Source organism: Chiloscyllium punctatum, chromosome 15 (genome assembly GCF_047496795.1).
Source record: "Chiloscyllium punctatum isolate Juve2018m chromosome 15, sChiPun1.3, whole genome shotgun sequence".
NCBI classification, from domain to species: Eukaryota; Metazoa; Chordata; class Chondrichthyes; order Orectolobiformes; family Hemiscylliidae; genus Chiloscyllium; species Chiloscyllium punctatum.
The window spans coordinates 11,256,359-11,328,447 of NC_092753.1; the positions used below are offsets into that span (position 1 = coordinate 11,256,359).

General features: G+C 40.8%; 1 protein-coding gene across 2 annotated transcripts; it reads left to right on the forward strand.

The window, feature by feature from the left end:
* Window positions 1-16,269: 16,269 nt before the first annotated feature.
* LOC140486052 (TSC22 domain family protein 1) lies at window positions 16,270-53,793 on the forward strand. Of its 2 annotated transcripts, none has more exons than XM_072584643.1 (3): window positions 16,270-16,565; window positions 48,596-48,647; window positions 52,068-53,793. In XM_072584643.1, the coding sequence occupies exons 1-3, from the start codon at window positions 16,459-16,461 to the stop codon at window positions 52,314-52,316; spliced, it is 408 nt and encodes a 135-aa protein (XP_072440744.1). In that variant the 5' UTR covers window positions 16,270-16,458; the 3' UTR covers window positions 52,317-53,793. The 2 variants fall into 2 exon arrangements, with proteins under 2 accessions (XP_072440744.1, XP_072440743.1); XM_072584642.1 differs by lacking the exon at window positions 16,270-16,565 and adding an exon at window positions 47,592-47,929.
* Window positions 53,794-72,089: the final 18,296 nt, after the last annotated feature.

Consider the following 72,089-nt stretch of genomic DNA (forward strand, 5'->3'; position numbering starts at 1 on the left):
TGCAGGTTAGGTGAGTTGGCCATATTAAATTGCCCACAGTGTTCAGGAGTGTGTAGACTAATAGGTGCATTAGTAAGGGGAAATATAGAGTAATAGAGTGGGTTACTCTTCGGAGGGTTGGTGTGGACTTGTTGGACCAAATGGCTTGTGCCCACACTGTCAGGATTCTATGATGAAAGGTTTGAAGTGTGCTGATTTATGTTGTTGATGTCATGGGTGAATCTGAACCAAAATAAATGGAAATTCAGTTGTGATCCACATGGGATGAGCTGGACTCCGAGGATGTTGTTAAGGAAAGATGTGGTCATGAAGGTAAGCTTCCATAGATGTTGATAAGCATAAACAGAAAGCAGTGAAGGTGGACAAGGCTTTTTTTAAAAAAAACAAATTTTGTCTAAAAGAATCATTGAACTTAAAGCTGGACTAAATTTTTGTCTGAAATACTTCATGTTTGTGATCAAGTGTCATCATCTGTTAACATATAATTAAATCTGAATTGGATGTTCTCATTTTTGTTGTTTGTTCAGAGATGTGGATCATTTCGAACAAGAGTAATACATGTTACTTATCTGGCCATTATCGCTGGTGCTGAAATCTCTTGGCCTTAATTCTCTGATAATCTCTCAGCTCAGCAGGCCAATCTCTCTGAGCAGAGCCATCTGGGCTTTTTCATGCTTTCTCCTGTTTAGGCTCTGTTTGTCTAGGGAAGACATTGTAGCAGGCATTGACCTTGCTCTGTGCTCTGAACATAAGATTTTGTTGTCTTTTTAAAAATTCTATTTGTTTGTCATATCCTAAATCCCTTTACTTAAATTGTTGGTTGAGACTTTGATGCGAGGCAGTAATTAGCAAAGCATATGCGATTTTGTGGTTCATAAGAAACCTTGAGTATGAAAGCAGGGATGTTATGCTGAACATGTATGAAAATCTGGTAAAGCCTCAAATAGGCTGTTAAAACTCATCCTCCGGATGAAAGGATGCAAGAGCCCTTGAGAGGTACAGAGGAGGCTTAACAATGATTCTTGGAATGAAAGATTTCAACAGTAAGGTTCAGTTGAAAAAGCTGGAGTTGTTTCCCTTAGGCATGGAGATTGAAGAGAAACTTGATGGTGGTGTGCACTATTGTGATAGGCTTAGATATGGTAGACAGTAGCTGTTCCCATTAGCTTATCAAATCTTTGTGCTGGTCTTTGGAATGTTCTAGGTAAGGGATGCAAGTTAACTTGGGGAGATGATGTTGTCATGTAACAGGTGGTAAAGGTCTGGAACTCCCTGTCTGAGTGTGGTGGAAGACAACTATGATGTATTTAATAGTGAATGGGACTGTCTGTTTAGTGAGTTGCAAAGCTGCTATGGGATGAATGTCCTCCTTCTGTAAATGACACCATTCCATCAAAGGCACTTGGCTCCTTTGGATTTAGTTATGTCCATACCGAGTAAATGAAATATTATTTCTATTGTAAAATGATTATATGCAATCTTCAAAAATCTTTGAAATTTTTAATAGTACATGACAAGCACTTGAAATGCTAACCTTCAAGACGATAGCCAAGTGCTGGAAAGTGGGATTTGTGTAGATAAGTTGTCCAGACCTGATGGGCCGAAGTGTCTCCTCTGTGCTGTATGACTCTGTGACACTTAAGGTGGAACTTGCTGCCTGAAATGTTGGTACTCTGTGGAACCATCGCAATATTGAAGTGTTTAGATGACCACTTGAAATGTCATGGCGCACAGACTCTGGGCCAATTGCTGGAAATTGGGACTAGAATAGATAGATACTTGATTGCTGGCAGGGCCATGATGGGTTGAAGGGCATCTTTCTGTGCTGTAAAACTTCGACCTCTTGGTTTGTTTGGTTCTGTCTTCTGTATTGTATGCTGTTACAATTGACTTATCAATGTCTTTAAGCCCCATTGTATTTTTATTAACTTGTATAGTTTTGTATATGCCAGCATTTGTCATGGCTATCTTCATACATTCAGGGCCATCAAGACGAGACAGAAAATTTAGCACATTATGAAAATAACCACTCAATCCACTTGTTACTTTTCCAAGCGGCATGTTTCAAATCTTCATAACTTGCATTTTAAAACAAAAATTTATCCCCAAATCTTTGCCCGTTACCTTTTTCTCATTACTGACCTGTCTGCCGAAATGGTTGCTCATTATTTTTGTATCAAAACCCTCCTTTTGAACCTGTTTACTAATGTTTCTCCTCGCTTTCGCTTCTCTAAGAAAACCAATCCCACCTTCTCTACCCCTCCACGTAACTGAAGGTCCTCATCTATTTCATGCATTATTCAAAGGCTGTGGTTATCATGTGTTGATTCTCAGAATGCCTGTTCTGTTTAGTTTGTCATTAACATTAATGGTTAGATAGTGTTAGACTCAATCATTTTATTGTCAACCTTTGAATTGTACTAGCATACCCTGTTGCAAATTGGATAAATTCTTCCTCCTTGGATGCCTTTTGGTATTATTGTCATTACCTAGTTTTCTTCAGTTGTATTTTAGTGGATGTCCTTCTCCCTTTGTACTAATTGCTTTGCGTTCTGTTTGCTTTGGCCAAACTCTTTGACGCTCGATTTAGAAATACAAAATCATGAGAAGGAATGATGTGGAAGTCGTGGACAGTCTACTCTTTCCATTTTTGATCCTTGTAGAGGATCACTTTTTCACTTAGTTTGAACCAACTACTGTTTTGATTAGCCTAATATAGTAGGTTTCATGTCAGAATACTTTTGCTGTTAAAGTTCAATGAATGATTACAAACTTGTTTATGAATAATTTTAGTGTTCATAAGTCCGATAATACTGTGACCGTTGAAGAGCAATTGAGCTTGAAAACTGAATCTCATTAACATTGCAATACCGAGTTTCCGTTTGAAGTATTTCTCAAACAACATGCAAATACTAATTCTGGTCTTGATTTCAGATCTTGAGTTCAAATTCTGACCCCAACTAAACTTACTTTTCCAATAAAATTCTTGCTGGCCATAAATTGAAATTCCAGCTTCTGACCAAAGTTATCAGGATGCAAAATGTAGCCATTTAGCAACTGTCCACTCTGCATTAGAATTACAGATCTGAATCTTAGAACCACTCGAGGAGTTGAACAAGTGAATTCACAATTGCAATGTTGTGGTAATCCCACCGCCACCCATTTATTTTGGTAGTCATTTGTTGAAAACCAGGGAAGATGCTGATGTAGTGATCTGTCGCTGGAATAGTAATCCAGAGAGCTAGTCTAATGCTCCACCATGGCAGCAATGGAATTTATCTTCAGTTAATAAAAATGATGGGATTGAAAGTTGGTTTTAGTTAGGGCAACTGTGAAACCAATATTGATGATTTTTCTTGAAAAGTACCTATGTGGTTTATGGTTGCCCTTTACCTACATGTGGCTGAAGACCCACAGCAACGCGGCTAGTATAACTGCTTTCTGAAATGGCTGAGTAAGTCACTGGATTTAAGGGAATTAGGGATGGCAACAAATTCTGGTTGTCAGCAATGCACACATTCTGTGGAAGAATTTTTGTTAGAAGATTTGCTGAATGCATACAGTACTACTTTTTGAGAAGTCAGTTTATGTAGAATCTGTACCTATGAAATGCTCCCTCCTGTTTTATTCTACGCAAGACCTTTTTCCCTCCTTGTTCTCATTTGCAATCCAAACAAATTCACAGTTGTAACCTTCAACCACAAAGTTTATGCTATGTTCCTGACAGACAGAAAAAGTGCACTCAACTCTCATTTAAAAGATCTTTAACTAGCTCCTGGGTCATACTCAGGAATGTAACAATTTGCTGTTTAATTGAAGTGGGAGCAAGAGGCCACAGCTAGCTTTTCCAGCAGTGGGTTAGGAAGCCTTAAAATACAGTGCCTTTTTAATTGTCATGTTCAAGAATCAAGGCCACTGAGATTGCAGCTTCCATACAAATATGGGCGTGATTCCATAATTTGTGCCCATAAAGTGCCATTAATACTTCAATACTTTGCAATAAAAGTACAATTGCACTAATTGCCATCAAAGTAATGATTTGATCACATTGATTATGTGACATAAATCAACATGTCAGTGCAGTATTGCTGTATCTGACCTACCAAATGAAAATGCATGTTAAGAGTTCGAGTCTATGTTTAGAGTTGTACTGAAGATGACCAAATTGCCCAACTTCCAGCAAAGTGTGCGAGCATAACATTTATATCAGGGCCTAAACGCTGACCTTTATTGTCAAAATTTTTGATTTCAAAATTTGTAGCAAATCGTGTTCCAGTGGAACCTGAAAAGCAAATAATTGTTATTTACATAAGTTGGTAATGTAATAAATTGTTTATTTGATAGAAAAATACACATTGTGAATGAAAATGAGAATTCATAGGATAACTTAATTAATCCGCCCCTAACAGGCTCAGTGTGTTCTGCCAAATTTGAAGTACTAAACAACTCGTGTTCAGGTTGTAGTTGATTAACTGTTACTTCGTTTACTAAGTGTATACAAGTAAACTGCTGGGAAAAAAAATCCAAGAACAATTTTACAGCTGTCCACAGGGAACCTGAGTTCAAATTTGGTGGATGCAATTTGTTGAAATGGAACTGAAGAAAATGAAAATGATGGTAATACTCTCGGGACTGGTCTGGAAGAATCTTCTACACTTTCTCAATGGAAAGAAGTTTGAATCACATTAAAAAGCAGTGGTATAATCTTATGTTGATTGTTACATTGTCAAATTTTGTCCAGAATATAGCAATCCCAAGGTTTTATTCAAGCTGTAGTATTATAATTTGGAAAGATTTCCTATAATGTTTGGTCTAGTGTCTTAGTTTGTCTGTCTCTGAAGTTTACTGGGGTATTTTAAAGGTACTTCATACATGCAGCGTGCTTTTTTTGGATAGACAATAGGTGCAGGAGTAGGCCATTCTGCCCTTCGAGCCTGCACCACCATTCAATATGATCATGGCTGATCATCCTTAATCAGTATCCTGTTCCTGTCTTATCTCCATAACCCTTGATTCCACTATCCTTGAGAGCTCTATCCAACTCTTTCTTTAAATGAATCCAGAGACTGGGCCTCCACTGCCCTCTGGGGCAGAGCATTCCACACAGTCACCACTCTCTGGGTGAAGAAGTTTCTCCTCATCTCTGTCCTAATTGGTCTACCCTGTATTTTTAAGCTGTGTCCTCTGGTTCGGCACACACCCATCAGCGGAAACATGTTTCCTGCCTCCAGAGTGTCCAATCCTTTAATAATCTTATATGTCTCAATCAGCTCCCCTCTCAGTCTTCTAAATTCAAGGGCATACAAGCCCAGTCGCTCCAGTCTTTCAGCGTAAGGTTGTCCCACCATTCCAGGAATTGACCTCATGAACCTACGCTGCACTCCCTCAATAGCCAGAATGTCTTTGCTCAAATTTGGAGACCAGAACTGCACACAGTACTCCAGGTGTGGTCCCCCCAGGGCCCTGTACAGCTGCAGAAGAACCTCTTTGCTTCTATACTCAATTCCTCTTGTTATGAAGGCCAGCATGCTATTAGCCACCTTCACTACCTGCTGTACCTGCATGCTTACCTTCATTGACTGGTGTACAAGAACATCCAGATCTCTTTGTACTGCTCCTTTACCTAAATTGATTCCATTTAGGTAGTAACCTGCCTTCCTGTTCTTGCCACCAAAGTGGATAACCATACATTTATCCACATTAAACTGCATCTGTCATGCATCTGACCACTCACCTAACCTGTCCAGGTCACCGTGTAATCTCCTAACATCCTCCTCACATTTCACCCTGCCACCCAGCTTAGTATCATCAACAAATTTGCTAATGTTATTACTAATACCATCTTCTATATCATTAATATATATTGTAGGTTTTACTAGGATTCACTAACATGTATATTGTTTCATCCTGTTTCAATCTTGTAGATTTATTTAATTGCAGATGATTTGATTCCTCTCTTCCCTTTTATGGTGGCCTATGAGGATAGAAAGTCATCTCTAAGTGGTTATTCTTGATGTACAGGCAGTGCCTTAGCTGGAATGCTGCTGTATCTGGTTCAGTTGTAAATGCTATGTCAATCATGGAACTGACAAAACTTGTACTGGTTCCTAATGAAGGGCCTTTGCCCTAAATGTCGATTCTCCTGCCCCTCGGCTGCTGCCTGACCTGCGTTTTTCCAGCACCACACTCTCTAATCTAATCTCCAGCATCTGCAGTCCTCACTTCTGCCTAGCGGGTCAGTTGGCCTAGTCTGTGCCAGTGACTGAACCGAGATTTGGTGCAGAGAGTCTAGGAGATTCAAGACAATTTTCTGATTCAGTATGTGAATGTACCTACGAGAGAAGGTGCAGAAGTTGACCTACTCTTGGGGAAACAAGGCGGGGTTGGTGACTGAGTTGTCAGTGGGGGTGCACTTTGGGGCCAGCGACTATAATTCTATTAGTTTTAAAATAGTAATCTAAAATGATAGACCAGAACTAAAAGTTGAAGTTCTAAATTGGAGGAAGGCCAATTTTGATACTATTAGGCAAGAACTTTCAAAAGGTGACTGGGGGCCGATATTCACAAGTAAAGAGACAGCTGAAAATGGGAAGCCTTCAGAAATGAGATAACGAGAGTCCAGAGACAGTATATCCCTGTCAAGGTGAAGGGGTAGGCTGGTAGGTATAGGGAATTCTGGATGACTAAAGAAATTGAGGGTTTGGTTAAGAAAAAGATGGAAGCATATGTCAGGTATAGACAGCAGAGATCGAGTGAACCCTTAGAGTATGAAGGCAGTAGGAGTATACTTAAGAGGGAAATCAGGAGGGCAAAAAGGGGCTAAGAGATAGCTTTGGCAAATAGGGTTAAGGAGAATCGAAAGGGTTTTTACAAATACATTAAGGACAAAAGGGTAACTAGGGAGAGATTGGGGTCCCTCAAAGATCAGCAAGGCGGCCGTTCTGTGGAGCCGCGGAAGATACTAAACAAGTATTTTGCATCAGTATTTAAAGTGGAAAAGGATATGGAAGATATAGAATGTAGGGAAATAGATGGTGACATCTTCAAAAGTGTCTCTATTGCGGAGGAGGAAGTGCTGGATGTCTTGAAATGCAAAAAATCCCGAGGATCTGATCAAGTGTACCCTAGAACTCTGTGGGAAGCTAGGGAAATGATTGCTGGGCCTCTTGCTGAGATATTTGAATCATCAATAGTCACAGGTGAGGTGCTGGGGGTTGGTTAATGTAATGCTGCTGTTTAAGAAAGGTGGTAAAGACAAGCCAGGGAACTATAGACTAGTGAGCCTGATATCGGTGGTGGGCAAGTTGTTGGAGGGAATCCTGAGGGACAGGATCTACATGTATTTGGAAAGGCCAGGACTGATTAGGGATAGTCAACATGGCTTTGTGTGTGGGAAATCATGTCTCTCAAACTTGATTGGGTTTTTTGAAGAAGCAACAAAGCAGTTTGATGAGGGTAGAGCAGAAGACATGATCTATATGAACGTCAGTAAGGCATTCAACAAGGTTCCCCATGGGAGACTGGTTAGCAAGGTCTCATGGAATACAGGGAGAACTAGCCATTTGGATACAGCACTAACTCAAAAGGTAGAAAACAGAGGGTGGTGGTGGAGGGTTGTTTTTCAGACTGGAGGCCTGTGACCAGTGGAGTGCCACAAGGATTGGTGCTGGGTCCACTACTTTTTGACATTTATATAAATGATTTGGATTTGAGCATAAGAGGTATAGTTAGTAAGTTTGCAGATGACACCAAAATTGGAAGTGTAGTGGACCTTAGATTACACAGGATCTTGAACAGATGGGCCAATGGGCTGAGAAGTGGCCGATGGGGTTTAATTTAGATAAATGCGAGGTGCTGCATTTTGGGAAAACAAATCTTAGCAGGACTTATACACTTAATGGTAAGGTCCTAGGGAGTGTTGCTGAGCAAAGAGACCTTGGAGTGCAGGTTCATAGCTCCTTGAAAGTGGAGTTGCGGACAGATAGGATAGTGAAGAAGGCATTTGGTATACTTTCCTTTATTGATCAGGATATTGAGCACAGAAGTTGGGAGTCATTTTGCGACTCTACAGGACGTGGTTAGGCCACTGTCGGAATATTGCATGCAATTCTGGTCGTCTTCCGATCAGAAAGATGTTGTGAAACTTGAAAGGGTTCAGAAAAGATTGACGAGGATGTTGCCAGGGTTGGAGGATTTGAGCGATGGGGTGAGGTTGAGTTGGCTGGGGCTGTTTTCCCTGGAGTGTCGGAGACTGAGGGGTAACATTTTATAGAGGTTTATGAAATCATGAGGGGGCATGGATAGGGTAAATAGGCAAAGTCTTTTCCCTGGGGTGGGGAATCCAGAACTGGAGGGTGTAGGTTTAGGATGAGAGGGGAAAGATAGGAAAGAGACCAAAGGGGCAACTTTTTCACGCAGAGTGTGGTGAGTGTATGGAATGAGCTGCCAGAGGAAGTGGTGGAGGCTAGTACAATTACAACATTTAAGAGGCATTTGGGTGGGTATATGAATAGGAAGGGTTTGGAGGGGTATGGGCTGGGTGCTGGCAGGTGGGATGCGATTGGGTTGGGAAATCTGGTCAGCACGAGTTGGATCGAAGAGTCTGTTTCCGTACTGTACATCTCTATGACTCTAACTCTAAATCAGGTGCCTGCACCAACTGATAGATGTGGAAATAACAGATTTATTTTTAACTAACAAGTTGAAATCCTCAACAGAATGCTAATTGATCCCCAGAAAGCTGCTTTGTCCAACTTTTAAACACTCTGATGCTGCAAAATTGACACAGGAGTGGAAATCAGTGAAACGTTCAGGTTATTTGTTATGTTACATTTCCAGTATTTTGCTTAACTGTCATCCTACTTTGTACTGTAGGGAAAAGTCTGTCTTTTTCTCCAGGTTTTATTACATCTTTCTGTACAAACAAGTACAAAACAGGTACCTGACATTTTGTTAAAACAACTTTGTTGGACCAAACATTAGGCACATACATGTTTATGTTTCTTATGTTGAGATTGTCAACAACTTGGAAAATTTAGGTGTTCCCCAATATTGACAAATCCAAACATTACAATAGTCTGTTTTCATTTCAGTATCTTCACAGGTTTTTCAGCAAACAGAACCTTTGGAATATTTATAGTCACTCGAAAAAACTGCGCCTTGTGTCTCACCACCTTTTTAAGTTCCCAGGAACTGCCAGCGTCACTTTTGTAATTCAGCTACCCTTGTTCGACATGTTGTTTTAATTTTTGGTTTTTATTTGAGGTCTCCACCATCTATGATTTGTTTTTGTCCTTATTGGCATTGTCTACATCTGTACTTTTCCGCTATCCCCTAATTTGTATATAATTGTTAGTTGTACTGTAAAACTTGTTGATTTAGCAATGTAAATGAATGTGAAATGACAAGCTAGAGCTCTGTCTGTTTGACTTGACAAATTTTGATTTGAGAAATAACTTCCAAACTGAAAAAGAACAATGTTTGGTTCAGAACTAAAGATATAGGCCAGCAAATTCTTCAGTCAATGCAGTCACAATCTTGTGTCAACTAGATTGCTTGAATTCTTTTTTCTTAAGTTTATAGCTGAGACAAAGCTTTACTTAGTGTATGGTGGTCTGATTCAATAGAGTTTACCAACTAGTGACATTTGTATCTTGCGAATCTCAATTGATTTGAAATGCGGAAGTTCACTTTTTGCATATTGTTTAAATCAAGAATGAAATGTTCAAATATCAGTCTTGGATCACTTTCGTAAGTGGTACTCCCTTCTGAATCTGTACCATGGATGGAAAGTCATGTTTAAATTCTGTAGTTCCTCAATGAAGCAAACCTCCCCTTCCCATCCCTTTCCCTTATCCCCTGAACCTACCTCATTAGAAATCTCAAACTTTGCCATTATTTCGGGTTAACGACTTACGTAATGTTTTTACTTCCATGCTTCAAGACCATTAGTAAACAAAGTATAATATGGAGCTACATAAGGTGAGCAAAAGCTTTGTCAAAGAGGTATGTTTGCAGAAGCCTTTTGCCAGAAGAAAACAAGATAGTGAGGTGCAGAGATTAGTGACAGAGTTCCAGAGCTTGGGCTCTCAGCAACTGAAGGCATTGGCACTAATGCTTTATCAGTTATTCTTAGGAATACTTCAGGCTGGTACTGGATGAGTGTTGATATCTGGGTGGGTTGTGGGATTGGAGGATATTACAGAGATATGGAAAGGCAATCTTGTGAAAGGATTTGAAATGGAGGGTTAGAATTTTAAAAGTTCAGACTTGGTTGAAAGCCAGTGAGAAGTCTACTTCAAATATAAAATGTTAACCCAACTTCCTTGTATTTTCCACAGTGCGCCCATGATCAGTTCTTACATTGGATGCTAGCCCCTAAATTCTCTGCCAGGCTGTCTATTGCTTTAGCTCATTTTCTTGATCATTGTGCCAACTGTATATATATTTCCCTTATCAGATATGATTAGATTCGATTAGATTTCCTACAGTGTGGAAACAGGCCCTTCAGCCCAGCAAGTCCACACCAACCCGCCAAAATGTAACCCACCCAGACCCATTCTCCTACATTTACCCCTTCACCTAACACTATGGGCAGTTTAGCATGGCCAATTCACCTAACCTTCACATTGCTGTGTATAACTTGCTGTTTTCAATTAGTTTTTGTTGTTATTGGCTTCTTTGTTCAATTTTAAACTGAAGGTGCATTTTAATTAATTTCAGGAATTTTTCACTTTAGGAAACGCTGCTTATTTTTCTTAAAACAATATTTATGCTGTGCTAAGTTATAGATACTAAATTTGGCGATTAAGTCTTTAAATTCATTATTGAAAGAAAGTAACTGAAGATACCAGTAGGTCTGAACAAATATAACAAAAAAGGCTATTGTGCGATACAACAAGAAATAAATGCTTGTTTGAAATAATTTGTAATTGGGAATTGTGAATGACTCAATCTGTTGTTTTTGCCATCAATTGAAAACAGTTAGGATTTGCAGTAGTGAAATTATCTATTCCAAAGAAACTAGCCACTTCAATTATCCCATATTCCATTCATCACAGATTAATAAGAGAGTAGAAGGAGAAGCAACAGCAAGAACAAAATTACAGTATATACTCATGTAAAAGTTGACCCCTTATTTTTGGCCAAAAAATCTTGTTTTTCCATATCTCTTGTAAAAGTCGACTCTACTGTATTGTGTTATAAACTGCTTACAAAGGAAACTGCATGTTCCCATTAACCCACTTAAATGAAATCTCATTCACTTACACTGTTAACTCTACTCATTTGTTCTTTGTTTACTATATTGCACCTCTAGACTCTCCCTTCTGCTCGCGTGCTCTCTCAATTCTAATTAGCCCACTTGGTTTACTTTAGCACGGTTTGATTCATTCATTCAGAGTGTTATTACGTCTATTGATACTTAATGCACTTTGTTCATTATCCATCTAAAAGTTAAGATCATTAAAAAGTTAATTTTAATTGTACCATTATATCTGAATAAAAATGCGATATATTTGCTACATATATCTTTGACAAATTTGTTAGTTGCTGAGAAAATGGGAGGGAAATGGAAGAATTTGATGGGAAAGTTCAAGATGCTTACACATTCAGAATTTAATGTTTCGTTTTAAGTGTGCCCATTATACCAGGCCATGGCTCTGTTGAACAGTGTGATTTTGCGGATTTCAGTGAGTCTTTAAGATTTTTGTACCGCTGTGTGTAATTAAAATTTACTACCAGTAATTCATTCTTGACTTTCTTGCTTTTAAACAGTAATTAGCTTTACTGAAATTCATTGTGTTTTTCTTCTTTTCCTGGGATTAGTCGAACAATCAAATAAAATTCTGCTAATAATATGGTATTTCTAACTGCAGCATGAATTTCAGCCCCTTAAAACTAGTGCCCGTGTAAAAGGCAACCCTATAAATTGAACTTTAAAAATAGTCTTAATTTGACTTTACACAAGTATATACGGTAATCCAATTGAAGGGGGCACTGTTGTGAAGTCAGACAAGACAGGCATAGATTAATGAGGAAAAAAGCCATAATTCCTGAGAGCAGGTGAAAAGAAGAAACTAGGCAAGACCGAATGAAAAATCTTGCAGAGGGCAATTTTGGAAATATAAAAGTCAGCTTGGGAACAACTGTTGGGAAATGAGCAAAGAGGTGCAATGGAATTTGCAAGTGTTTGTGAAGAGTTTGATCTAGTGTTATATGCATGCAAGTTTGTTTTAAAGAATACATGGAGCAAGTGATTTTAAAAACCTATCAGATTTTATTAGTTGGAAGTGCAGCACTTCTATGGTGAAAAAATGTGGAGCTTGCAGATATGAAAAGGAGACTGAAATCCTAATATTATCTGGCATACTGCACAGCTCAGGACCCAATTCTGATGAAGAATCATTGGACTCGAGGTGTTAACACTGCTTTCTCCCCACAGATGACCTTCTGAGTTTCACCAACGATTTCTATTTTTGTTGTGATGTTTGTGTTTCTGCTGTCCTAATCCTTCTAACCAGTAGCGCATGTAAGTTTGAGCACCTTTAATGGCAAGCATTAGGTTAACCTTTCAGTTAAGAACTTTGTTCTGGTGAGGGATCCATCTCAATGTGCCATTCCGTTTGGTTATCCTAAATTCAGTTGTTTTGTGGGAGGAGGTATATATACACCTCTTGGTAATTAACTAACAACTTGGGAACCAAAATATATTAAATCCCACACCAAAGTAAATCTCACAATTTATCTCTCTCCTCTTGGCAGGTACTAGCTGTTCAACCACGTTTGTTCTGTGCTTTTAATATACTTTTTGCATTTTGAAAATATGGTGTAGTTTCTGCTTCAGTTTGCTATTATATTTTAGCAGATCCAGCTTCAGTATAACTGCCATCCAGCTAAGGCTCTCCGCTCCAAACCCAAAGGTATATTTGGTAGTGTTGGGTCTGATACAAATATAGAAGTTACTGGAGAATTTAAATCAAAGCTTTAAAATTTTCTGAAACAAGTGTAACAGTGAAAGTGGGTTCAAAGAGTGGTCCAATTTCATTTCTTCTGCATTAGAATTCCCAGTTTCTGAGCATGAACAGTCAACAATATTGCATTTCATGTTTATTTTATGTAGGGAGTCAGCTAAGATGCACGTAGGTGCTGCATCAGTTTGCTATTTGTACCATTGATGTGTCGTACCATAATGTTCCCTTAACATTTTACCGAAAAAGTTTGATTTTGAACTGCTAATTTTCACATGATCAACTGGGCAGTGTCAGCATGAGTACAAGCATTTCAGTTTTGTGCAGCTTTTCTTTGTCAGGTTTTTACCCACCTATGGATGCTGCTGTCCAAATGTCTCTGGATAAGATGTTATAGGGTTGACCAGCTCCTGGGAGTGCTGAGCAAAAATGGGATAAGTTGATCATTTCTTCTCTGTCCCTTCTGCATCTTAGTTTATCTGGCCAGATAAAATTGAGAACAAGAGCCTCTTTGAGACCCAAGTGTCTCTACTCTGTGATGCAACATTTTGGCAGACAAGCCTACGATGTCACTAAGTACTGTAGACAATGTGTTTAATTTTGTTGTGTAATAGAGGGTGCATGTTCTTGTACTGTTGTCTTCAATTTGTTGGTTGGTCAGTGCTTCAACTGCAATAAGACTTGTGGTGGCAGAAAATTCCTTTGCAGAATAAATTTTTCACTCAATTGTCAAGTCAATTCTTCCACGTAGTGATTACACAAAATCTGTGCACACAGGCCCAGGTTAAATAGTGAAAAGCTGGTTTTAATGCCTTGATATTGAGGGTAATTTTGGAGAATTTGGCTGTTGAGGCTTGTATTTATGGACTAAAAGCACAAATAATGGTGACAGTCATAGTGTACCTGTTGGGATCAGTTTGAACTGTTCATGTAAAATTGAGAGTGTAATGCAAGTGATTTTTCCTGATAGTGCCTTATTCCTTGACATTTTGCTGGTCTTCTCCAATACACATCTTTAGTCCAGTAATATTGTAACTACAATGTCCCTTTTTTAGTAGAGGTAAGTATTGGCAAGGTGAAACCATGCTGCTGAGAGAAATTTTCAAATCCGATGAAGTGGATTAAATTTGCAATAATTAGTGTTTTGCTATCGCTTGTTTTTCCTGCTGTTCTGTATTGTTTCTGACCAATCAATTTGAAATTAAATTGTATTGGTAGTTGTAACTTCTCTCTGTGCTGAGAGTTACTTTACCTAAGCCCCTGGATGATTTAGGACAAAAGGGGAAAGCACTGCCTGATGTTGAATTCTTGGAATTTAACAGGTAAGGATGTACTGCTGTGCACTGTGGGAATGTTTTTAGTGTTACTGGCTGGAGGTACGTATTTTACGCAGCCACTATCTGAACCAAATTATTCAGATTTCCAGTTGACTCCCAAGTGTGCATCTGGAAGTGAGTGTGAACAGATGTTAATATCCAATGCTTAGCTAATTATCACAATAAAACGAATCCACTTTTTTTTTCTTTCATGCTTTGGGTTATGTTATTTCTTCCCTTCCGCAAATATATTGCTCAGAAAAGGCAGTCTTTATAGGGCTACACCATGTTGATTGATACTCCATTCAGTATTTTTTTTAACTGTACTGCCCTTAAGTAGTTAAGTAGATAAATACATTGAATAGCATGCTGCTAAATCATAACGACTAGGGCAGTCCAGATTTAGTATAAGCTGTTGAATTACAAGAGCTGAACTCTCTTTGGTCCCAGTATCTCTGTCTGTGAAGGGGGAAAATCAGCTGGGGTTCCTGCTTCAGTGTTTAGTGATGTGCTGAGGAGTCATGTGAAGACAGGGTTGAACTTAAATATTCCTCTTTCTGAATTTTTCTCCTCCTTTGTATGTATGTATGTATGTGCGTGTGTGTCTCTGTATGTGTTGGTAAAATGAAGTAGCCAATTAATTGGGTTGAGCTAAGAGCGTGGAGAGGGATATTTAAAGTGAAGTTTCATGACCAGTCGTGGTGAAATTGACAGTGGACCTTTTATCCCCTACCCCCTCCATCCCTCAGAGACAGCATTTGTTGCAGTCTGCATGCTGACTCCAAACGTTTACTGTCCTTGTCTGAACTCGCACAGAGTTCCATTTACCCATCGTTGTTGTGTTTGCTGACCTGTGTTGGCCCCTGGTCTGGCACTTTTTAACTTGATAATTTTTATCTTTGATTTTCGATCTCTCCATAGCTTTGGCCTTTGTCACCTGCTGCAGCCCTACCACTTTCCAAATCTGGCCTTTTGTGAATGCAGTTTTCACCATTGGCACTGATGCCCTCAGCTACCTAGGCCTCAAGTTCTTGAATTCATTTTCCAACCCTCTTTGCCCCTCTCCTTCATGGCATAATGGTAATGTCACTGGACTAATACACAAAAGCTCAGGCTTATGTGTTGCAGGCACTGGTTCAAAGTTCACCAAGGTAGCTGTGGAACTTAAATTCGATTAATGATGCTTGGCTTAAAAGCTCTTTTATGAAACCATTGTGGATTGTTGTAAAAACCCATCTGGTACATTAGTATACTTTAAGGAGGGAATCCTAACATGGTCTGGCCCATGTATGTCTCCAAACCCATAGCAAATGTAGTCATCACTTAACTATCCCCTGAACTGGCCTGCAAGCCACTGAGATGTAATACAATTGGAGATGGGCTGTAAATGCAAACATTACCACCAACATCTGCATCCATGAAAGAAGACAAAAAACTGCTTAAAGCTTGTCTCTTTGACGAAGTTTCTGTTTGTCTAGTCGAATATCTCCTTGCATAATAAATGTCAAATTTGATTGTAATAGCAGTTCCAGTAATGTAGCCAGGAGTGCTTTAATGCATAAAAGGTGCTTTGGATGCTGAAAGCACCTATGAGAAGGTATCATAACTGAAATCCGCAACTGCATCTGATAATGTCCATTATGTACTTGGAAAATTAATCTCTTCCTTTTCGTTTGTTACTGAGTTCTCTTGAGAAGCACTTTTAACTATCAGTACAGAAATATAACTGATTTAATAAATTTTCATTTATGTTGAATAGGAATTTGAATAACTTGTATTTGCATCTAAAACCACCTTGTGTTATAGGACTTGCATTATCTTGGTTAGTTGGTCTGTGTTCACTGGGTTGTATAATCGCTCATCGTAAAGATTCTAATCTCTGGTGATAGTTTATGTAACTGTGTGTCAGGTGATCCAAGTACAGTGACGTCACTGCCTGGCTCTTGTTTTCTTTCAGTTGCTAGTATCCAGCTGAGAAACAATCTTGCGTGTAAGAAGCAAATGAGTTTATCGGTGCATCGAAAACGTGCAGGATTTGCAACGTACATGTGTGTTCTAGAGAGTGTGATTTGCCTGGGTTTGCTGTGAAATGCATAGTGCTGTACCTTGGGCAATGTAATGCCTTGTGTCTCAGAATTTTGTACATTGAAGTGTTTGGATTTGTCCTTTGGATCATGCAACGCAAGACTTTATCAATGAAAAATACAGTTCTTCGTGCTAGAGGCCGGGACAGAATGGCAATCAAAGTGCTCTTTTGGGAATTGGAGCAACATTTGAAGAGGTATTTTTGAAGTACAGTCTAAGTGTGCCTAATAACAAACAAGATTTTTGCAAAAGAATAAATATTCAGCTATTTCTTTCCTTTTTATAGATTAATTAGTCTTGTTAGCACAAAGATAAGATGTTCTATCTCAGACACAAACAGAAATTACTGTCTGGTAGCATTTGTGGAGTGAAGTCAGAGTTAACGTTTGGGGCCCCCGACCCTTCCTCCGAACCAGTTTTGCTGAGCTTTTCTAGCATTTTCAGTTTTTGTTTCTGATTTCCAGCATCCGCAGTTCTTCAAGTTTTTATTTTGTAATATCATAGAGTTGATTACATATACCCCTCAGTAATTTGAAGTGGTTTGCTGTTTTGATAATGTATCTCCAAACTACAGAAATCATACTGTACTGTATCCCTGTCTTTGGAAGCATTATTGCACTTTAGTCGGTTTGTGAAACATCAACACGTTGCATTTGTTGCTGTTTTGAAAGTGTTGCTAGAAAGGTGAGTGCTGCCGTCTACCCAAAGAGTGCTCGCTGTGCCCTCTGTCATTTATCACTGGTCTATTGCAAGTGTTTGGTTGTTATAAAATTGGGAAAAATAGTGAGTTTGTTTCTTTCGGTTTTGTTTTAACCCTACTCACTGTTTTACATTTTTTTTAGCAAATAGTTACAATGCAATTGACATTGATTTTAACAAAGGTGGCATTTTATATGATAGGTAATGTTTCTAAATAATATATTTGTGTGCTTTCGATTGTAAGCCCAATGATTTCATTGCGTATTCCCTTTACAGTATGAGTGAAGGATTATGGCTCTCTGTTGTCTGCATTGCATGTGTAGCTGAAAGCATTCTCTCACCAGTAATTTTACACCAGACCTACATTCCTAGTACACGCACTTACATTTGTTTAAATGTTAACTAGATATTTGATTAAAATTGAACATTTTCTGTACAAGTCAATAGGGAGTTACCGATGTGCAATGGTATGATTATATTCTGTTGAACTTAATTTTCATTTCCCCTTTTACAGAATACCTGAACTCACACAACCTTGACCCTCCCACTGTGCAAACCTGTTGATACATGTTGATTAGCGTGGATGTTTTCTCTTTCTTGTTTTTAAGGATATTGGGTTGATATTGAAATTTCCTTCATGGTGGCAGAATTTTATTGTTCAGTTCCTGCTTTTCAAGTCCAACCTCCCTGCTTGTTCGTCAATGCACTCGATCTGTCCTAACTTAATTTGGCTGTCGTGTACATTAAATAATTTCTGACGTTCAGAGAGATAATAATAGCTGCTACCACCTAAAAGTTAGCTACATTTCAAAATTCATGCTAAAGTAAAAGTGAGTTCTTTTTCCTCCCAAATTTCCTTCAGCTTAAAAGCTGAGTTGCCAACAACATGGTCATATGCCTGCAGCACTTTATTAGAGAGAGTGATAGATACTGAGTTGGGAGTTGGAGATAACTTAAAATGAGGTGAAAGTGGGTAAGTGGTAGCGAGTTGCAGACTGCAAGAGTGAGATAGCTAAGAGCTCTGCAACCAATTGATGAGGGAAGAAAATAGAGATTTCCAAAAATTCTGACAAAGACATTAAAACTGAGGAATCATATTGTTGCATAGTGGAAACTGGCCATTTCATTCAGTTTTTCATCACCTACTCTCCTTCACAAATCCTTTCAATATTCATTTTGCTTTCAAAATACAAGGAAATCGCCTTCCAGAAGAATTCCCAAGCTTTACTTTGACAGTGGTCTATAATAGAGAGCTCGATGTTCCAAACACCCTGTTCATTTTCATATCACATTCAGATCTGAGTGACGTGTGTTTGATTTGATTTGCTTCAGAACCTGAGCTTAAAATGAAGACTGATATCTCAGTGCTATTTGGGGAAGTGTTGCACTGTTGGAGGTGCTGTTTTTCAGATGGCACATGAAACCATGGATCACCTAGTCTGCTGAGTTATTCTAAGAAGTCTCATGGCACTGTTTTGAAGAAGAGTTATTCCTGGTGAACTGGCCAATACTTAGCCATAAGGCAGCATTATAAACATATGTTGTGGTCCTTGCGTTTTGTGAGATTGTGTAAATGTAGGAAAACTAGCTATATAGCACAAACGACTGCTCTTTAAAAAGGAATTCACTGGCAGTACATGAACTTGGGATATCAGTGGTCATGAAAGATGCTGTATAAATGCAAATCTACATTTTCTTGGCTATTATTTTCAGGCAGTTGAAGTGACATTGTTTTCTTTGCTTTTGCACTCTGTAATTACAGATACAAAGCTGTATGCAACTGTATCCTAACTAAGTTCTTGTAAAAGTTTAACATTGGCTCATTGGTATTACTTTTTGTCTGTTGCAAAATCAAAAATTCTATATGATCTTGCCATTATCACTTGTGGAACAATTTGAAGACTTAAAATGACCATGTTGTACCACGGAAGGAGCCAGTAGTGAGTGTAGTGTGTTTAATCTGGAGGCTAGCATATGTTCGTAGTTATGGTTCAGTTGAAGTGACCGTTGAGTAAAACTTTGGGAGTTAACAAGGAAGACCTGGCAGAGGGCAATCCTCAAGGATTGAGGATATGAAAGATTTTTGTGGTGATGAGGTGCAATGGCACGTACTAAAGTTGGAAATTGCCACCTGTGACACAGATTTGAAACTCACTCTAGCTCTTCGGTTCAAGGCACTTAACTCAGCCAGTAAAATTTGGATGCTTAAAAATAAATTAACATTCTCCTTTACAAATCACTTTGGGAAGCTGCTGAAGTCTTTTTGATGTCATTGAGATGTTTGGCATGGAATCAGACCCTTCAGTCCAACTCCTCCATGCCAACCAGATATCCCAACCTAATCTAGTCCTATTTGCCAGCACTTGGCCCATATCCCTCTAAACCCGTCCTATTCATCTACCCATCCAAATGCCTTTTAAATGCTGTAATTGTACCAGCCTCCTCCACTTCCTCTGGCAGTTGATTCCATACACGCACCACCCTCTGTGTGAAAAAGTTGTCCTTTAGGTCCCTTTTATATCTTTCCCCTTCACCCTAAACCATACTTTCTAGTTGTGGACACCCCCACCCCACCCCCCAACATTCTTGCACTCTGTCTATTTGTCTTATCCACGCCCTTCATGATTTTATGGCGCCCCTCAGCCTCTGATGCTCCACAGAAAACAGCCCAAGCCGATTTAGCCTCTCCCTATAGCTCAAATCCTCTGACCCTGGCAAAATCTTTGTTAATTTTTTCTGAACCCTTTCAAGAACAGGGAAGCTGGTCATTCAGGAAATGATGGGCATACTTTTACCACTAGCTTGTGTTGATGGTAATATGGTCTAGTTCTGATTCAATTAAGAAGGCAAATTGAACATTTGAGGATGAAGATTGAATTATTCGAGATGACGTTTAGATTCTGTAGAGAATGGAAACAAGGCCTTCAGCCCAACAAATCCACACCTACCTTCCGAAGTGTGACCCATCCAGACTCGTTCCCCTACATTTACCCCTGACTAATGCACCTAATACTATGGGCAATTTAGTATGGCAACTCACCTGACCTGCACGTCTTTTGGAATGTGGGAGGAAACTGGAGGACTCTGAGGAAACCCACGCAGACATGGGAAGAATGTACCAGTTCCACGCAGACAGTCACCTGAGGTGGGAATCGATCTAGAGTCCCTGGTGCTGTGAAGTAGCAATGCCATAGTGCCGCCCTTAATTTGAATGAGCTTATGTTAAGAGAAATGTGTGAAGCTTTTCTTGCACCTGTTGTAACTCTCCTACAATTAATACAGCAGGCAATAGGAAGCACGATTTATTGGTTACTAATGGGAAGGATCCCAGTCACCCTGTGTGACCAGTGCCTGTGCAGTTGTGTTATGTGCATGACCTTAATCTTTGTTAACTTCCACCTCCCGGAATGAAGTATCTTGCATGCATAATACGCTTTTGTACTTTTTGGTGTTATTCAAATTGAAAAATGTTTGCTATTTTTACTTGTATGCTAGTTGCATGGTTTGTTTTCTATAACGCTGGAAATCTGAAATTTAAAGTAGTGTGCTGGAGAAACATAACAGGTCTGGTAACATCTGTAGAGATAAAAAAACGGAGTTATCGTTCAGAGTCCAGTGACTCTTTGTCAGAACTAGTTGAGAACAAAACAGCCTTTTTGTTTCTGTTGAATCATTTTAACTCCAGTCCGATTATATTGTAAAACTCAATACCGTATTTATGTTCCAAAGTGATAGTGACATAAATTTCAAACCATGTCCCTTTGCAAGATATCAGGATAATAAAATTTAAGTTCCTCAATGCAGTTAAAAATTCAGTTAACAGAATTAAAGCTGTTTTAACTTTGAGTTGATCTTTTTTATTTGTTTCCTAATTTTCTAAGTTTTATAATTTTAGTTCCAATGCAGATAGATAGGAGTGCAAAATATTATATGCATTAAAAAGGGGGAGTGGTGATCACTTTCAAATAAGTGACAGAGGAACCCAGTGCTACTAATTGAAGGTTAAAAGCTATAGGAATGTGACCCAACCCTAACTTGTGGAATGCTGTTCAATATCATGAAGAAAAATTCAATCTTAATCTAGATATAAAAATACAGTTGTAAACCTGTTTCTACAAAGCATGTAGACAGACCATGTCCTAATGCTAATTTTAGATTCATTAATTTATAGCTGATGTTGAAAATGGGTGTTCTGTAGAGCTAGGTTTACTGGTGTCAATCACGTTTATTTACAACGTAACCCTGCAGTGCTCTCTATTTCAAGCTTTAAATGTTCGAAGTATGTAAATGAGACAATGTAATATTGATTATCTTGCAAACCAAAGGTAGATCATCGTTTTTATTGCTATTGTTGTTCCACTTTGCTGGGGGCTTGCTGTATCTTGCGTAGGTCAAAATGAGACAGAGCTGGGAACGCCTGGGATTGTGGTTTGCTTTGTCACTTTAAGGAAATGCATTTAAAGCATTGTATCCCACTGTAAGGCACAAGTGTAAATGGGAAAAGTACAGCTTTCCATCTAAGAGGTAAAAAATTCTGTGAATTTCTGTAAACCCTTTGGAATCTAGATTCAGCAGGTAGCAATCAAATATTTTTCACGTGAGGCAGACACCTAAAGTGGAATACCGACACTCCAATCTGACTGAAATCTGGTGGTGATATGAGCTCGAATTCTGCTTCTGCATGCAATATTTGATGCATCATTGCACTGTACCCTTGAACCACCTCTGATCTAGCTATTGGAAAACATTCTCCATTGAAAGCAGCACTTCACTTTGTAGATGATTAACAGCTCTTCTGTATTCTGAGGCTTTATTATACTTCATACTGTAGGTTGGATTCATAAACAACATGACTTTTGGTCATGAGCAAAGCCAAGATGGTGGATCACAAATCACACACAACTAATGAGAGCCCTTGATCATTGGAGGTGATCTTAATCAGAGGCGACAGTAAAAATTTATGCTGAAAGCTGCTGCTGGTTCATTGTTTTGAGGCAAGATGGTTATGTAAAAGAGCATAACTCTATCTGGTCATATTTGTAATTGTCTGCTTTAAAGTTGAGAGTTGGGGGGGGTGGTGGAGGACTAACTGTCTCTCCCAGTTTGTGTGGGAGGGAAAATTGCATAATGTGTTGGCTGCGTTGGTGTTTACTAAAAAGGCAAGCGAAGGTTTTGAGAGGAAGAAGTTATTAGTCTCAAACTTGAGAATTCCTTATTTAAGCTAGTGTATGCTTGATTGTAGAACAAATCAAGGCAACTATATTTAAAATGATCTTTGTTACACTACTTCTGTCTCAAGGTGTTAAAATATATTAGTGCAGATTTCCTGCTTTGTTCCAAAAACATCTGAAGCACGAAACTGTCTGGAATAAGCTAGAAATAGGCTGCAATCCATCTTTCACAAAGCAGTATGTTCAAACTAGTTTCTGCATTCCAAATTACCAGTGAAACACAAGCTAATCTCAATTAGCACATTGGCACTGATGAGACCTTTTAGCCAATCAAATCAAAATTACAGGGAACACCTTACGTGACTGGATCTGTGGTATGCGATCCCTCCCTCATTCTTCTGTTTATTGTACATCTAATTGAGCCTCCATTACCAAGTTCTACTTTTAACAATTAAATTGTAGTCAAAGAATCTCTGGCCATGTCTTCTGTTGCCTTGGCACTACCACTTCACCATGGCCTTCTCTCTTTTTTGTCATTGACATTTTGCCCCTTAACTAGATTCTCAACTAGACTCCACACAAATGCTGATGACACCCAGACCTACCCCACTATTAACCATATTCTGATCCTCCCCACACATCTGTTGTCTCTGCCACTGTCCACAAATCCTTTTTCTTGGACCCAGTTTTTAACCTATCTTGATGTTTTCAGCTGGGTGTCAAGTTTCTGTCTCACTCCCTGTCTCACTCCTGTGAAGTACCTCAGGTCATTTTGCTATGTTAAAGATGCTATGTAAATAGAAGGTGGTGGCTTAGTGTTATATACATTCCGATGATGCATTTAGACTGCCAAGTATTTTCTCCATTCCATCATCATCATCATAGGGAGAGGCTGAACAGGCTGGGGCTGCTTTCCCTGGAGTGTCAGAGGCGGAGGGGTGACCTTTATAGAGATTTATAAAATCACGAGGGCACGGATAGGATAAATAGGCAAAGTCTTTTCCCTGGGGTAAGGGAGTCCAGAACTAGAGGGCATCAGTTTAGGGTGAGAGGGGAAAGATATAAAAGGGACCTGAGGGGCAACTTGTTCACACAGAAGGTGGTGTGTGTATGGAATGAGCTGCCAGAGGAAGTGGTGGAGGCTGGGACAATTACAGCATTTAAAAGTCATCCGGGTGGGTATATGAATAGGAGGGGTTTGGAGGGATATGGGCCAAATGCTGGCAAATAGGACTAGATTAGGTTGGGAAGTCAGGTCGGCATGGATGAGTTGAACTGAAGGATCTGTTTCCGTGCTGTACATCTCAATGACTCTATCATGAGCCCTCAATGTTGTGTGTAATTATTGTTCAGGTCTTCCTGTGATGGTGATGGAGGTAAGCTGAATGTGTGGAAAAAAACTGTAACTACAGGGTTGGATCAACAGGCTTCTGGCAATCCATTGTTTACAGGAGTTCAGTTTATTTCATCATTTTTTTTTCCTCCCACACGATTTGCTAACACCAACTCCAGAATGTACTTTGTTAAAATCGCATAGGTTGCTTCTACATACCAGATTTTGAAGGCTGCTTTTGCTGTTAGAAAAAAGCCACAAGCAGTGTAACATACTGAGGTGAGTTTCTCTTTCCGATAAAGGTGAAGGATATTTGCACAAGCAAAAGGAACATCTGGGCTTTCAGTATTGGCACCAAGTGCTTCCAGTTCAGTTTTGGAGTGATTGAATGCTTTTCATATGAAGATCAAAATTTGGAGCCATTCAACTTATCACACCTACTCTGCCATTGATCAATATCTAAATGATTACTGAATAATAGTCTTCAACCCTATCGAAGATGTGTTCACTGGATCGATACAGGGTCCCATTTCTAATCCCTCTTCAATGTGAGATTGCTAAATTGGTGCAAATCTCTGTCAAATAGAACATGGAACCTATATTTGGAACTTGAGAAGCCGTTTCTTTAGCACTTTTACAGTTTACAGAGAGGAACTTTGATTAGTTTTGGTACCAAAGTGAACATCCAGTTGAGCAGTCTCCTTTGCTAGAGTATATTGTTTTGGTCTAAAGGTAAAACGATCACTTAACAAGTAGAAGTTGCTTTTGAGGACCTGGCCTTGGGACCGTAACAGAAAATGTCAAAATTAGGACATTCATGTAATTTGATGGATGCCAGTCTTCTAGTAGTAATTGGAGAAGCTACATGTAGCTCAGTCAGCCTCACTGAAACAGCCAAGGTCAAAACTGGAAAACCATGCCGTTTACATGGTCAAGACAACATTGTGAAGGGCAAACAATCTTTCCTCATCTTTCGCAAACTGCATCCCAGCTCATGTCCTCTTCTAGCACTCTCATCTGTCATATATCTGGTTTGAACTGCCCTCACTTGGTTCCATTCTTCCATCCATCCATCTAGTCAGTCCCAGTAGATAGATAACCTGTAATGGTTTCTCTTTCTGCTCTCTATAACTTCTGCAGTCTCCTGAAGACTTTTCCTTGCCCCCACCCCCTCGTATTTCTCATACATCATTTCTTCTAACCAAACATGGAAGATCGAAGGTATTGGTTTTGATCCCTGCCACAAACTCCCTTCCTGAACCACTGACTACTCACTTTCTTTTCCTGACCATCACTTGTGGCCAGGGTATCCTACTTGACTTCAAGAAGAGCTCTGACTGTTAGTGCCATCACCAAGAGCGACTACGTTCACAACCATAATTTGGCCTGTCTCCACTCATCAGTTGAAACCCTCAGCCATGCTGTTCTTACCTCTAGATTTGAGCATTGAGTGCTCTCCAGCAAGCTTCTCCCATCCTCCTCCCTCCATAAACTAGATCTCACCAGAAACCTTGCTGCCCCTATACTCTCAGGTACCAAATCCAATTCTGAAAATGTGTTGCTGGAAAAGTGCAGCAGGTCTGGCAGCATCCAAGGAGCAGGAGAATCGACGTTTCGGGCATGAGCCCTTCTTCTTCCTGAAGAAGGGCTCATGCCCGAAATGTTGATTCTCCTGTTTCTTGGATGCAGCCTGACCTGCGCTTTTCCAGCAATACATTTTTCAGCTCTGATCTCCAGCATCTGCAGTCCTCACTTTCTCCTACCAAATCCAATTGCCTAGCACTCCTGTGCTTGCTGACCTACATCAGTTCATGGAAGAGAAAATGAGGACTGCAGATGCTGGAGAACAGAGTCAAGAGTGTGGTGCTGGAAAAGCACAGGAAGTCATGCAGCATGTGAGGAGCAGGAGAATAGACGTTTTGGGCATAAGCCCTGATGAAAGGCTTAGGCTTATGCCCGAAACATTGATTCTCCTGCTCCTTGGATGCAGCATGATCTGCTCTGCTTTTCCAGCACTACGCACTCGACCCTACATCAGCTCATGGTCCAGTAACACCTTCATTTAAAGATCTCAATCTTGTTTACAGGCCACTCCATGTGTATCCCTTTCCTTTCTTTTTAAACATCCCCAGCACACACTCTGCATTCCTCTAATTCTCTCCTCTTGCTTACCTCTGATTTTAATTGTTCTGCTCTTATCCATGCTTTCTTGTGCCTAGGGCTTTAACTCTGGAAATTCCTTCCTACATCCCTCGAGCTATAATTGCCATTAAAACCTTTTTTAATCTATCGCTTTGACTAAGCCTTCGGTCATCCATCCTAGTATCTCTAAGTCACTGATTCCCAACCTTTTTCTGTATGAAGGCATATAAAATCAGCCAAATTCCATGGCATGCCCACTGCATGCACAATATTGGATGTGTATGCATGTGTAGCTCTGGATTCCTGAAAAGTTTGCAGCACACAGCTTGCTGCAGCATGCTAGTTAAAAACGCTGATCTATATGGCTCACGGTCAAAATTTGTTTGAATACACCCTCTTATTGGGCGATGTTTCATGATGAAAAGGGTACAAATTAAAGAGTTGTTTTAATAATGCTTTCACTGGTTAGTTAGACTCTCACACCACCCCTTTGCTTTCTCTCCCCCACCATAACCTGCACCATGAGAGATACTCAAGACTGATACGAGGGCACCTGCTGGTTTAGTGTGATAGTCAGAGTATGGGACTGCTTATCTAGTTTGGACTGTAGTACTGGTCTTAGGAAGGAAATGCATTGGTCAGACCAAATTTGGAGTATTGAGTGCCATTCTGGGCACCTTATTTAAGGATTTACTAGAATGAGATCAGGAATGAGATTTTAGATACAAAGAAAGATTAGAGAAATTGGGCTTATTCACCTTGGAGCAGCGAAGGTTAAGAGATGACTTTACTGAAGTGTTCAAAATTTTGAAGAATTTTGACAGGGGAAAGAGGATATTCAGTTTCCACTAGTTAGTATGTCATTATCTGAGGACTCTCAATTTCGAGATTTGCTGTACGAGAGTGAGGAATGAGATGAGGGTTAGGGTTTAGAATGTGCTGCCTGGGAGAGTGGTAGAGGCAAATTCCATTGGAGGTTCCAAAGGAGCTGGAAATATAAAGGTGAAAGTAATGAATATAGAAACCAAAGAGCTGGAGATTGGAACTAGCTGCATAGCTTTTTTGGGAGCTGGTACAAATGCAATGGGCTGAATGCCCACCCTCTGTACTGTCAAGTTCTGTTTTTCTATTGCAATCTATGTATTTAATTACTTTCTTGCTTCCCTTAGTGCTTTGTAAAATATTTGTACTGTTTTGTACAGTGGTCAGGGAATTTACAGTAGGAACCATTTGGTTTGAAGTACAATCAGTATATTTGTGCAAGGCTGTCATTGATTAGGAAAGGTCACCACTGTTATTTCACAAATTGCTAAACCCCTCTGTTCATTCAGCTTCTTGTACTTTGTCCATGCGTGACAAAGTGTGTATTTACAGAGATAAGATGTGTTTACAAGGACAACAGACTGTTTGATTGCCTTTAAATGGACAAGGCTGATATATATATGTGACAAGGTGTGAAGTTGAAATCTATCTTCATCATAAAATACACTTTCTCAGGAAAATATCTGACTGATTAGACAAACCGTGCCTGCATGTAACTGGTACACCAACACCTCTATGCACATCAATTTGCTCTTCATAGTATGATTTTAGTGTAATGTTACCTTGGGGGAAACAAGTCTGTTTCTGAAATGAATTCTTGCAGACAATGTACTTTACTTTTTCATTGGCCTGTTAAGCAAATTTCTAGCAATTTTGTAGGTTTGTTGGTTTTGAGTGATTGACATTTAAGACAATGTGTCATGTTTGTATGCATAAAGAAAGCATTGTACATTTTGTTTCTTCTGACATGTTGTCGGAATTGGTCAGCTTATTGGTAATCCTGATTTAAAATGGCAAGCTCCCAAAGTACAAGATCAATTCAAATTTGTTTCCCCTTCTCATGTATTTCCACCCCATCCACAAACTTGCATCTGAAGTTTTTTGCCATAGCCCATTTGGTCATTCACTGGATGTTATTCCATACTTAATATAATGAAAAGTGCAGCCTAACTTCAGCAAACTGTCATTCAAGCTTGTGCATATTTCTATAAGATTATCTAACATTTAAATCTCAGGTACAATGGATCTATTGCTTGCAAAATCTCCTGTAATTTATACCTATTCAATTTTTGGGCGTTCCTCATTGTGGCTTGATGGCAGTACTATGCACACTGCTCCCAAGTGTGGACTTAAATAACCTCATTATAGTCGCTCTTCCAGATATATATCCTAGAATTCTTAGCTTTACTTCTGTTGCCTCATTACAGTGTCTAGACTTGGATTGTATAAATCCAAGTTTACCTTGGGCAAACTCAATCTGTGGCATCAGTCACTAGAATAAATGAAGCCCTCCCCTCAGCATATGGTGGAAATTTGCACATAAACTTTTTAAATGATATAATTCAAAAGGGGTACTACTAATGCCTCCCCCATGATTTGCATTGGATATTTGTACCTCATCCTTCAAATTTTTTGGTAAGGTGTGCCAGATAAAAATTTAAATTGTTTTCTTTCAAGGCTTGTGAGCTCACAGAGCAACACTTACCAGCCATGTATTTTCCTCACGTCAGTGGGTTGATTTTTTTTAAGACCAAAATCACTGAACTACTTCAGTGTATTCCCATTTAGTACCTAGTGATAGCTCGCCTTTGCAAATTTCTATTTAAAACCTGACTGCGTTTGCATGTCTCTCATCTGTGATGATTTGACATAAATACAATCAGCTAACCTCTTGTCAACCCACAAAATTATGAGCTTCTCAGCACAAGTTCAGTGTTTGAATAATAAGCTATTGAAACAAGCTAGCAGTTGTAACAGTTTTGAAGGAAATAACACCTTGCATATTGTTTTTTATTTACAAAATCTGCTTTGAAACAGATTCTTAAAAATAATACTTTTCTGTGGAAAATAGTTAAAACGCTGAAAGATGGCAATGTTTGTTTACTGTGATTAAATCTGAGATTCCATTTCATTGTTCCTCTCACTGTTCACTTAACTACCACTCAAACTCTGATCCTTTTCAATTGCAATGCAGCACTCCTAAACAGGTTAAATAATCCTCTGTTCTTTCAACTTTGTTTCTCGTTACTCTGTTAGATTCTACCCTGTTCCCAGAAATCTATTCATTCGACACCATCTTAAATATATTGCACTGCAATTCCTAAAACAGCCCAATTACAGGATCTCTGCCAAGTCAATATAAAATGCTCTAACAAAATATTTCTCAGCACCTGATGTCACAAGGCTGACCATGCCAACTGCTTGAGTAGTGGTGAGCTGCTTTCTTAAGTTGTAATGGTCTGTGTGGTAAAATACTTGGACAATGATTTTTTGATTTAATTTTTTTATTGTCACATACCTAGATACTGTGAGAAGTTTTGTTTTGCATGCAGTACAGGCAGATCATACCATACAAAGTGTATTAGGATAACCGAACAGTGTGAGGAATACAATGTTACAGCTGAAGACGAGGTGTGTAAAGAGATCAACATTAAATTTGAAATTTGAGAGGTCCATTCAGAAGTCTGATAACAGCGGAGAAGAAGCTGTTCTTGAATTTGTTGGTATGTGTGTTTTAAGCTTTTGTATCTGCTGCCTGACGGAAGAGATAATAACTGGGATGGGAGGGGTCCCTGATTATATTGGCTACCTTTCTGAAGCAACGAGAAGTATAGATGGAGTTTGCAAGGGACTTGGTCGATTCATTGATTGTCGAGCTGCTGGTTACTTCTGTGAATTGCAGCTTTCTATTTCTGGTTATATTTCTGTCTCTCACATTGTCCAACCAGTATGGCAGGAAGTGCATGTCTGGCAAAAGTGGTAAAGGTAAAATGAACTCATTGCCTGAAAATATCCCACTGGGTTATATCGAAGGATGTCAGTGTGGGAGGCCATCTTTCCCATTGATCATTTGTAGGGCTACTCCAAGTTTTAGTAATTCCCTTAGCAGAACCTTGGAATATGCCAGCTCTTGGTCTTCAACACTGACTAGAAAATCAGCAAGATTCTGATACCAGTCCAGGTGCCAGTATTGTTGTACCTCATTCAAGGCAAGATTTCATGAACCCATCGTATGAAACCAGAAAATGCATATTCTGATTATGCAGTGAGATGTCCCAGGATTCCGAAGATGTTAAAATTGCACACGTGTAATTTTTATGTGAATGCAATAATCTCAAAGCTATATTGTAGTCAATGGATTAATTCCGATTTATGCATTATAGCTTGTGAATTAGATTTTTTTTTAGACAGGACCACGTTTTAACATTTAATTCAGCACAAATTGAGATTTTGCCGATTAGATAAGCGAATCATGCAAATAGAGCTTTGTTCTCTTTCTCCCTGTCCTCCACTCAAAAAAGAAATAGATATGTAGAGTTGGATAATAGCGCTGTGATTAAAGCTCAGCTTTCACGACAGATTAATGATAGCATGCACTTTGCAGAGTTGACATTATAAAATATCCTGAAGTGCTTTATAAGAGCATTTACAAAACACTATTTGATTGCGAGGAATTCCAAAACTTTGTTTAGGGATTAAATATAGAAAGATTTCTGTATTTTTTTTAACATGTATATTTTTAAACAACTGCCCTTGAGATACTCACTGTGCTCATCTCTACCAGATGAAGATGCACGCAAACATTTTAACCTCTAGAGGAATTAAAAAATACTTTGTCCAAGATAATACTGAAGTTACATCTGATTGAAGCTTTAGTAGGTTTCCTGAGGATAGATAAGATGGTGCATGTCTCGTGAAATGCTGGCCCTTTACAGACATTCAGCAGGTTGAGCAGCATCTACTGAAAAAATACAAGTTTAGTTGTGTATCTTCTCTTGAAAATGAATGATATTAAAGATGGGCAGTATTTAAGAAAGGAGCTAAGATTGGTTGTACATGTACACTTGGTAAGTCTTGGAATGATCTGTAAAATGCTGTAGTGGGGATCAGGATTTGGTTAAAAGGCAGAAATGATGAACATAGACAAAACACATATAATGGGAGAAGTCAATGAATTCAAATACGTACACAGGACTAGGCTCTGTCTTTGGTCCACTACACTGTTTCAATGAACCTTGAGAAAGAGCATCTCTTTGGGCACTTTGCGACTTGCTGACTTTAATAGTGTCCAGAACAGTGTGATACCTGTGGGAGAACAATGTGGTATGAGAGTAGATGAACAGGTTTTTTTGCAGTTTTTTTTCTTTTAAATTTGTCAGTTAAGTCACTTTAAATCATGGTTTTTCTTAAATTGTTCAGAACAAAGACAATTTTCTGGACCTTAGATTTTCATGCTACAAAACTATATTAGAAATATTAACATTGCAACAATAAACCTGTTCCTTGAATCCTGGGGCTTCTCTTTAACCAGTGTGCATACACATAACTGGAACAAGCTTAATATAAAATCTTAAGGAGCTTCTGGAATTGTTGAGCTTGCCTTTCCCATTTTTTCACATTTCCTATTTTAGTGCTGTGTGCACTCTGAACTTTTTCTCTCATTTTTCTCTCATCACACCTTCTATCATCGATATAAATCACTTCTGTTCTTTAAACCATTTCCAGATTCCAACCTTAGCACTGAGACATTCCCTTTTTCTGTTTCTTGCTTTTTGTTAATCTGCAATATCTTTGGTCTGAGGGAAAGTTGCAGATCTGATACACCAACTATCTCCTGATTGCTGAACAGATGTTTATCTAAGCTACTGTTATTTACAACTGTTCCAGTTTCTGTTTCTAATCACAAGCATTTTATTTTTTTTTAGTTTTCTATTTGTCCTCTGAAATAATAATGTAGTTTTCACGGAGTGCTGCTGTTATCATATGTACCTGATTAATTTGGGACGTGCCAACCTCTTCTGGCAGTTCAATTATGTGTTCAAGTCCTGCTGGGGCTAATTGAAAAGTTGGGAGTTCTATCTGTGTTTCAGATAGCATTTCTATTTTAGCCAATGCCTCCAAAAAAAAAGGTGATTTGACTGCCCACACATCTTATAGCTTGTCGCTCCTTTCACTGGAGCGGAATGGCTGTCTTATACTTTCATATGTGACTTCACGTTAGATTAGATTAGATTAGATTAGATTACCTACAGTGTGGAAACAGGCCCTTCGGCCTAACAAGTCCACACCGCCCTGCCGAAGCGCAACCCACCCATACCCCTACATCTACCCCTTACCTAACACTACGGGCAATTTAGCATGGCCAATTCACCTGACCTGCACATCTTTCGACTGTGGGAGGAAACCGGAGCACCCGGAGGAAACCCACACAGACACGGGGAGAACGTGCAAACTCCACACAGTCAGTCGCCTGAGGCGGGAATTGAACCCGGGTCTCTGTTGCTGTGAGGCAGCAGTGCTAACCACTGTGCCACCGTGCCGCCCCGTTCATTGTGTCATTAATATAATTTATAGAACAGCATTTCTGTTCAACCCCTCTGTAATTCTTGTCAATCTTTGTAATTTCCTTTCCAGTTTGTAACTCTACATTGTTCCCTGTAGTTGGTGGCCTTTTGATTACACTGAGCAATGTAATAGCATCTTTTATCTCTCGTCGAACAGGTTTTGAGGTTGACCCTTCTGGGACAATCCCTCCCTGCACTGCAATATTATGCCTAATAAAATATTAATATTTCTTCCCCTTTTTGTTTATTGAACACCTGGTATCCAGGAAAATTTCATATCTTTTGCTGCCCTTCTTTGAGCCAAGTCCTCCGGTGCCACTATTTAAGCTAGGTGGCAAGGAAAAGCCAGTGAGCTTGAGACTGGTGAGCCTGATATCAGTAGTGGACAAGTTATTGGAGGGAATCCTAAGGGACAGGATTTTCATATATGTGGAAAGGCAAGGACTGGTTTGGGATAGTGAACATGGCTTTGTGCATGGGAAATCATGTCTCACTAACTTGATTTCGTTACTACTTCAATAAAACTCGGGATTGATGAGGGCAGTGTGGTGGATGTGATCTATATAAACTTCAGTAAGGTATTTGGTTCCACTGTTCATCATCATTTGTATAAATGATTTAGATGTGAACACAGGAGGTATGGTTAGTAAGTTTGCACATAACACCAAAATTTGAGGTGTCATGGACAGTGAAGAAGGTTACTTCAGAGTACAACGTGACCTTGATCAGATGGGCCAAGGAATTGTGGATGGAGTCTACCTTAAATGTGAAGTGCTGCATTTGGAAAGGCAAATCCAGGTATGGCTTTTACACTTAATGGTAAAGTCCTGGGGAGTGTTGCTGAACAGAGACCTTGGAGTGCAGGTTCATTGCTCCTTGAAAGTGGAGTTGCAGGTAGATAGGATAGTGAAAAAGTTGTTTGTTATGCTAGCCTTTATTGGTCAGATCATTGAGTATAGGAGTTGGGTGGTCATGTTGTGGATGTACAGGGAATTGGTTAGGCCACTTTTGGAATATTGCATGCAATTCTGGTCTCCATCCTATTGGAAGGATGTTGTGAGACTTGAAAGGGTTCAGAAAAGATTTACAAGGATATTGCCAGAGTTGGAGGATTGGAGCTAAAGGGAGAGGCTAAATAGGTTGGGGCTGTCTTCCCTGGAACATGAGAGGCTGAGGGGTGACTTTGTAGAGGTTTATAAAATCATGAGGGGCATGGATAGGGTAAATAGACAAGGTCTTTTCCCTGGGTTGGGCAAAGTCCAGAACTAGAGGGCATAGGCTTAGGGCAATTGGGGAAAGATTTAAAAGGGACCTAAAGGGGCAACATTTTCCCCAGAGTCGTGCGTTTATGGAATGAGCTGCCAGAGGAAGTGGTGGAGAGAGGCATTGGGATGGGTATGTGAATAGGAAGGGTTTGGAGGGATATGGGCCGAGTGCTGGCAAACGATTAATTTAGAATATCTGATTGGCATGGACGATTGGACTGAAAGGTCTGTTTCCAAGTTGTGCATCTCTATGATGCTGTAACTTACACCTTTGGACATGATTGCTCTAATTTGAAAGGTTTTTGATCTGGAGTATTTACCATAAACATTGGACTCAGTTTATATCAACAATGCAACTCCATATGGAGGGAAGTGACATTATTTCAACCAAACCAAACTGTTGCATAAAGCTTAGAGCTGTTTTCTGCTGAGATGGCCTCTGATATCAGGATTTGATGCAGTGCAATAAATAAGTTTTGAATATATAGTAACACTTGTTACATCAATTCAGTCTTTCAATCTGTGCACCATTAAGAGTATTCCTGTGTTTATTGGCTGCTCCATGATTATTCCATTAAACTAAATGTTAGTTTTGGCCTAAAGAACAGTACTATTCTTTGAGCAGACAGGAGTTGATGGGTGTGTCGGTAACTGATAAAACATAACTTTATATAAATGGGTCCTTGATGGTGAAATATATTTCCCCAGTTGCCAGTTTTGCTTCTAAGAAATTGCTGTATAAACAAGAGTAAAAACTCTTGATGTGATGGGCCCAGATTGATCAACAATCTTGTCAAAATACTTTGTAAGAAGAAACTACTTATGTCCAGATAGCTTTATGATTGGAAGTCTGGAAGAAGTGCATACTGATGAAGGACCAGTTTCCTTCACCTGGGGCCTTGAAAATATCACTTGTGTTTATTGTATAACATTTGCTGGAGGCATGCTCCTGGGACCCCTCATTATCTTTTAACATTCTGTTTTATATCTGTTTCTGCATGTGTTTCTCATTAATTGGCTTGAATGGATGTTGGCCTATTTGATGAAATAAAAAAGGGCATGAGAATGGCATTGAGAGAAAATGGAAGAATTCATATTAAATCTTAATTGAATAATGTCGATTATAAGGACTGTTTGGTATAATTTAATTCCAATCAAAATGCTGAAGTAGAACCTATCAGAAGCAAGTGTCTTAGAACAATCAAAAATGCTAAGAGGTGATCACTCCAAATATATGGCCAGCATCCTGGAGCTGTGAACACTAAATATTTGTTATAATAGTAGCATATGTCCCTCATTCATAATGACCATGCTAATGTAACAAGACCATTTGTTCATGGTAGAAGGGTGCACTAATAGATGTGCAGGCCTTTAATATCGAATATCTGAAACTTAAGATAATTTTCTTCAAGACAGGGGCAACTTTTTCTCACACAGGGTAGTGCATGTATGGAATGAGCTGCCAGAGGAACTGGTGGAGGCTGGTACAATTACAGGGATAAGTGCTGGCAAACGGGACTAGATTAGGTTAAGGTATCGGGTCAGCATTGACTAGTTGGACCGAAGAATCTGTTTCCATGCTGTACGTCTCTATGACTCTATAGGAAGATGGGTTGCCTGTTGATCCCTCAAGTTGTAAATCACATCTTGCCTTCACAGTGGCACGGTGATGTAGCTAAAAGCCTTTCATTTTTGCTGTCCAATCAGCACAGCATTATTCCACACTACAGACCTGAGTCTCTATTCACAATTGCAGTGAATTAGTGAAAGGATTTCTGCTGACACCAATTTTGATTGAGGCAGGGTCTTGTGCCTCTGACCCAGGCGTTCCAGCTTCAAGTTGCACCTTGTGATGGCTATGGAGATGTGTTGTGATGTCTGAGAATGTTGACTTTAAAAATACTGTTCTAAACACTGTAGGTTTAAGAAACACTAACAGTTCTCCTGAAAGGTCTAATCTAATAAATTGATTTAAAATAGTAATTATAGAACTGTTATTGGAATAATGTTTGCACATGGAGTGATAAATAGATGTTGGGTGTGTTGTGCAAGTAAGTAGCATACAGTAGTTCAATTTGGGGCGGCACGGTGGTTAGCACTGCTGCCTCACAGCGCCAGAGACCCGGGTTCAATTCCCACCTCAGGCGACTGACTGTGTGGAGGTTGCACATTCTCCCCGTGTCTGCGTGGGTTTCCTCCGGGTGCTCCGGTTTCCTCCCACAGTCCAAAGATGTGCAGGTCAGGTGAATTGGCCATGCTAAATTGCCTGTAGTGTTAGGTAAGAGGTAGATGTAGGGGTATGGGTGGGTTGCGCTTCGGCGGGGCGGTGTGGACTTGTTGGGCCGAAGGGCCTGTTTCCACACTGTAAGTAATCTAATCTAATCTAATCTAATCTAAACCACTTAAGGCTCTTGTAGAGTGGTTGAATAGTTGCTTTGTAGTGTGTCTACTGAATTAAATTTGTAATTGTTGCAACAGTGAATTCATTATCAATATCAGCAAAGTGGCTGGTGTAAACCCACATCATTTGGGACTACTTGAACTGAGTATTGCACTACATTTCAACAGAATTCTCAGTACAAATTAACATTTTTAAAAGGGGGTTAAATGCTATGAAATTGTTAAAGCTTCTCTAGTTCTAGGATAAATAACACTTAATGTAGAATAGTAAAAATGCAAGCAAAGCTCTGCAATAATGTGTTGACTGTCTCATCGATATAAAAAGTTATAAGGTTTCATATTTTACTCAGTGACCTAAGGCTAAATTTGTATAATTGGCTAAATGTTGAGTGCTCGAAGAGCAGGTTCTGGATAAAGGAAGTAAGCAGTTTAAAACTGCTAATCTCACAATATTCCTGGGGCTCCTGCTTCAGTACTTTTAGTTGGATTACTTAATTGATTTGTGTGAAATAGGTTATTGATGGTTTCCAGGAATAAACCAGATCCCAGGTTCCAAAGAGCTTTCATTTCATTATCATCCAAGTGACTTTTTAAAATGATCTTGAAGTTTACAATCATCTGTCTCATTTAATTATCGTACATTAACTAAAGCGATGTTTTGTCTTGGCCAGGTTATCTTAGCCACTCAGACTTGGTCTAAGCTTGTTCAAAACATGCTTCCACTGCCTGCCATTACTCTGGCCTGTATTCCTTTCTGTCCTCTGTATGCTGACAGCTGTTGTGTAGTGAAATGAGTAAAACAGTGAACCCATGCAGTTTGGATGCTTTTGTGCATATCTTTGAGAGCAATGTGATTTGTCATTTTTAGATTTCGGTTTTTGACATTAGGGAAGGATAGTAGGCTCATTGAAAAATTGAGGAAATGAAATTGCACCTTAGAAAGTAACTTTTATGTAGTAATGCATACTTAATCACACGATATTGTGGAGCATTTCTGGATGCAGAAAAAAAACAGATTAAATTGCATGCTCTCAGAACCAGTGGAGCTGGCAGCACAGTGATGCGCAGTTGGAAGCGAATTGCCTGGGAATCATCAACATTGATTCTGGACCCCATGAATGTTGGCATGAGGCCTACATGGCAAGGAAACCACATTGAAACATGTCAATTCTTAAGAGGCTTGGCAGGGAAACATTGAGAGGTGTTCCCCCTCATGAGTGTGTGTAGGACCAGAGAGTATAGTTTTAGAATAAAGGGGCACCGGTTTAAGACTGAGACGAGAATTTTTTCTGAGGGTTGTCTCTCTTTGGGACTCCTTGTCACAAAGATCTGTGTATATTTAAGGCTGAGTTGGATGGATTGTTGAATTGGAGGGAAATCGAGGCTTGTGGGGAAAGGGCAGGAAAATGGACCTAAGTAGTGTCTGATCAGTCTTGATACTATTGAACAGTGGAGCACTTTTGAGGGACCGAATGGCCTACTCTTGTTCCTATTTCTTATGGTTTTTATGGACCTGCTGGTGTACCACCATGCCCTCCCCTGCGTGTTCAATTAATGAATCAGCATCCCCATGTTGAACAGCACACTTGGAGAAAGCACTGAGGATGGTAAGGGCAGTGAATGTACTCTGGATGGGGGATCTTCAATGCTCATTAAGAGTGACTAAGTAGCAGTACTACTGATCAGGCTTGTCCGGTCCTAAAGAACATAGCTGCTAGACTGGGTCTGTGGCAGGTGGTGAGGGAACCAACAAGAGGGAAAAACATACTTGACCTATCACTGTGCTAAATGGGACAGATTTCAAACAGTTGTAGCAGTAAGCCATTAGCAGAAGCAGAATTGTACTCCAGCACAACCTGTAACCTCCCAACCCAGCAAGTTCCCCCACTCAACCATTGCCATCAAGCCAAAGTTCAATCCTAGCTCAGTGGAGAATGCAAGACAGCATGCCAGGAGCAGCACCAGGCATACCTAAAAAAAAATACCTAAAAGGCGAAGCTCCAAAGCAGGAATACTTACATGCCAAACAGCAAAGCAGCAAGTTTTAGTCAGCATTAAATAATTCCACAACCAACAGATCAGACCTGCAGTCCTGCCATATACAGCCATGATGATGGTGGACAATTAAACAACTCTCACTGGAGGAGGACATTTGCATCCTCAATAATGGAAAAACCCAGCACATCCCTACAAAGGTTAAGACTGAAACATGGCAATTCTGGCAAAAAATTATTGCAAAGTGGATGATCCATCTCTATCTCCTGCGGTCCCAGCATCACCGAAGTCAGTGTTCAGCTAATTTGATTCACTCCACTTGATACCAAGAAATGGTTTGAGCTATTAGATACTGCAAAAGCTATGGGGCTTTACACCATTCCACCAATAGTACTGACAACTTGTGTTCTCTAACCTGCTGCATGCTTAGCCAAGCTGTTCCAGTATAGCTATAATACTTGTATCTGCCTGACAATGTGGAAAATTGCTCACATACATACTGTACAGAAGAGCAGTACAAATCCAGCCAGTCAATTATGACCCCACCAGACTACTGTTGATAATCAGAAAGGTGTCATTCATCAGCAGTGCTGTCAAACAGCACCTGCTCTGTGACACCAAGTTTGGGTTTTGCCAGGACCACTCAGCTCCTGACCTCATTACAACCTTGGTTCAATCATGAACAAAAGAGCTGAATTCCAGAGTGAGGTGAGAGTGACAGCCCTTGACATCAAGACCAAATTTGACATGCAAGTTTGACATCAAGGATTCTAGGAAAATTAGTCAATGAGGATCGAGGGGAAAACTTAACTCGTGCTTTACCTAGAATAAAGGAAAATGGTTGTGATTATTACAGGTCAGTCATCTCAGTTCCAGGCCATCTCTGCAGGAGGTCCCCAGGGTAATGTCTCTTAAACTAGCTTCAGCTTCATGAATGACCCCTCCCCCTCCCAACATAAGGTCAGAAATGGGGGTGCTCACCAATTCACCAATGATTGCACAATATTTACCCTAACCATTTGTGACTCCTCACATACTGAAGCAGTTCAGCTGCAAATGTATGAAGAGCTGGGCAGTACCTCATTTTGGACCGACAAAGTGACAATATTCCCACTATACAAATGCCAGACAATAACCATTACCCATGACACTCATTGGCATTACCATCTTTGAATCCCAAACTATCAATACTCTGGGGAGTTAGCATTGACCAGAAACTGAACTAGACTAGCCATGTAAATACTATGGCTGTAAGAACAGGTTAGAGGCTAGGAATCTTGTAACACTGAACTCGCCACCTGATTCCCCAAAGCATTCCACGATGGAATACTGCCCACTTGCCGAGATGGGTGCAGCTCCAACAACACTCGAAGCTTGACACCATCCAGGACAAAGCAGCCCACTTGACTGATGCCACATCCACTTCCTCCACCGCTAGTGCTCAGCAGCAGAGTGTAACATCTACAAGATACATTACAGCAATCCACTAAGGCTCCTTAGACAGCACCTTTCAAACCCATATTCACTACCATGTCGAAGGACTAGGACAACAGATGCATGGGAGTATAGTTGCCTCTTCCACCTCCCCCTCTCTTCCCCCCCCCCCCCAGCCACACTCTTCATTCTGTCTTGGATATATATCACTGTTCTCAAAATCCTGGAAATGTCCTGCTAGTGGTATTGTGGGTTTATCACACACTGACATCACATGGGCTGCAGGTGGCAGCTCACCGCCATCTTCTCAAGAGCAACCGAGGGCAATAAATACAAGCCCAGCCAGCAATGACCATATCCCAAGAAGAAAGAAAAGAAAATCTCTCAACTTTCAATTCTCTAAAGAAAATAATGTAGCATTTGCATACCACCATTTAACTCTTACTCCTTCAAACTCAGAACCATCCAAACAAATCTTTTCTATACTTTGCATGTCAGAAAATATATAAAGACTTTAGACAATGTCCAGAAGTGTAGACAATACTCTAGTTGAGGTCTAACCAGCATTTTACAAAGGTGCTCATCACATTCTCACTTTTGTAAACTCAGCCTCAATTCATAAAGGCCAGCATCCTGTGTGTCTTTTCAACCACTTTCTCAACTTGCATTACCACCTCCAAGGATTTGTGCACTTGTACTCCAGGTGTCTCTGTTCCTCCTTCCAGTATAGAGTTCCACCTTGTGGGAATGTGAGAGAATGATTTTAGTACTACTGTGCATGCGGTTTTGCATTTGTTTTGTGTTGTAAGCGAGAAAGGAGAAAGTGGCAGAAAACATTGGTTGCACTATCCTGTGAGCTTAAGTTTGCACTTGACCTTGTTGTTGAACATGTTAACATGGCTGTGATGATGTATCCCAATACCTTCTGCCACCCCTCAAATTTAATTCTCAATAGTAGGTTGGCATTGAATTGCTGTCAACTATCTAAAGGTGGTTTGTTATAATGTATTAAATAATATGTTCTGCTTGTCAGTTTTTGAAATTAGATATATGAACGTGCTACAGTACAACAGAAAGCCAATGCTTAATTTTTTGTTTAGTTAGCTGACAATTTTTAAAATTTGTTTATTACAATCAGGAACTGAGTTATCTAATTTCTACTCGACATTAAGCTGCTACTGAATACCTAGCCATCTCCTTTGGTTCAATAGAAAGTCAGGTGAGGCAGCCGATATCAAGTGGCAATTAATTCCGTAGAATGAGCAGAGACAAAGAGGCTGTAGGAATTTTGATTGAGAGCCCTGTTATATGAATTATGCAAAGGGTATTATTTAATCCTGTGTGAATCCTGTAATACCAGATATTCTTGTTGCATTAGAATAAAGGAGGTTCTGAGTAAAATGAAAGAAATTCCTCTCATTGTTTTTTGAATGCACTACATATTTTGTGTGAAAGTTTAATTAGAGCCACTTGCCCAAGGGATAATACACTCAAGGCTGTGCTGAATGTGAAGTTTTAACTATCCCATCAAACAGTCAAGAAGTGGTGGCATTGGTTAAACACAGAGCAAAGATCCCTCTGCACTGTCCAATTAAGGCAGTTGGAAGAGACTGAGAGCGTGCTACACTGATGAGTTTGATGAGGAAAAGTGGGAGAAGGCTTGAGCAGAATATAAATGTTCTGGTTGTGCCCCATATCCTCTGCATCTATGTAATTCTGGGCAATTGTCACAATTCAGATTTGATGTAAAACTCATATTTTTAAAGACCCTCTGTTTCAGAGCTTCATAATTTTACATTATCAAAATTAGTTTCTCCCATCTCATGCCTTGGAAAGTGGTTTGATTGGGGGAAAAAAACAGTCCTCTTCCACTTAACACCCATCTTTCCTGGTTTATATTTTGGCGGATCTATATGCTGCTTAAGGTGATAATGGCTGCAATGTATGACACATCTTCCAGAAATTCTTTTACTGCTTCAGCTATTTTTATATTGTAATAGCTTCATTGAATTCAACCTTTTTAATGTGGCATGTTGCATTAGGTATTTGTAATGACATTGTATGAGCTTAGACTGATAAGCAGCCTCCTAAATTACCTTTCACTCTGTCAGTTGTGACCAATGACAAAAAGAATCATGACTGTATGTAGAGAGAGTGAATTTAATTCTGGGCAATAAACTTGAGGTCCAGTATTTGTTCATAATTAAGCAGTCAGATAGAGGAGTAAATTAGTGTTGTAGCATAGGAAGATTAAGCTGAAAAAAATTTCTGCAGGAGTGCTTGTTATGTGCCTTTACCAGTTTTAAAAAAAAATGTTTTTGCCAGGTTGTGTGTCAACAGAGAACATAGGGGAAACCCTAACAGTTATGATAAAGATGTTTAACTTGTGTGTTGGTTGTTGACTGATCTAATTTTAATTATAGCTCACATGACTTTGGTCATGTGCTTGCTATTTGGTATTGACTGAGCACTTTTCTCCCAGGTGGTCTTACATCCTTACCTTCTCTAATTTGTCAAAAAGCCGTCGCCTCCGTGTTTTCTATTTATCCCTGACTCATTTCTTTCAAACTGTATGTGAGGCCATTGTTTCTCAATACATTTAATGCAATATTTCTGTTATCCTTATCCAGATTCCTCATGGCTTTGCCTCACTGTGTCTTTAACTTCTCCTAACATCTATTCCCATATCCTTTGTTCTGAGTGTCCTTCTAACTAACGATAACCAAATCCATTGCTACTTCAGCCCTGAAGTAGTGAGGTAACTTCATTACCTGGAGTTAGCTCACTAAATCCTTTTTACCCTTGCTAAACTCTTACTAAACTAAATGGTGATTAATCTCTTTCTTTAACTCAGCCATATGAATGTGAATTGCATAATGTAGTGAAGATTTAGATTAATTATTATGTGAGGGACCAATCCCACAACGATTACTGAGAGTCTAGATAATGCAAAGCAGTGTTTCTGTGCTGAAGAACAACGGTCTTTTTGCTGGAAGGTCTGTGAAACAATAAAATAATACTTTTAGAAAATCTAAACTGTAGCAACCACTATGATTTGCCTTGTCATCTCTCGTACCCAGCCTCCTTGTAACCTCCCAAGAAAGATTAGTAATTTAGTGCCAAATTGTGGTCAGATTTGTCTCCCTCTCATCCATGATTACTCTTAAAACAGGGCGATGAAATTCTAAATGAAATCCAAACGTGTATCCTTGTGGTGAAAGGATGCAAAGCCTGTTTAATTTGGAGCTGTTTGTCCTTCAGGTGATGAGTACTGTTTGGCAAGTCTGAGACTGGTCAGCAAGTCAACAATTCTAACAAAGTATTTGAAGAGACACTCAGTAGTGAGTGCATTCCATATAAAGAACCAGTGTTAAAAGTTAGCCCCTCTCTCCTGTTTTCATCCCATCCCACCAAAAGAACAAGTTCGGGTTTTGCTGTTGCTTCAATGATAATTTCCAAATTCAACCATTGCTTATCTCAATGGTTGATAGGACCTGGCTCATGCTGTGTGGAAACTGATTGTACCTTTTACATAAATATTCATTGAGTTATGCTACTTTGAAAAAGGTATTGTTGCGATCTTCTTCCAGGTCTTTACAAATCCCAGTTTGATCATCCAAGAGAAGGGGTGTCAATAGATAAGGGTGATTCAGCCCTCATTTTTCTTTGACATATTTATGTTCCAGTTTACCTTGAAGTGTTGAGGCTGATTTCAATGTTATCAGAATATCTCTGTATCAATGTTCCGGGCTGTTTTTACTGCTTGTGAACCATCCCCAAAAGAATTTGCACTATTGAGCTTTAAGTGAAAATTAAGCAGCTACCTGTCCAAGGCCCAACATAGATAGGACCTTTGTGGGTAGGAGGCAGAACTCCCAGAGCAGCATTGCGGAACTCACTCATTAAAACTTTAAAAATGAGCAGTAAGATACAGATCCCTCAACTGCTTTTACAATGCTGCCCTTGGAATTGTGAACTGGAGGTAGCATTCAATAAATAACCATGCACCAAGTAGATGGGACAGTCACACGAGTTTCTTTCACTAATCACTTCTGAATGCAAAGGGACTTGTGTTGTGAACACCATTTTAATTTGGTGCTGAGTAATTAAAATGGTCTTTACCACGTCTGTGCATATTTGTGGATGCGAAGGTGGAATTAAAATCCAAGATTGACCGTGAACATGTTGCATGGCAGAGTAGGTTTGATGAGCTGGTCTTACCTTGCTCCTGTTTTTTAGGTTTTACATCAAGATCAAGGGGAAACCTTGGTTGAGGAAAAGTATCGTTCAGAACCTTAAGCACTGAAATTAGAGTCAGTGCAAATAATCTGGAGATATTGAGAAAGAAAGGGAAGTAGAAATTTGGGTAGCTAGAGGGAGTATCTCCTCTGCCTCCCCCCACCCAATCAATCAGCTATTCCCACCTCAACTCCTCTTCCCTCCCCTGCTCTCTGAGCTTGCACTAACTTTCAAATATTAAAATAGAGTCAAAGTGGGGAGAAGTTTGTGAAACAGAGCTAGAAATTGATGCAAATCAATTATTGTCACCCATATGCTTTCACTGAACAGGGGTTAGTGACTACTGTATGCAGATATCATGCCCAAGTAGTAATTGATTTTGGTACGACATTGTTAAAGCCTAATAGCTTAATGTTATACACAGAGATGAGTTTGACTTTTTAAAAACATGCTAATTGGAAGAATGATTTCTGTTTGAACATATATAGGGAATTACAACTCATTACTCCCAACATTTATCTGAGAGAAGCTCCCTGAAAATGCTGCTCCCCAATTTGAAAGAGTTCAATAGCCTTCTCATGCTATGCAAGATTAAAGATGTATTCCAAAAATAGTTTAATGTAACTTCAGTCTAGTCCCTCTTAAAATTCTGTTGAACGCAGCATACGATCAATAAAATTTTGATTTTTCTTTTCAAAATGTGACTAAAATATTTATTAGAGAAAACAATGATCAAGTTTTTATTACAATATCCTCAGTTCAGACAATTCTACCATTGCTTCATGTTTTAAGGATTAAACAATCCCATGGGCATGTTACTTTGAAACAATCAGTCACCATTTTGAATGTTAACCTGAAATGTTTGTAAAAGTTGAATGAAGCCAGCGTTGTGTAGCTTGGGGGGGATAAAAAGACAGAAAAAGTAACTGAGCTGATCAGCGATCTCTGTTGTACTGCTAATCCATCATCATCATCTCCAAGACACTGACAAATAGGCTGGCCATTTCTGTTTTTGATTCTGATTTTCAGTTTTTAAATTGATTATAAGTATTGTTTTTAAACATGTTTTAATCCAAAGTTTAACAATAAGAAGGTGTTTGATGGAAAACTTCCTTATAAATTTTTAAAGCAGATTACCAAGCCTTAGTACAAATTTTAATTTCCAGCCTCTTCTGGGACTGAGCAGCTGTTATGTTCTTATGGACTGAATGTGCAGGTTTTTGTATATGAAACTAATGCAATGATTATTTTGTAATTGAAGGCATGAAAGACACAATGCAATTTCTAAATGTCATACATTCCAGTTGATTTGATTTATCTAAATGTGCAGTACTGTCATGGCTGCTATTTGACTGCTATTAATCCAGAGAAGTTGTGCGCAAATCCTAACAAGGCAGTTTACTAATTTCACTTCAGATTTTTTCTAAAAATTATGCAAAATTAGAATGGTATCAGTAAAAATAACCATTAGGTAATCAGATTTCCTCACCCATCCGAGCTTTTATAACTCCTGATAAACCTGTCACCTCAAATGAAAACGATGACATTGGATACCAACCAAATGATGATGTATATTATCCTGGAACCCCTACCTAGCAGCATTAGGAAACTCCTTCACCATATGGAATACAATGGCTACGGGTGAAAGCTCGTCTCTGCCTTCTCAAGGAGCTGAGAGATGGGCAATAAAAGCTAGCCTTGCCAGCAGTGTCCAGATTTCAAGGGTGAATTTTAAATGTTGATACGAGAATAAATCTACTGCAGATTTGTAACCAGGTTCTCACCTCTTTAGTACATCCACTTCCAGTTTGATTTTATATTTTGTGAGCTAATGATTTGCTTTTGCAGACATAAGAATTGAATTCTAGCTTCTTGAACTCTGATTTTTAATCATTCCACCAACAGCTGCTGCACTTTTGGCTGTCTTGCCCAAGGCAATCCCCCCCCCCCCCCCCCTAAACCTCTGTCCCTCCACTTCAAGATACATCTTGAAGCCTATTGCTTTCATCAAACTTTAGGTCATCTGTCCTAAGTATTTCCTCAAATGATTGGTGTCAAAAATATTTTTACTGATAAACTGAAAGTCTTGCTGCACATGGATCAGTGCTGTTTTTGTGAATGTGCAGTGAGAGCTGTTTGTAATTTTTCTCCCTGCATGAAGTGCAAATGCCATTCATCCCTTCAGGTCTGAAACTAACATTGGATTGTGTCACTAAATATTGTTGTTCATGGTCAGGCCTTAACCAGCACTGCTGAGTTAATGGTCACCAGGATTGGTGCAACCAGACTACTAGTTATGCAACATTTGATGCATAAGTGTCAGAGCTGACCAGTAGGTGGCAGTATATGTGTACTACAGTGTCTGGTGAGTTGAGTTTGACAGATTAATGTTACATTCGATATTATGAAAATATGCTCAGTAAGGCTACAGCATTGAAAGTCTCCTTATTGGAAAGATAAGTACACAAGTCAACTTTGAGTTGTGTATAGCTGGTGACTTGTAATGAGCAGCTTTTTAAAAAAAATTGACGACAAGTTTGTTTGATTCAGGTCTTCCCCCTAGAAAGCTTAATTGTTTGTGAAATGTTCAGATTTCTTTCTTTAACTGAATTCTTTAATCTTGGAATATGGGAATTAGATGTAATGGTGTTAATTGGACAATTAATTTGGAATTACAAATACATTTATTATCTTTATTTTTTCCATTGAGGAATCTATGACCAGATGTTGACCCATGTCTGTAGTAATTGTGTTGCACCTCCACTGTTTTAAACTGCTCCATCTAAACACCTTGAGACGTTTATATTACGTTAAGATCTGTAACCCTCTACTCATCCAATTCTGACTTGTTGGTGATCCCTCAATTTCATTGTACCACCCATTGACAGCTCAGCTTTCAAATATCTTTACTTTTTGAAAACATTTATTAGAACCTGCTTTTAATTGAACTTTTCATGTAGGTGGATTTTAAATTTTAGTTTGAGAACAATAATGTCTTATGACACTTATGTCACAAATAAAAGTTGTACATAAGTATGGTTATTATTCCAGATTCTAGTCAGACTGATTCTGGAAGTCCGTGCACTTAATTAGCATTGGGAAAGTCCACTGTCATTCACGTGTTGGATGTAGAAATGATAAATATGCTGAGATTGATCCTGGCTTTATTGCTTAAAGAAAAGAAAATTTGGCAAATTCAGTAGGGGAATACCTCCTTTGTTCTGAACTTCCCTATTATAACATTTAATCTCAAAATTAGAATTAATTGGGAAAACAAGATTACAAAGAGCTGCATCACAGACCAAATTGTGAAGTTGATCAGGGATTGAATTGCAAACATTTATTTGTACTTTGACAACTTTATATATACTACCTGTGCAAATCCCATCTTCTAAAGTGGATCAAATTTTGCAGGAGTTTGTTTTAACTTCCAAATAGTCTTGCTACTACCAGAAAATCTCTTGTCCTCTTTGTTCCCTTTCCCCATTTCCTGTAACCTAAGGCTTTTGCAGACATTCGAAATGAAATGTTAAGTGAGCAAATGTAAATGTTCTCAAAAAGACTGATTAGAAAACCACTTCAACGTTACTCCCGCTATATTTTTTTAGAAATGTCGATTGTCAGTTTGCTAGAGTACATATAACAAAGGGAAATGGATTGTAAAAGGACAATGAACAAATTGGTGGGTTTGTGCATGAAAAATTAGCATAAATATTGCGTTGCTTCATAAGACAGCTGGATGGGAGTTGTGGCAAGTGAAGGAGGCTTGTTGAACTTTTCCAACTTCCCCCTCCCCAATCTGGTTCTCCACCACCATTACGTAATCCCTGGACCACTCCTCACCTGGTACCCCACCTTTCCTTGCTCCCCCTACCCTCTTCCTACTTTATTCACCCCACCTGATCCTTCTCCACGTCCTTCACTCTCCTCCCCTCCAATTTCCCCATCTGCTGCCTGAATCTCTTCCCTTCCCTCCTTCCCTTCCCCTACCTGTGCCATGGCCTGGTGCCTGCTGCTTGCTGCTGGGTGTTCCTGAGTGTTAATATATTCAGGGACATGATGTTAATGTGATCAGGTGAGCCTATAGCGGCGGAGCTGCTGGGCGTTCCTGTACATACATTATGCTGATGAGCGTGCTCAGGGTTTTGTGGTGAGCAGCAGCAGCGACGAGCTGTTTGTGAGCATCACAAGCTTTCTTTGTGGAGCTCTGTCGAGGTGGCTCTCCAAGGTTTCTACAGTACACTGCCGTTTCACTGCAAATTCACAACCTCTAGCCTTCAGCAATAGCGTTTCTCTTTACCACGGCTGGCTCATTAAAGGCTGCAAACGAAAAGTGCCAGTTTCCACACTTCATTTTTGCTCTGGAATAGCATGAATGCTGAATATTATAAGTCACTGGCGATGGAGCTTGGGGTTTACCAGCTGAGAAATTTCTCGATTTCATTTCTCTCCTCTTTACTCGGAACAGAAAACGCCTCCGTAAAATTAGACAGTAGGTAAATGTCGGTTGTTGGATTTTTTTTCGTTTGTTTTTGCAACGGTCAGGGTTGGTTGTATTTTGATTTGAAGCTAGGCAGATAGATACAGTATAGCAAAATAGCGTTTGCATTGCAACAGTCTACGGTGCTGAAGGCGATGACAGCTTCCTTGAAATCTTCCGCTCTTTCTGGGGGTATCAGAGACATTTGAAAATGTTTTATTTTAAAACTTCTCTCTGTCTCTCGAGCTCGGGGATGCTGCTCAGTGTGCGCCTATGGAAATATTAGCGGAGATCAGTGCAGGGAAAAATGGCTGGCGTCGTCTCCCAGGCTTGTTATTTTGCCGCATTACAGTGGGGGCATCTACCCCCAGAGTCAGCAGAAAGTGAATATCTCGGCTGTTTTTTTTAAGGCTAAATCCTACATATTGACTTTGATTGATAATAATATTTCAGCAAATACGCTGGGTGTTGCATCGCCTGCAAGTGGTCGCTGTTTGCTGCGCCTGGGGGTAAATAAAATGCATCAGTTAACACAAAAACAAAGCTATTATCAGGTTACAACTGTACATTAGATCTTGGCAGGCGCGACTGCTCTATTTGTCTTCCATTTGCTTTTTTTTCCCCTTTCCAGTTGGGATCGTTGCTTTAATCCTGTTTTTTTTGTGTGTGTGTTTCTTTACAGTTCTTCTGGTGCCAGTGTGGTAGCCATAGACAACAAAATCGAGCAAGCCATGGTAAGTGTGCAGCGAACGGCAGTAAAACCAATGTAGAGATCTCAAAAATCCTTTTGGGGCGAAGGCGGTGTGGGGGAGGGAGGGAGGGAGGGAATGGGTCAGACACTCCTCGGTGCGACCGTGCGATGGGGGCAGAAAAATAAATCAAGAGATTTTCGCCGTAACAATGCAGATTGGGCATCCTCTAGAGTGAGAGGAATTCTCCTCCTCGCCCTCTGTGCATAGAGACATTTTACTCATTGTTCATGACATGGATGTTCAAGGTGAATGTGAAGACACTTGTTCTGTGTGCAGGAGCCCTTCGCTGACCCACAGATGTGAACCCTCGTTCATTCATCAAAGAAAATTGAATTTTTTTTAATCTTAAAAAAAAACTCATTTGATGCCTCGGTCGTGCGACCGGGACACTAACAGATGGAATATTGTTTATTTTTTCCTTGCTTGCGCAATGCCGTGCATTGATCCCTTGCAGTAAATCACCTCCCAGTGCCAGTGTTGCCAGTAAACAATCCATCCATATTCACCGCGATGGTAATTGTGTGCTTTAACATTGTGGACTAGCACGACCAGTTTGTGCTGGGAATAAACACACTGAGTACCATCCCAGGGGAAATTATTTTTTGTAATGGTGGCCAGGTTTTGTTTTATGGGGGCGGGTAAATAGAATATTCTCGGTGCGTTTGATTTTTTTTATTTAAAAAAAAACTTGTGACCGTGAGGGATTGAGCCTGAACCTTTTTAAAATTTCTAATCTGGGCCTTTGTAATGTAGACGCTGGTATTGTATGGGGGCTGACTGTTCAGTTGGGTAGCCTGGCTGGCTGAGTGAGTGAGTGCACGCTGCTCCCCGCTGCCCCGGGGCCGCTGGCCGCTCACTGCCGCTGCCGCTCGCTCTTCCGCCTGTTGCCAGGCGATCTCAGAACCTTAAACCCTGGGCTAAAAATAACTCCGGCTCCCATTGGCCGCCGTCCCGTGACGTGGCGCGGCCTCCGGGCCCGCTGACGTCAGCAGTTGTCAAGAGCGGAAGGAGCGGAGAGGCAGAGGGGAGAGAGAGGGGAATATTTTACAGGAGGGGAGAATGTATTGAGAGAGGGGGGGGGGGGGTGGGGGGATAATGGAAGGAGGTGAGAAAGGTGCAGTGTGAATGCAGCCCGTGTCTGTCCTCATTGAGCACTCAGAATTTGACAGCAATTCCCTTCATTTATATGGCACCTTTTTAAATACAATATCTCTAGGTGCTTTGGCAAATCATGAGATGAGTACAGACTTGAGTGCATCTTAAATCATCGGTAATTTTGAAGGAGAATGTGGTGCAGAGGGGGAGGAAATTTTGGATCTTGGCTGAAGGCAATGCAAGAGATTAAAAGCTAGTACAAATTGAAAGAACACTGGAATTCCAGTAAGTTGTGAGGTTAGAAGATAACAGCAATAGAGAGGGGCCAGGTGTGAAGAATGAGAAGAAAGAAACAAACTTTAATTTAAAAGTAGGAATAAACGTTTAGCCCTTTTAGACTGCTCTGCTATTTAATAAAATCATCTGATTATAACTGCCAATCCTGCCTACTCTCAATGACTTTTCAACCCCTTCTCAATAAGAATTGGTATCCACTTAAACCTTAAACATATTTCAGGACTCTGCTACCATTATCTTTTCAGAGCGTTCCAAGACCCTTCAGCTTCTGAGCGAGAGAAATTTGTCCTAAAATCTGTTTTAATTGGTGACCCCTGATTTTTAAATATTGACCCTGACTTCTAGAATATCCTATAAAAGAAACCATCCTCTCCACATCTACTCCGACAAGATCCCTTGGGATTATATACACTTCAATTAAGTTACCTTTCACTCTTCTAAACTGCAGAGGATGGAAATCTAGCCTGTCCAATCTTATTCCTCATAAGACCCCATTTCCCTCTTCCAGATATTTGTCCAGCAGCTACAAGGATATGTCAGCCATGTATAGGGTGATGGGTGAATGGAACTTAGTTCAGAATTCAGGCAGAAAAATTGTGTTCTAACTTAATTTTACAAAGGTTGTGGAGGTCAGCCAGCAGAATACTGGAATTGTCAGGTCTGTAGACAGTAAATGCATCAATAAGGGCTTCAACAGGATGCAGTGAGGCATGAGCAGTGATGGCTGGTGTTGTGAAGGCTTAAGTCTGGTGGAATCAAAGAATTTGAGTTGGAAGGGCTGTCTTCTGATCCAGTTGGGCACCAAGGTAGTGATTGGTGTTGAGGTGGTCACCTGTATCAATGCCTTTTATACTGGTTGTGAAAGGTGAGGAAGGCTAATTCTTCATTTTCAGTGATGTGGAATGTTATTGGTGACTTTGAAGTCTATTTCAATGGGACAATCAAACCAGATTGGGTGGGTTCAGTCACAAAGTTCTGGGTAAAACAGTGGGCAGAGATTTGAAACATTTTACCATGCTCAAGGGCTTGCATAGAATGGAAGTTTTGGAATGAGGACAATCGATTACAAAGGTAGAGTTTGTGAGGAAGGTAAGGAGGTTGTTAGCAGATTGGAATGCAAGGAGGAAAGGGAATTGTGGCAAAATTCAACATGTATTGAGGGTGCAGAGGTGTGTTCTATAAAGCTTGGAAAGAGCATGAGGAAAGGAAATTGAGAAAGATGCATTTTAGGGACGAGTGCAGTCTGAGGTATTCTAGGGATTTGTTCCAAAGTGCAGATTGCAGAAGGGTGGAAGTGCTTTGTGAATTTTAAGCTATGGGCCTTTGAAATGGCAAGTCTATCATTTGGCATTGTATCAGAGACTAACTTAAACATTGAGAAATCTGAATTAATGTACAAATGAAGCATGCAGAATGTACAATATTTTCCTATGCAAACATTGCTCATTTTGTGATCAAACCTTGAGTCAGAGTGCACCCACTCTTAATGAAGCAGTGCAGGATAGACTCTTATCTAGTCTTTATTTTAAAAGACAGTGTAATTTTGTATGCTTTTTTAAGTTGGCCTGTGTCTCCTTTGTTTTATCCAAATGCAACTGGGAATGTCAGAGGTAGGTTCTTTACGCAGAGAGTAGTGGGTGTGTGGAATGCACTGCCAGTGGTGGTGGGACAGTCAGATACGTTAGGGACATTTAAGTGACTGCTGGACAGACACATGGACAGCAGTAAATTGAGGGATGTATAGATTAGATTGATCTTAGATTAAGATAAATGTTTGTGCTTCAGTACAATTAGAGTAGCCCCATGGAAAAACTAGTCCTATGGTTTCCCACAGATTTTTCTATACTGTGGGATTGTATTAACAATATCTAAACAAAATATCAGATGAAAAAGGCAGCAAAAAAGTTGAATAAACTATTACTGTTTTATACAAATTAAATATGAAAGCTTTCAAAAATGTTGTTCAGTATTTAGATATAATTCTCTTCAATATGTTTGCTTGCTTTGTAGGATCTTGTGAAGAGTCATTTGATGTATGCTGTCAGGGAGGAGGTGGAGGTCCTTAAGGAACAGATCAAAGAACTGGTGGAGAGAAACTCTCAGTTGGAACAAGAAAACAATCTGCTGAAGACTCTGGCTAGCCCTGAGCAGTTAGCACAGTTTCAGGCACAGCTGCAGACAACTGGCTGTTCCCCACCAGTGTCTCAATCAGGACAATCTACTCAACCCACACCACCAAATGGGGGATCATCAGCTTAAAGGCCTGGCTGTACAATCCAATGGAGCCATCAGGCTTTGCAGAGAAGAGAAATAAACTGTCATATCAATCATCATGTAATATTTCATCGCACACCAACAATTCCAAATTGGTTATGGGAACTAGAGTTGTATAAATTCAGAAAGAAACTCTCTTCAGTATTAAGACAGTCGTCTTTGGCTAAAGGAGTTTGCTTTGAGGGTGTGAAATGAAAGCCTTGTCCTCTCAAAGAGAGTGGTTGTATGCACAGGAGAAGAAAAGCAGCCATGCAGATCTGAGTGCTGGTTACGGATCATTGCTCATGCTGTGAAAATGCATGCAGTTTTCTTTCATTCAGCACACCTGTATCTGTGTGTGCATGTGTGTATATGTATGTGTGCACCAATATAACTGCTTCCTGACAAGGTTGAGGAAGAAGTGGATCAGAGGCAATCAGATACTGACTGGAGAGTCTGAGAGGGCCGTGCCCTCCTTTACACTGCTGTAGACCACTTTGATTTCTAAATGAGTTATGAAGACAAAACGGGAGTATGAAGGCAAAGCTGAACAGTATTTAACTTGAACTATAGAACTGTCACCTTGGACCTTAAATTGACAAGATTGCTATGTTTACACTGCTTTTCCAAGAGCTGGAGAGGTGTAGATTTTTTTTCCAAGTTAGATGTGACTCTAAAAAGTTTGGACAATCCAAAACATTGTCCTCTAATGTATATTGTGTACGTAGTGTAAGTATTGTGTAATATAGAGCTGTATCTATTAGGTTGTACAGATTGAAAACTTGCTGTTTCACTGATCCAATTGCATTTGGACATTTTTTTATGCTGTTGAACAGAAATGGCATTTGTGAACAATTATGCTGTCCTAAGACATAGCAGGGCTGAAATAATTTTTTTTGTAAGTAAATGGTACGTAACTGGTAATTATAGAAAGTACGTGGTCCACTGGTCTCATTTCATATATCTATCAACACTAAGTAGTGGCAGATGCTACACAGTAGTTGTAGTGATAGAAGTGGTCTCTCGGTCAGAGGAAGCACTGAGAGATGAGAATCTATGGGCTCCAGTGGAATTGATTCTTTTTGATGCTTCATAGACCTTAGCTGTTGGTTCAATGGTCCATTGGTCTGTCAAATCTTTGCTGTAATGGTCTGGTTAGATTCCTTAGGATCCAGAACCAATGGATTCAACAGCCTAAGTATGTTTGCTTCTAACTGGCTGTTGAATACCTTCAACAACAATGTACTTGCCAGTAGTACAGCATTTGTAACACCAACAAAAAAAAGAGTGTGTTTTGACAATTAAGCACTCCAGACCCAAAACCTCTGTTAGAAGCTCTGATTCCTGCTATGGATTTCACATTAACAGTAATAGTGTTGCTTATGTTCTGATGCATGTTCTGAAACAGTTGTAACACATTCAGTTATACTTGACTGCGACACAACTTCGAAACTTTCAATAAACTCAAGTTGGTAAATAACAAGTATTGATTGAATTGTCTGTGTCTTTACACTGATTTTTTTTATTGCAAATTGTGGCAAGATGTATTCATATTGTCTGAAACAACAGAGCAGGAACATCATTTGGCATTCATCACGAGCCATGCATCTGAATCTAGACAATACCTTCTTGGGCACTGACTGTCCAATTTTGTTTTGGTGAAAATGTTACTTGGATTAAAACTATGCAGGCCGACACATTGAAGTCGAATTTAAAGGCCACTTACATAGTCCTGTCACTAAGTTTTCAGCACTTTGCTGTCACAATGCAGCTATTTATTTGTGGGTGGAGCCAAGGTGTTTGTAGTTTTATACTGTCTTCTCACTGGCCATTGACAGATGAGATGGACCTGGTAAGATTTGCTCAACTGAATGTGTTAACACACGTTGAAGTTCTGCAATCTCTTCAGGTTTTGATTTGACAACTTTATGCCTCTGACTTTCCTATGTTTTCAAAATGTAGGTTTGGCACCGTTTAACTTGATGCATACTGTCAAAAATATTTAATTATCATTTACCTGTACATCATAACTAAAGTTTGCTGTAAGGAATTTAAAGAATCAATGGATCTTTAACATGTTGCAGCTATTCACAACATGATTTTTACAGTTTGGAGGCAACATTTTGAGATTGCACATAGCTTTGTGAATGTTCAGTTACACCACTACTGAATCAACTTTGTTTCATTAAAAAAAAATGCTTGTGCACCAATGTTTGTTTTATATCTGGCATGTGGATAAAACTTCTAGAATGATGAACAAAAATCTGGTCGACTCCCATGGAAGCAGAATCCTGCAGATGCAGGAATGTAAATTAAAAAGCAAATGCTGTAAATAAGGCTGGGCACCATCTCTGGAGACAGAAACTGAGTTAATGTTTCAGGTCAGCAAAAGGGATAATATTAGCAATATAATCGTTTTTAAGTCAGTCAAAAGGCAGGAAAGAGAGTGGAAAACAGATTAAATGATTCTCTGCCAAAGGCTGCTAATCACGCCGAACTACAGCAGTGACCAAAGTTTAAAGTTAACCATCGATTAAAGCTTGTATTTGTAAATCCATATGGGCCTTCAGTTTAAACATTACTGGAAAGTGCAGATAGAGTTTTCATATTTGCTAGTGAATACTATTAAATCCACTTTGATTTTTATCGTTAATACTCCCAAGGATTTTTTTAGATTAGATTCCCGACAGTGTGGAAACAGGCCCTTCAGACCAACATGTCCACACCGACCCGCTGAAGAGTAACCTACCCAAACCTATTCCCCTCTGTTCACCCCTGACAAATGCAGATCTGATGTTAATCAGTGTGTAATTGTGACCTGACACTTGAAGCTTCAGCTCATGATCCCTCTTAATTGGCTGTTTAACATTCAGCAATCAGATGCTGGAAGGACCATAAAATCAGTGCTATTTAAAGGGATCGTGGACTACTTTTTTTCATAGACTACTTCTAAAAATAGTTGATGGATTTCTGCTGGCACTTGCTGTGATTGTGCAAATGTGTATTTTCTGGAGTCCTGCAAAATTGCTTAACTCGACAGAAAATGAACGTCAGGGATGAAAGACTAGGTCTGGCCTTCAAACAGTTACTCCCAGACGTGAGTGCAGTATTTGGTTTTTCTCCAGGAATGCAGTGTGACCGCTGGGAAAACAAACAGCAGATATCATGCAGCACAAATCGCTGAAAGCAGGGGTGAGGCTTGGCTCTTTGCAAATGGCTGTATTCATTGGGGTGCATAGGGGGCAACACGCCTGCTTTGATTTCAACAGGTTCATGATCCACCAAGCTACTGCTGCTTCCCTGTGCTGGCACCTCAACTTGTAATCTGTTGGTGTACAGATTGCTGAGACACCCTGGAAAGCCCCTCTATGCTCAGGTATTCTGAGGCATCAATTCAGCTGTGTAAAAGCTGTTGTGCGGTATGCTCTCTGTTAAAAAGAATGGAATTTTCCTAGTATTTACAGGGTAGCATCAGATTTCGTCCGACAGTCACGAACTTGCCAAAATTCTAGCATATGAAAACAAAGGAAATAACTACCAAAAAACAGGTCTCAATTCTCAACTCGCGTCACCAATTAATAGGGCGTGTTTGACACTATATTCAGTGTGTGGGCTTCAAGTATAAGATTGATAAATTGTTCCTCAGATGAAGGTGGGCTCAAAAGAGTTTAAGCAGATTTTTAAAACAATAAATTCATGGCATGTGGGTATAGCTGGCTGGACCGCATTTATTGTCCATCCCTAATGGCCCAGAGGACATTAAGAGTCAACCACATTGCCATGGATCTGGAATCATGTAGGCCAGACCAGGTAAGGATGGCCGTTGCCTTCCTGGAGGGGCATTGAGGTCAAGGGAATGAGAGGTTTTTCTGACAATGGTTACATGGTCATCGTTAGACTCAACTCCAGATTTTTTTTTAACTGAACTCAAATCCCACCATCAGTCATGGCTGGATTTTAAACTCGGGTCCCCAGGGTGTTAGCTGGGTCGCTGGATTAACAGTCCAGCGATGATACCACTAGGCCATCGCCTCCCCCAATTGACTAGCAAAAAAAAACCTACCCCTAGAAATATGATATAACAATAAGCCCATGGAGTGGAGGGGATTTCTTTACTGGGAGTTATCATCGAGCAGATCTGGTCATACAGTCATAGAGATGTCCAGCACAGAAACGGCCCCTTCAGTCCAACTTGTCCATGCCAACCAGACATCCTAACCTAGTCCCATTTTCCAGCACTTAGCCCATATCCCCCTCAATCCTTCCTATTCATATAGCCATCCAGATATCTTTTAAATGTTGTAATTGTACCAGCCTCTACCACTTCCTCCTGGTAGTGCATTCCATACATGCACCACCCTCAGTGTGAAAAAGTTGCCCCTTTAGGTCCTTTTTTAAATTTTTCCACCTCACCCTAAACCTATGCCCTCCACTTCCAAGGAACTATGAACCTGCACTCCAAGGTCTCTTTGTTCAGCAACACTCCCCCAGGACCTTACCAATAAGTGTACAAGCCCTACTCTGATATGCCTTTCCAAAATGCAGCATTTCTTAAATAAATTCCATCTGCCACTTCTCGGCCCATCTGATCAAGATCCCATTGTACTCTGAGGCAACCTTCTTCACTGTCCACTACACCTCCAATTTTGGTGTCATCTGCAAACTTACTAACTATACCTCCGATGTTCACATCCAAATCATTTACGTAATTGGTGAAAAGCTGTGGACCCAGCACAGACCCTTGTGGCAATCCACTGGTCACTGGCCTCCAGTCTGAAAACCAACCCTTCACCACCTCCCTCTGTCTTCTACCTTCAAGCCAGTTCAGTATCCAAATGGCTAGTTCTCCCTGGTCACCAGAGAATAGTCTTCATTGAGCAGTCTTCACCAGGCAGATAGACAGCACAGAAGAGTGAGGGAAGCGTTCCCTAATACCTCAGCATTGGGGGCCCAGGATGGATGAAGCCTCTACTTGTTGTACAAAAGCTCATACCTTGGCTAGAGAGCAGGAGTCTGCCTCCACTTGAACAAGACTGAAACATTCTGCACTGACTCTGTTTGGCCTCTGGTGGCAGTGAACATCTCCAGTTGTCACGACATACATTCTTTATCTAATTAATGTATCACAATTGCAGCTGCTTAACAAAAACTTGCTGACTGCCTGCATTCAATAACGGTGTTCACAAACCCCTAAAATTGTCACGCTATGGTGCTCAGACATTGGGTGCTGTCTGTTTGGCATGTACTGGAAGCTGAGTTATTGCTCACTGGACTCTGTCATGTTTGGGCTGATGAGTGTTCTGATGGACACTTAAATCACTTCCACGTGAAAAAGAATGGGCCTATTGGAAAAAGTCCCCTGGTGTCAGACTCACTGTGCTCCTCAATATCAGCTGCAGACTTTGTGACAATCTGTTCATGCCCCAGGCCCTTTCTGTACACAAACCCATGATCCTTTGTCTGTCCAAAACCAAAATATTGTCAACTGCAAATCTGAAACAAAAGAAGAAAATGCTAATTTTTTTTAAGAAGCTGAGCAAGTCAGCCAGCATCTGTAGAGAGAGAAACTGCATTAAATGTTCATTCAATAAAGTGAAGGGGGGTGGGGTTAGAGATAAAGAACATAAGAGAAAGTGAGATTAAATGACAAATGTGGTAATGATGCAAAACAAAATTGGATATTAATGGCACAAAGACAGGAATAAAAGACATGTGAAATGGGAATACAGGAATTAGGAGCAGGAGTAGGTAATTCAGCCCTTACCGTCTGCTCGGCCATTTAACACGGTCATGGCTAATCTCATCCTGGTTTCAACTCCACTCTCCTGCCTGCTCCCCATAGCCCTTTATCCCACTTCTCATCAGAAATATATCTATTTCTTCCTTGAATCTGTGGATTGATTCTGCTTCTGCTGCACTCTTTGATTGGGTGACCGTTCATTTTCAAGTGATGACACTGAGCTTCTGCCTAGCTGCCATGTTGATTTTCTCTTTCCTGCCACTGTGCTATTTCTGCCATTGGACTACTCTACCCTCTGCAGCAGAACTTCATCCTTCAGAAAAGTGGCACTTTGGGCATCTCTGTGACCGTGGCTGGCAGCAGGCTGAACCTGTCCAGTATCAGCTCCAGCTCCAGCTCCTGACCTTGCTTCTACCCCACACACCTGGACTGAATATGTGAGCAAGCTGCTCTTTGTGTCCTCCTTACTGATGTCACACTATAACCACTGCCTGTCTTGGTGTCTACTCTTAGGTGTCCAAAAGGCATGATGTTGTATTGGGGGTGGGAAAGAGCATTCAATATCATCCTTAAGGTTATCAGGACAGCAATAGCCAATCCAATAAGGGTGAATATTGGCTATAATCAGCGTGGAATTGGTTACCACTTCAGCATTTCTCTGAGATAATTAAACACTGTTCACTGAGTGGATTTCTTACGATGTGGAAACAGGCACTTCGGCCCAACAAGTCCACACTGACCCACCACCCACTCATACCCCTTACCTAACACTACGGGCAATTTAGCATGGTCAATTCACCTGACCTGCACATCTTTGGACTGTGGGAGGAAACCGGAGCACCCGGAGGAAACCCACGCAGACACGGGGAGATTGTGCAAACATCACACAGTCGCCTGAGGTGGGAATTGAACCCGGGTCTCTAGCGCTGTGAGGCAGCAGTGCTAACCACTGTGTCGCCTACTTTAAGTAGGCATTCTTTCATCTTAACTGCATCAGCAATGACGAAGGGTTTATGCCAGAAACGTTGAGTCTCCTGCTCCTTGGATGCTGCCTGACCTGCTGTGCTTTTCCAGCACCACACTCTTGACTCTGATCTCCAGCACCTGCAGTACTCACTTTCTCCTAACCTGTTAAAAAGGTTTGTTTACAAGTCCAGGAAGGAGGATTACCTCCAAAAAAAAAGGTATTTTCCATTTAAATTTGATACCTTTCTGTTGTCCTTTAGTAAGCAGGTCAACTTTATGATTTTTGTTTTTTACTGAAGTTGTTATCGTTTATTTGTGAAGGGGACTGGTGGTAGCATTCTTTCCCAGCTGTCGACCATTCATGTTTGGAACCACAACATACGGCACTGCTCACCATGTTTTTCTGCCACCAAACTAACTAGTAGCTGCTATTTTTTTCCACCCGCCAGTCCTACCAAGCACACTCTGAATCTCGAGCTCTTAATGACAGCCTTGGACTAAGTCACTGTTGTGAAAATCCAGCTCCTCCGATCTGTAGGACTTTGTAGCATCCACTTCGCTCTCTCTCGAAAGGATTATTAATCTCCCCTCATCTGCCAGTTTATATTCACACAGGGTAATCCTCACACTTACTCACAATCTCTTGCGCAGGAGCGGGCTATTCAGCCCATTGAGCCTGGTCTGTCATTCAACCAGATCAAGATTGGTTTTTCTAAATCAATACCATTTTCCTACTCCACCCCCTTATCTTTTAATATCATTAATATGTAGAAATGGCTTTAATATGTGGTATGGACTTTTCATCAAAAACCCAATGGCTGTGTACTTACTGAGGTGCGTTGAACCATTTTGTTGAAAATAGTTCTCACAATGGCTTCTTTCTGGTTCCTGTGGCTCGCCCCTGTTTTCACTGATGACCATTGTAAATGGTGTAAACCTGACAGGCCTGGGGAGTTCACATACAGAGTCCTTTGGCTCTCTCATAGGATCTTGCTGCAATTGACAGTCATTTAGCGTCGCCCCAGATCCCAGTGTTTTGTCTACACCCAGGGCTGTCGATTTTATTTCATGTCCATTTTTATCTTGCAATTTTTTGCCAATTCCCCCCTTTCCCCGCGGATTGGAACCCGCTGTATTCCTAAGTCTGGGCATTTTTATGACACCCGTTACCTCTATGGCCAGTAGTTTCCTGCCTTTTGAAGAGGGAGAAAGTGAGGACTGCAGATCAGAGCTGAAAAAGGTGTTGCTGGAAAAGTGCAGCAGGTCAGGCAGCATCCAAGGAGCAGGAGAATCGACGTTTCGGACATAAGCCTGAAATCCATCAAATTCCTGAAGAAGGGTTTATGCCCGAAACGTCAATTCTCCTGTTCCTTGGATGCTGCCTGACCTGCTGCGCTTTTAGATTAGATTAGATTACTTACAGTGTGGAAACAGGCCCTTCGGCCCAACAAGTCCACACCGCCCCGCCGAAGCGTAACCCACCCATACCCCTACATCTACATTTACCCCTTACCTAACACTATGGGCAATTTAGCATGGCCAATTCACCTGGCCTGCACATCTTTGGACTGTGGGAGGAAACCGGAGCACCCGGAGGAAACCCACGCAGACACTGGGAGAACATGCAAACTCCACACAGTCAGTCGCCTGAGGCGGGAATTGAACCCGGGTCTCAGGCGCTGTGAGGCAGCAGTGCTAACCACTGTGCCACCGTGCCGCCCACAACACAGAGCAACACATTTTTCAGCTGCCTTTTGAAGAACCCTGGCAAGCCATTCTGCCTCAGATAAGATTGACAGGACGATTACTGCTTCCTGAAGGAAACTAGACATTATTAATAAACATGGTTCCTTCCACTCCTGAGATGGAATAATAAAGCAATATACTGGGAGATCTGGCCTAGACATTGCTGCTTGTGACCAGTCTCATTTTGTCCCTTTGCTTTGTCCCAGGGTGGCATTCTCTTTTTACCCTGCTCTGAAGATTTTCAATTAATTTCATCCACACTGTGTTTCAGGTTGACATTTTCTGGTTCTTGTGAAATGTTAATGTTTATCGTCAATTTGCATTCGGTCTTTTTTTTTTAAAAGCGGTTGTTTGGTGATCTATTCCCTTGATAACCCTGGCTCCGTCAAATTCTTTCCCGTGTCAATGCTCTTAGTCACTGTGCACAGTAATGCTCTTGCTTCACCTGCTACTGTAATGATTAAAATAGATGTTACACATTTACAGTAAATACAAGGCCACTATTAATTATAAACTTCTCAGTTTTTACTATATACAGTAACTGTAGTTATTTAGGCTAACAGTGAAGGTTTCTAGTTATGCTTCCAGTTACTGTAAGCATCAACTTTCACTTTGAACGAGTCTCAGTGTAACCCTGCCCTATACATATGTCCAACTTAAGGTGAGTCACTTCAATACTTATGACCTCACTGTCCACACTCAATCAATCAAAGGGCGCATTATAGTGAGATGTTTCCTGTTATCTCTCTTGTTTTTGTTATTCCAACATTGCATCTTTTCACATTGTATCCTTAGAAGATATTTCCCTGAACAGTTCCAGTGATGAGGGACTTCGTTATTTGGGGAGGTCAGGGTTGCTTTCCTGAATGCAGGTGAGATTAAGAGCTGATGGATAAAGGTACTCTCAATAATGAATGGTTTTGAAGACTCTGTGAATAGATGTCGCAGATTAAGTAGGTGAATGCTAAAAGAACAAGTACAACATGGGATGAATTTCTTACAACACCAGGTTTTTATCATCTGGAAAATGTACTGCCTGGCAATGTGGTGCGAACAGATTCAATCGTAATTTTCAAAAAAGGCACGATTCCAATAAAAAGCTATAGAGTCATATAGCACAGGGTGCACAACAATCCCTACAGTATGAAAGCAGACCATTCGGCCCATCAAATCCACACTGACCCTCCAAAGAGCATCCCACCCAGACCCAACCCCCTATATCCCTGTGTTTCTCATGGCTAATCCACCTAACCTGCACATCGCTAGACAAAATGGATAATTTAGCATGGCCAATGCACATAGAGTCATATAGCACAGTAACAGACCTTTTGGTCCAACTATCTTTGGATTGTTGGAGCACCCGGAGGAAACAGGGAGAACGTGTAAACTCCACACACAGTCGCCAGAGGCTGGAATTGAACTCGTGTTCCTGGCTTTTTGAGCCCCTCTATGCTGTATATATTTATATTTATGCTCATAGTTTGTCTCTAATATAATGCTTGAAACAGTAGTGGAAGTAGTTGTGAGGCTCATCTAATAGATATTTTATAAAACATAATTGAGTAGAAGTATATAAGATTATCCACCACTCCTTCCTTGGAAAGCAACAAATGTGGAGCAAAGGTCACACAGCAAACCTCAGTGTTTTTGTCTTTGGAAGTTTTGTTCAATGGTTTTGAACCAGGGGTTGAATGTTGTGTAATGAGCTCACAACATAAACACCAAGAGTATGGAAGAGATATATTAGAATGGCACCAGGGATAAGGAACTATGGGGAGTCAGAAAGACAGTTCTCCTTCCCGCAAGAGGAAGTTATGGCAGGATTTCAAAAAAGTGTTCAAAGTTGTGGAAAATAAAGGCAGGCCTGTTCGTGACGAGGGGACTCATATTGCCGGTAATCATAGAATCCCTACAGTGTGGAAACAGGCCCTTTGGCCCAACAAGGCCACACCAACCCTCCAAAGGGTAACCCACCCAGAGCCATTCACCTGCTCTATTGCTCTACATTTTCCCTGAATAATGCACCTAACCTACACATCCCTGAACCCTATGAACAATTTTAGCAGGGCCAATTCACCTAACCTGCACATCTTTGGACTGTGGGAAGAAACCGGAGCACCCAAAAGAAACTTACACAGACACGGGGAGAATGTGCAAACTCCACACAGACAGTTGTCCGAGGTTGGAATCGAACCCGGGTCCCCGTCACTGAGGGTTGGATGGTCATTTGACAGAGCCGAACATTGCCAGGGCAGTGACCTTGGAGTGGATGATGCCAGTTTTGAAGGATAATAAAAAGCGCTTAAGGCAAGGAATGCATTTACAATGTCAATGAACATAGACGGACAGGAATAGTTGAGAGGCAAGAGTGAAATGGAGCAAGAGGTGAGTGTATTGTCAGGCTTCCCAAGGGTGAAGTTTCGCAAAAAGTAGCAGAAACACTGGCCTTGACCACTTCCAATGCAGAGCAGATCTCCAAGGCCCAACGAGGGGATCCTGAAAGGAAGACTGGCCCTGCGAGGGATGAGAACTGCTGAGTAACAGGGAGACCTGGTCACCACCTTAAACTGCAGGTGCTCACCAGAACCATGAGGGTCCTCCATGTGTTCAGCTACGACGACATCCCTTGTGGAAGGCACAGTGCATCTCTCCAATACGGACTTCCACAGGAGAATCTGACACTGACATTATTGTGACCTCCTACCAAGAGGCTGCCTCCGAAACGCTGCTGGGCTCAATGTAGTGGACGGACTGGCAGGAGCCCGTGCACTACCAATTGTGATTGAGATCTTTGTTGTCAGTTCTCTTCCAATGCAATGGGAGCACAGATGCCAACAGCTGCCCAACCCCTCACCCCCAGGCAGGACCACATCTAGGAATCACCCCCACTGAGTTTCCCACTGATTTTCCACTTTGAGACCAATCTCCGTGGAGCACAGTAAACTCCCCTCTTGGCCTCATTGTTTATATGAATAGTTTCTGAGATCTCTGCAATGTGTGTACTGAGGCATACACACACCTCTTTACTAAATAGGGTCATTAACTTCTCAGCTTGCTAACAGCCAAGCAATGCTCTCGGCCAGCGCTTCAGTGTACTTAGAACTTAAGGATTTCACAAAGCATCGTAACCATTTCATTTCACAGTTATTTAGGCAAGGCTATTTTACAATGAGGTTTTATGTTCATGCTGAATGTGTATCTAAATTGGAATTGTCCTAATCTGTCTGTCTGGTCTGGGCCATTCTCCAAGAACGATGCCAAATAAACAAACCAAAAAACTTTGCCTAATTTGACTGTGCTGCAAAATCTGACTGCACTGAGCCAGTGAATGCCTCAAGCATCCCTGCCCAGCTCCCAAAAAGCTTTAGGATAAATACTGCAGTTACAAAGACACCAGAACAGCTTCATGTGCAGCAAAGTACACGCTCCACTCTTTCAAAACATGGTAACAGAGAAACTCTGAAATCTCACCAACAGTTTACAGCCGTATCTCCAGAAAGCAGACTCACTGGAGTTGCAATTAAGCATTGGGTATAGCACAAATCAAGTTCAGGAACTCTGAAAACAGGCAGCATTTTTTAAGAAAATCATTTATGGGATATGGGTGTCACTGGCTGGGCCGTAATTTATTGCTCGTCCCTACTTGCTCCTGATGAAGGTGGTGGTGTGCTGTCTTATTGAACTGTTGCAGTCCATGTGCTGTGGATCAACCCTTAGGGTAGGATCATGACCCAGCAACACTGAAGGAACAATGATGTATTTCCAAGTCAGGATGGTGAGTGGCTTGGAGGGCAACTTGGAGGTCATGGTATTCCCATCCATCTGCTGCTCTTGTCCTTCTAGCTGGAAGTGGTCATGGGTTTAGAAGGTGCTGTCTAAGGACCCTTGGTGAATTTCTGCAATGCATCGTGTAGATGGTACACACTGCTGCTATGGAGCATTGATGGCAGACGGTGGATATCGTACAAGTGGGCTGCCTTGTCCTGAATGGTGTCAAGCTTTCTGAGTGATGTTGGAGCTGCAGCCATCCAGGCAAGTGGGGAGTATTCCATCACACTGCCTTATAGATGGTGGACAGGCTTTGGGGAGTCAGGAGATGAGTTACTCATCTTTGCAGCATGCCTAGCCTCCAGAGATGGTCTTGGAACAGTTGAGGTGTTGCGTTAACTTTGAAAGCAGAGCTCCAGATTCAGGTTTGGTGTAATCCAAGATAGATTCAGTGTGATAAAGTGAAAATTGTCAGCTCATTACGTATCCACCTAGAATAAAGACAAGGCATCCTCCAAGGTACACCCAACATCTGTCAGACCTTGGAACATGGTCCTCCCAACTGCTTTTGTTTCACAATTATGAATGAAAAGCAAAACAATGACTCAAAAAGCCAGATGCTGCAAATACTGGACGTTTGACATCAAAACAGAAAAATTTTGGAAAATAAACTCAGCAGACAGGTGTGGACAGAGAATACCAGATCTGATGGAAGTTCATGTACCTGGAACAATGATTCTTCCTCCACAGCTGCTGTCCCATTGACTGAGCATTTGCAGCACTCTCTGTTTCTATGTGAGAAGTTCTGTTGGTATCTAACACAATGTTTGCTAACATACATTCTGCCATGTTCCAGGCAAATTTATTCAAAGCAAATCTCTAGCTCCAATGCGAATCACTGCTGACCATCTTCCTGAAATCTAAATTCAATTTCAAACAATGCAGTGAAAGTTCTGGATGGACAAAGTGCCTTATTATCACAGCGGTCAGCGTCTGCTAGCTACACTTTAACAGAGCTGACAGATGGAGAAAGACAAGGAAAAGCAATTGTTCCACCCTGGTTCTGGTCAGAAACAGGTCATTAAACCCTGGGTGGTGATGATTCACAGCTCCCTCAGCAACTTCACATTGATTTGAGGCTTCAGTTTGTCTCCTCAAAAATAAGGAAATAGCTTTGACGGCAGAATAATGTATGGTTACCTTCACCATTAAGCAAACCATGTCTCATCTCATCTTACGCCACAGGAGACCCACTACTTTACTCAGGCCTATGAACCTTCAAGTGTTCAGTGCAACACTGCACTGTTGATGTTCTCACTCTGCGTTGCTGGAATGAAGACTTACCAAGATTATTTGGGATCTGTCCAAGATTTGTGTCCTCACATTTTAGCCACTCATGCATTAGTTACCAACCTAATCCGTGCCTCCATTCATTGTGATTCAATCCCTCTTGGTGTAATTTCCTCTTAGTCTGAGAGAGTCATTACATGGATCACCAAGATATCGTCAGCTACCCTTTCCAAGTCTTTGACCTGTGGAACAGTGCGCCTGGCCAATAGTACTGTGCTGAAAATGTATTGCTGGAAAAGCGCAGCAGGTCAGGCAGCATCCAAGGAGCAGGAGAATCGACGTTTTGGGCATAAGCCCTTCTTCAGGAATGAGGAAAGTGTGTCCAGCAGGCTGAGATAAAAGGTAGGGAGGAGGGACTTGGGGGAGGGGCGTTGGAAATGCAATAGGTGGAAGGAGGTTAAGGTGAGGGTGATAGGCTGGAGTGGGGTGGGGGCGGAGAGGTCTGGAAGAAGATTGCAGGTTAGGAAGGTGGTGCTGAGTTCAAGGGTTGGGACTGAGACAAGGTGGGGGGAGGGGAAATGAGGAAACTGGAGAAATCGGAGTTCATCCCTTGTGGTTGGAGAGTTCCTAAGCGGAAGATGAGGCGCTCTTCCTCCGGCCAAAGGACCTGCATGTCCTTGGTGGAGTGGGAGGGGGAGTTGAAGTGTTGAGCCACGGGGTGGTTGGGTTGGTTGGTCCGGGTGTCCCGAAACGTCGATTCTCCTGCTCCTTGGATGCTGCCTGACCTGCTGCGCTTTTCCAGCAACACATTTTCAGCTCTGATCGCCAGCATCTGCAGTCCTCACTTTCTCCTCAATAGTACTGTATACCTGCTGCTCCTGCCCAACACTCTTCCATTAGAATGAACTCCCCTTTGTAGACGACACCAAGGTCAATACAGTTCAGGATAGTGCCAAAAGATGTTGCAGGTTACAGAGGGACATAGATAAACTGCAGAGCTGGGCTGAGAGGTGGTAAATGGAGTTTAATGCAGAAAAGTGCGAGGTGATTCACTTTGGAAGGAGTAACAGGAATGCAGAGTACTGGGCTAATGGTAAGATTCTTGGTAGTGTAGATGAACAGAGAGATCTTGGTGTCCATGTGTATTGATCCCTCAAAGTTGCCACTCAGGTTGATAGGGTTATTAAGAAGGCATAGAGTGTGTTCGCTTTTATTGGTGGAGGGATTGAGTTTCAGAACCACAAGGTCATGCTGCAGCTGTACAAAACTCTGGTGCAGCCGCACTTGGAGTATTGCGTGCAGTTCTGGTCAGCGATTTATAGGAAGGATGTGGAAGCTTTGGAAAGGGTTCAGAGGAGATTTACTAAAATGTTGCCTGGTATGGAGGGAAGGTCATATGAGGAAAGGCTGAGGGACTTGAGGCTGTTTTCATTAGAGAGATGACTAAATTGAGACATATAAGATAATCAAAGGGTTAGATAGGGTGGATAGTAACAGTCTTTTTCCTCAGATGGTGATGGCTAGCATGAGGGGACATAGCTTCAAATTAAGGGGTGATGGATATAGGACAGATGTCAGAGATAGTTTCTTTACTCAGAGTAGTAGGGGCGTGGAACACATTGCCTGCAACAGTAGTAGACTTGCCAACTTAACAGGCATTTAAATGGTCATTGAATAGGCATATGGATGAGAATGGAATAGTGTAGGTTAGATGGGCTTCAGATTGTTGCGCCATCCTGTGAAACCATCGAGGGCTGAGTGGCCTGTACTGTGCTGTAATGTTCTATTCTACATTCCTTGGAGCTCCCTTCCCACTAACATCATCACACGTATAGCCCCTCAGGCTGCCACACCTCAGAGGAGTCCTCCTACCACCTGCGGGAGAGAGTGCCCCAGTTTCCAATCAGTTGTCTTCTCCTGTTGTGCTGTAGTTTGTGGGCTCCTGGTTAGTTTTTGCAGTGTGGCACACTGTGCTGTAAAATGGCAGAAATACAGATGGCCCCACGTAACACATCAGCAGCAGTCAGTTCCTCTCATTCATTTATTGACAAAGGGATGCTGAGGGAGAGAAATGGTAGTATCCCTCCAAACCTTTCCCACTCATGTATTTATCCAAATGTCTTTTAACTGTTGTAATTGTACTCACATCCATCACTTCCAACACCTTCTGTGTTTTTGTAAATCTCTCTTCTCTCACCTTAAAAATGTGACCCCTACTCTTGAAATCCTTGAAGACTTCCATCAGATCACCCCTAAATCTTCTAAATTCTAAAACAGGCCTAATTTGTGTAATCTCTTCCCATGACTTAACCTCTGAAGTCAAGTATCATTCTAATAAACCTATGTTGTACACCCTCTAAGGCCAACGTACCCCTCCCAAGGTGTGCTACCCTAACCTGCTCTATCTCCCATTCCTTGCTGTAATCAGCACATGGTAACCCAATCACATGGACGGTGTAGTTGCTAACTAAATGAAATTAGAACTATTCCCCCTCGGGGGCATGCACCTTGCGGCATTGAATGAGAACTTGTCAATTTTGCCGTCTTCATTGAAGCCGTACACGGGAACACCATCATCTGCAAGTTCCCCTCCAAGCCACTCACCATCCTGACTTGGAAATATATCGCCATTCCTTCAGCACCACTGGGCCAAAATCTGGGAATTCCCTCCCTAAGGGCATTGAGGGTCTACCGACAGCACATGGACTGCAGCAGTTCAAGAAGGCAGCTCACCCACACATTCTCAAGGGGCAACTAGGGACGGGTAATAAATGCTGACCAGCCAGTAATGCCCACATCCCATGATTGAATAGAATAAATAACTCCAGAAAAGGCTATTAAAAAATTTCTCTTTAATCAACCCATGCTGACTCTTCATATTTAATCCACATTTGTCCATTGGACCATTAATTTTATCCCAAATACCTGTTTCCAAAGATTTCCCACCATTGAAGTTAAACTGGTCTATATTTGCTGGGAGTGCCCTCGCCAATGAGTTTTGAACAAGACTGTTAGGTTCATAGAGGGACTCTAGGCACAGTGGTCACGTTCCTACCTCTGGATCAGGAGGGTTGGGGTTTCGGTTCCAGTTCCAGCTACCCCAGAGATGTGCCATGACAGCCCTGAACAAAATGTCTACAATTCTCCAGTCCTCTGGCACCTCTGTGGGCCCAGGGTCGATTCTGTCCAGTGCTTCTTCAATTTCTACTCTCACCGATGAAGATTTCTACCCAAAATATTAAGCGTGTGAAATGGGAGGGGAATCCAACAAAAGTGCATGGTTATTGTCAAAGCAAGGTTGGAAGATGAGGGGGATGAAAAGGTCAAGGTTAAAAATCATAACACCAGGTTATAATCCAACAGGTTTAATTGGAAGCACTAGCTTTTGGAGCGCTGCTCCTTCATCAGGTGGTTGTGGAGAATACTTCACACCAGTCCAACACCAACATCTCCAAATCATAAAAGATCAAGGGCATTGTGGAACAAAAGACAAAAGGAATAGTAATGGTCGTATTGAAGAAACAAAGCATTGAACCAGAATAGGTGATAAAAGCAGAATGAATGTCAGCTCTGATTGAAGCAAAGATAGGAAGGCAACATACAGACAGGTACTTGAGGGGGGGAAAGAAAAAGAGTCAACATGTAGGAAAGAGTTTACAGTCTAAGGTTATTGAGCTCAACATTGAGTCCAGGAAGTTGTAAAGTGTCTAATTGTAAGCTGGAGGAACAGCTCAACACAAGCTTTAGTTGACCGTGCTGTCTCCGGGACAGGAATAACTGAGGGACAGTAGACCGTAAGGTGACACCATGACTTGAAGGGCGGAATTTGTACAATAGAAAGCCGGACACTTCCATCAGAAGATTCCTCACGTGTAGCTCGTCACCTCTGGAGAAACAGGGTAGAGACAGTGATAGGAGACCGGTAAGGTTCATAAGAGACAACGATGGTCAAAAATTACGAAGAGAAAAAGAGAGACAGGCAGTTAAGGAGGAATCTAACAGCATTTCTACAATATGAAAGATGGTGGGATGGTTAGAAATAAAATGCTTGCAGTTGTTGACAATTCAATAACTTGGGGGCTTGGTGACTCAGAATTGTCACTGAGGAATTAAAACGGAAATGAGATGAAATAGTTTATTTGCAGCAAATTATTATATGACAAGGAATGTTTTACTACAAGAGACAATTAAGGCAATGAGTAGAACTAACAGAATTTAAGAGGAAATTGGATAATTAAATGATGAGGAAGTCTGAATGGGAAATGCAATTAGGGTGGATTTGGTGTTGACCCGCCAGCAGGCATAGAAGGTCTGTATTCAATGATTCCACAGAGTTGACTGTCGAAAGGACAAACCGTGGGCTAATCTGCCAGACAATCTATATTCAATTATTTTATTAAATAAGAAATCATTTAATTATTTGATCATTTGTTCAGTAGTTTACCAACACAAGCAATGAGGCTCCTCTATTGCATCACTCACCATCAGCACTGAGATGCCCTCACAGGTACATTCACGGCTCCTGTTCCCTCGACTGCAATTTGCTGATCGAGCAATCTCAGGGTGACTGAGCCCACACTCTCCTTCCTAAGTTTATGGGAGTTTTGGGTTTTATAAATAGAAATATCAAATGCAAAAAGAGGGAAGCTACGTTGAAGTTTTATAAAGCTCTGGTTAGGCCACAACTACAATGGAACATATGACTTTAGGGGGCAGCCATGATCATTCAGCCCTTTGAGCCCATTCAGCCATTCACTAAGGTTATGGCAGATCTGGTTGTGGTCTCAACATCTCTTTCCTGTCTGCACTTGTTGCCCTTATCTTATCAAAAACCTAACTCATCCCTGAGTAAATTCAACAACCCAGTCCCCTCTGCTTTCTGGGGAAGAGAAAACCACAGACTAACATCTGAGGGGAAGACCTTTTATTCTTGAACTGTGTCCCCTGTCAAAGGATTGCATCCAGTGTGGTCTGCACATTCTAAGGAGAATTTGAGAGTCCTTCAGGGGCTTCAGTGGGGATTCAGCAGAATGGTTGTTGGGTTCAGAAAGTTTAGTGACAAGTTCAGGTCGGAGAAGCTGGGATTGTTCTTCCTGGAACAAAGGTTATTGAGGAGACCTGGGTTCAAGTCCTACCACGGCAGGTAGAGAAATTAGAATCCAACAATGGTTTGGAATGAAAAGCTCACCTAGTTGTATCCTTGTAACCTCTCAATTGTTGTAAAACCCATCTGGTTCACTAATGCTCTTTAGGGAAGGAAATCTGCCATCCTTACCTGGTCTGGCCTACATGTGACTCCAGACCCACAGCAACATGGTTGACTTTTAACTGTTCTCTGGACAATAAATATTGGCTTAACCAGAGACCCCACATCGCATGAATGAATAAAAAAGTATGAACTTTTAAATCAATACTGAAAAGTTGTTGACTTGATTAATAAAGAGGTCCAAGTGATGTCTGATGATAAGTATAACCAGGGCTCTTAGACACAAACTAAAGATGTCAGTGGTTTCTTTAAATGAATATGACATGGTATTGAATGGGCAGTGTGACAATCCCCTTCCCAGGTAAACACTCACAGGGAATGAGTTACAGTCGGCTCTGCTACAACGCAATCGTTCCATTCTCACACAATCCTGTGTTTTAAGAAAGTCACGTAATTGCAGCACCATTTAAATTAATGGGGCCGGAATTACGTTATAACCAATATAAGCTTTAAAACTTTAGAAACAGTGTCCCCAACTCATCAAACGCAAATTTGCTTTAACAAAACGCAGGTTAGAGCAGAATGACCTGTACTGGGACTTTGAAATGAAATTAAACTAATTCAGCACAAATAGGCTGAAATCGTTCAGGATTACACAAGTATAGATGGCATGGAAGTGTCACCCTGGAGTCCTAACTAACCCAAGTCTGGGTAGGACATGAAGCGTGTGGACCTGAAACCAGAATCCCAAGGCAACTGCTTTACTCGGAACTTAGCTGAGGCTGGAAACTCCCAGAGGGTCATAGGAAACACTTTAGGGATGCTCACTGGCAGCCATTTTAATTGGATACACTCAAATCAAGCCATGTCAAGCCATGAGGACCCTGATGGCATTCTAACAGACCACGGTTTGGCACATGTGGCATTCTGTTCAAGCTGGCTCTGAAGAACAGGCCCTCTCAGAATATATCAGGAGGAACCTGACTGCACTTTCCACACTCACGGAGTCAGTGGAGGCTTCAAAACCAGGGCTGGACCAGGGGGCATGGGAGATTAGGCACAA

Coding starts and splice junctions, on each gene's coding strand:
- LOC140486052 (XM_072584642.1), top strand. CDS start 47,805: ATGAATGCTGAATATTATAAGTCACTGGCGATGGAGCTTGGGGTTTAC. Junction 47,930..48,595: donor TCCGTAAAATTAGACAGTAG/GTAAATGTCGGT, acceptor GTTTCTTTACAG/TTCTTCTGGTGCCAGTGTGG. Junction 48,648..52,067: donor ACAAAATCGAGCAAGCCATG/GTAAGTGTGCAG, acceptor CTTGCTTTGTAG/GATCTTGTGAAGAGTCATTT.